Here is a 72,089-nt window from a genome sequence, read left to right on the forward strand (position 1 = left end):
ACAGGGGCTCAACTACCAGTCAGTATAGAAGAACCATCAGAGGGAGATTTAGAAAAAGAAGGAGAGACTGAGAAAAACCCTCTACCCGAAGACACACTTCCACCCCAAGTTGAGCTGATGAAGTTGCCACCGAATTTGAAGTATGCCTTCCTTGGAGAGGAGAACTCATATCCAGTGATCATCAGTAGCAGCCTTACGAAGGAACAAGAGGCTAGGCTACTGACCGTGCTGAGCAAGAACAAGAAGGCGATTGGATGGAGTCTTACAGATTTAGTGGGGATAAGCCCCGACGTCGGCATGCACCATATTAGGCTGGAAGAAGGAGCGAAGGCACATCGAGATGCTCAAAGGAAGGTAAACCGTAACATGCGAGAAGAGATATTGAAGGAAATCTTGAAGCTGTTGTCGCTAGGGATTATCTATTCAGTACCGGATAGTGAGTGGGTCAGCCCGATCCACATGGTCCCAAAGAAGTCGGGCATCCAAGTAGTTCAGAATGAGAGGAATGAGCTGATCCCAACGAGGCTAGTCACGGGTTGGCGAATGTGCATCGATTACCGTAAGCTGAACAATGCGACCAGGAAGGACCATTTTCCCCTACCGTTCATCGACCAAATGTTGGAGAGATTAGCTAGGAAGAAGTTTTTCTGCTTTCTAGATGGGTACAGCGGGTATTTCCAAATTTACGTAGATCCTGAGGACCAGGACAAGACCACTTTCACTTGCCCGTTTGGAACCTATGCATACCGTCGCATGCCTTTCAGCCTATGCAACGCTCCAGGTACGTTTCAACGATGTATGATGAGCATATTTTCCGATTTGATTGAGGATTGCATAGAGATATTCATGGATGACTTCACGGTTTACGGAGACTCGTTCAACTCTTCCCTTCACCATTTGGATATAGTTTTGGAAAGGTGTCAAGCAAAGAGTTTGGTTTTGAACTTTGAGAAGTGTCATTTTATGGTCACCGAAGGGATAGTTTTAGGACATGTGGTCTCAGAAAGAGGTATCCAAGTGGATCGAGCCAAGGTAGATGTTATATCCAAATTACCATTCCCTACTGATCAGAAGGGAATAAGGGGTTTTCTGGGGCACGCCGGATTTTATCGAAGATTTATTAAGGATTTCTCCAAAATCGCCCAACCCCTTACCAGGCTACTTCAAAATGACGTGGAGTTCGTTTTTGATGAGCAATGCAAGGCTGCTTTCAATCTTCTCAGGGAAAAGCTGATATCCGCACCTATCATAAGGGCTCCTGACTGGAACCATCCTTTCGAAGTAATGTGCGACGCCAGCGATTTTGCGGTAGGAGCCGTGCTGGGTCAGAAGATCGATGGGAAGAGGTACGTAATTTTTTATACGTCCAAGACTCTGAATCAAGCCCAGCGGAATTACGATACCACTGAAAAAGAGATGCTGGCAGTGGTGTATTCTTTCGAGAAGTTCCGGCCATATTTGCTGGGATCCAAAGTCATAGTGTATACTGACCATGCAGCGATTAAGTATCTGATTGCCAAGAAGGAATCCAAACCACGCTTAATCCGATGGGTACTCTTGTTGCAAGAATTTGATTGGGAGGTGGAAGATAAGAGAGGAGTCGAGAACAAGGTGGCAGATAATTTGAGTAGAATAGTACAAGATGGGAACAACGAAGAAGTGCATGACAAGTTTCCGGAGGAACATTTGTGTGAGGTGATTTTTGCGCCCAGAAAAATTGATTGGGAAGAAGTGTTGAAACTTACTGGTCAGAATGATACAGCAAAAGGGAAAGAGAAGGTAGGGCAAGAGCCATGGTATGCGGACCTATCTGTGGAGAGCTTACTGGAGAGCTTCCAGAAGTACCGAGTGTTACCAAAGCCCAAAGAATGAAGATCAAGAGTGAAGCAAAATACTACTTTTGGGACGACCTCTATCTGTGGAGAGTAGGGTCCGATCAAGTGATAAGGAGGTGCATTCCTGACTGGGAGCAGCGGGATGTTTTAACCCACTGCCATTCGTTAGCATGTGGAGGGCACTTCGGGTCCAAGAAGACGGCAAGGAAGATTCTGGATAGTGGCTTTTACTGGCCAACTCTCAACAAAGATGCGTACAAGTTCTGCAGGAGCTGTGAGCGTTGCCAACTGACCGGTGGAATATCTGCCCGGGATGAAATGCCGCAGGTACCCATAATAGTTTACGAGCTATTCGACATATGGGGAATGGACTTCATGGATCTGTTTCCTTCATCCTATGGGAATCTGTATATCCTAGTTGCTGTAGACTACGTCTCCAAATGGGTAGAAGCCAAGGCCACAAGCACGTGTGAAGCCAAGGAGGTGGCCAAGTTCTTAAAGAGTCATATTTTCAGCCGATTCGGTGTGCTCAGGGCGATCATATCCGATCAAGGTACGCACTTCTGTAACCGTACAATTGAATCCTTGATGAAAAAGTACGGTGTGCACCATAGACTATCCAGCCCTTACCATCCGCAAGCAAATGGTCAAGCGGAGATTTCTAACCGCGAGATAAAGAAAATTTTGGAGAAGACTGTGAACACTTCTAGGAAGGATTGGAGTGTAAGGTTAGAGTATGCTCTCTGGGCGTATCGAACAGCCTACAAAACCCCCATAGGCATGTCCCCTTACCGGATTATTTTTGGGAAGATGTGCCACTTACCGGTTGGGATCGAGCATCGAGCATACTGGGCAGTACAGAAAGTGAATATGGATGCTACAGCCTGTGAAGAGGAAAGGAAGCTGCAACTGCAGGAGCTTGAGGAAGTTAGATTGGAGTCATTCGACTCAGCCATGTGGTACAAAGAGCGAACTAAATTGTGGCATGATCGAAATCTGATAACTAACGAGCTCCATGTTGGCCAGAAAGTACTACTCTTCCAGTCAATATTGAAGCTGATGCCAGGAAAGCTCAAGTCCAAATGGACAGGACCTTACATCATAACTGCACTCCGATCTAATGGGGCAGTGGAAATTTCAGGGAGTTTTCCTAACTCTGAGCCTTTCATAGTAAATGGACATAGGTTGAAAATATTCAGGGATAATAGCGAGGTGGGTGTAGTGGATGAAATTCCACTACAACCACTTACATCGGTTTCATACTGATCAGTAAGATAGGAATTTGGAATTCCACGTGGCTAGTTCCTTTAGAGAATAATCTTTGCATATACTGGCCAAGTAGAATTCTAAATTGCCTATTGTAAATATTGTAAATACGTAGTTAATCTTTGCATTCAAGATAATTTCTAAAAATCCAAAAATATTTTCGGGCCTTAATTTTAATTTGGAATACGTATTGAAAAATTGCCCATCTGGTGCTATTTCAGATTTTATTTAAGGGCCCATTTGATTTATTTTCCTTATTAGGTAAGTATAGGGGGGATTATGGAGAGGACGAAAATTTGAATTAAAGTTGGTGCAGCTTTTGCAGGGTGGCAGCGGCTGGGAGTGGCGCGTGAGCAGAGAGAAGGGACACGCTGACCAATCAGAGGCCAGCAATTTCAACCGCCTCCCATCTGAAGCGTCGCGACCGGCAACCCCTGATAACCGGTTACAACCACCTGAACTGCTCCCTCTCACCCAAATTAAACTCACCTGAATTGTCGCCGTCCATTACGACTCTAACCCTGAGGAGTGTGAGGCCAAGACGAGTCAGGAACAGGGAGACAAAGAAGGGAGCGGTGAGACAGAGAAGACACCGATAGCAGAGACGGTTCCTCAAGGAGTAGCAAGAGAGAACATAGATCTAAATGAGACGGCCAGGAAGCAGGGCCTTATGACGGATAAAGAATTTCAAGCGATTCTGGAAGGGGTATATCGGCAGGAAGAAGACGCTGCCAGGATGGTTGAGGGACCGGACCTCAAATCCGGGGTAGCAGGAGGAATGGTGGAAGACAAGTCAGAAACTCCCCAGCAAGAAAAATGGGCAGTTGAGGAGCATACTGCTCAAAAGGAGACGGCAGAGAGTTTAGAGGAATCTGAACAAGTAGTACCACCCGTGATAAAACCAAAGGCAGTTAAGAGGAAGTTAGTGTTGAAGAGAGACCAGAAGAAGGTACAACCGAAGCCGCAAAGGGTATCGCAACGATGCCTGGGCAAATGGGCAGCTAGTAAGGCGAAGCCGAACACAGAGGCAGATCCCGTGGAGATCTTGAGTGAAGAAGAAAGGACCACTCCCACAAAACCTGGGGAGGAGCCTTTACCTGTTACCAACCTAGAGGATACTGCAATGGAAACCGGAGCGGTGTCTCCAACACTGAGTGGCCAAGGTGAAGAGGCTGACGGGATGGCTGAGGGTCTGGACCTCGCATCCAGGTCAGTAGGCCACAAGGAGACCAATCCTACTATCCAGGATCCACTTTCAACACAAGCTGAGAAGGAACCTGAAGAAGAGAAAGACATAGATGACGGAGAGGAAGTTAGATACCGTGAAGAGAGAAAACGAAAGGGGAAGGCCCCTATGAAGAAGAAGCCCAACAACAAGAAGCCACGTACAGTAAACACTGGCATAGTCATTACTGAGTCAGTTCAGCGAGTCCAGGAACACCGGAGGGAGCGAAGTGATAGCGAATACGCTGCCAGCGAGAAATCAGCCTCCGACAGCGATATCTCTTTGGAGGATGAGGAGTACGCAGAAGAACAGCTTCAGAATGATCATCGAGAGTTAGTCCACCCACCGGTAGAGAGACTGAGGTACCGGCGCTGGACAGTGGACCTTATTGATGATCTGGTGGAGGAGATGAAGCTTTTCGACTCGAAGGAGCTACAGAAAGCTTTCGATAGCAAGGATGAAGGGAGTAAGCAGGTGAAGAGCGGAAAGGTACTTCACATTCCTTCTTTAGATGAGTTAGGCGCCCGCGAGTAGTTTCTATTTTATTTGCACGCGTTAGGATTCGAATGGTTGTTGGAGAATGGGGATCCGAGTGTCCCGGTTAGATTATCGAAGGAGTTTTTCACGACCTTTAGGTTTAAGGTCACCACTGATCTAGATGAGGAATGTATCAGTTTTAGGCTGTTTGGTGGAGAGATACGGATGAGCTTGATTGTGTGGACCGTGCGTCTGGGAATATGCAGTTTAGAGGAAGCTATAGGGCCAGAGTGGAGAAGTAGGGAGCGGGGAATTCCCCGCAGACATGTGGAATTTGAGCCCTAGGAAGCCTGGGAGGAACTTACTCACCCTGATGCACGGCAATTCCAGTCCACTATTTCCCGCTCCGTTCATTTCAACAACCCAATTCTGCGTCTTGTACAGCTTTACCTGGATTTCAATTTATTGGGGCAGTCGAACTCAGCTGTTAGGACATCGATAACGGAGTTATATCTTCTCTGGTGTGCCAAGCAGGGAAGGAAGTTGCATCTGGGTTTTTGGACCGCCTACCAATGCCATCTAATTGCCACCCACCCAGCGAGGAACCTCACTCTCTGCCACATCTTGGGAATGTTCGTGAAGAACAATATCATCGTCAGAGAGGCTGAAGACCTCTCCCCGTTAAGCATGGTGGAGGCCCCGGGAATGTTTGACACACCGTTGTTCCTCCGCACGAACACGGTCTATTTGAGGCAGGGTGTGCCCCGCTTCTATGCAACGGGGGAGGAAGCTTTGCCTACCGGAAGAGTAGCAGCAGCCCAGGAAGTTTCAGAACAAGAGACGCGTCGCGAAAGGATGGAGAAAGCGATGGAAGAAGTGAAAGAAGAGAATCAATAGTTGAAAGCGGAGGTGGTGCGATTGGCATCGGTAATGGAACGAATGTTGAAGGAGTCTGCAGGACAGACGAGGCAGAGTCAGAAGCAAGAAGCTTTGGAGATGATTGTTACCAGCCTAGGAGAGGAAAACCACCGGTTGATAACAGAAATGGCCAGGATGGCGTCCGTGATAGACGAGATATTGATGGAGTTAACATAACGAGGCCAAGAGGAAGCTGTTGAACCAAGTGGCCATGGAGGCCGAGCTAATGAACCACGAGTATCAGAGGAGGTATTAACCGAGACGAAAGAAGTAGAGCAGAAACTAGAGGCGAAACAAGAGGACGGAGATGCCGAGGAGTCGGCCGAGCCTGAAGGAAAACAGTCCGAGAATGAGGAGGAGCAACCGCAAGACCCACCTGCACCACAACCTGCCCCGCGAAGGAGCAGGAGGAACAAGTGACCACCACCCCACCTGACCAGTTAGTTTTCTTTTTATTTTCAGTTTTTAGTTTTTTGTATTTTAATTGTGTTTTGTTTTTTTTAGGTAGTATAATTTCTGTTTGTGCGCAAACCCCATTCATAACACTTAGCCTATTTTATAGTCTAAGTGTGAGAAGTTAAGGGTTTGTCTTTTTGGCGCAGGTGTTTGTGTTTTCTGTTTTTTTTTTCGTAAGCATGTTGGCTCACACTTAGCCCATTGCATGGCCCTGAGGAGTTTTGTATATATGTGTTTTGTAATTGTTGAATTCTGCTTAGGTTTTAACCTCTCCCACTTAGCCTACTTTATAGTCTAAGTGTGAGAAGTTTTAGTTTTTAGCATGTCGTTTTGTTTGTCATGTTTGTGTGTCCACCGTACTGGCCATTACCTTTTCCACTTCACAGCCTTATCTGAGGGCAGACACTTGTGAAGTGGGAGGGGGGACGCAATGGCCAATATGATGTATTTGTATATGTGTGGTTTGTGTTTGTGCTTGTGTTAGTGTCTTGTTAGGTCTAGTTTTTTTTTTTTTTCCTTTTGTGTGTTGATTGGGCTTAAACTCAACTGTCTTGAGTTGTCGGTGAGGGGAATTGAGGGAAATAAGACATGCTGGAAAACAGAAACCACCCCCTTTAGTACCTCCTAGCCAGGATAGATGATGTGAGTATGAGAGAAAAGCCCGTACTTAGAGCCAAACACGAAAGCCCTCTTAAAATGTAAGTTATAAGCTTTAAGTGGAACCACTTTCCACATGTTTAGAAAAGAAAAGAGCGGCTGCCACAAATCGCCTAGGGTGAAGTGACTGCGTGTAGCAACACTGAAGGCAGTAGGAAACCCCCCCCCAAAAAAAAAACCTTTAGAACCTCTTTTCTAACTCTTTATACCCAGATAAATACCCCTAGCCACTGGGACTGTGTGTGTGCAAGGCATGAAGCGAATGAAGCTTACTGGCCAGAAAGGTGTATAAGAAGGCAGGAACTAGCTGGGCAAGAAAGTTTGGAAGAAAATCGGCCAGGGAGTCATCCTAGGCCCAAAAGAAGGTATAAGGGTGGCGAAGCCACAAAGAAAAAAAAGGGGGGGAAAGAAAGAAAAAAAAGAGAGAAAAGATGAAGGAAAATGGTCAGAAAAACATGGCCACAAAAAAAAATGAAGAAGGCATAAGGGTGGCGAAGCCACAAGAAGCTACTGACCAGTTGGAGATCAAAATCAGAAGCGCCAGCCAAGAAAAGCAACTAACCAGAGGCCCAAATGCACACAGTTCCCCCACATCAAATAAAATAGAAGTTTTTTTTTGAACCTTAGAGCCTTAGGAACATCCACCCAAAACACTACAAACCAATAGCCCCGTTACAAGCCTTTAAGCCCTTCAGTAGCTGCACGTGAAATCTAAGTCCGAAGCAATTGTGGTTGAGCACTATGAGAGAACAGTCCTAACATTCCCGGAGAGGTACGAGTGACTGAGTGAACCTAGTGTTTGGCCGAAAGTTTGGGCGATCTTGACGAGCGGATATACTGACTGGGAGAGAAAGGGGGGGTGGCAGAAGTTCAAGGCTGTCTAAGGCCGGATTGCACCTGATCCCGATGGGAGGGATGGTTGAAAATATAGCCCGATCTTTATGATGTGCAAAATTGATTATATCTGCAAAACAGTTGCTCAAAGTGTGCAGGTTAAGTGTTCTAGCCAATAGGGAAGTTTCGGAATGTTCAGGTGAAAAAGGGCGCCAGCATGATCTCATACTGAACAGTATTCGTGCTGAAACGGCTTGAGATGGAGAAGATGGATAGCTGGGACGGATTACCCACAATTGAGGGCAAAAAAGTCAACTTGCGATGAGGATTTACCCTAAAATCAAGGGTAAGCCTCCCTATAAAAGGAAGCCAAGAAGGAGAGAGAATATATACACATTCACTCATTCACCACCATCTTTAGGTAGAGAGTTCTCTCGGTAATACTAGTCTTTCAGCCGTGTCCCGCTTCTTGCCTCGCCGCAGCCATGATCACCTGACGCCCAGATGTTCCCAGAGTACCAGCCATCCTTATTCCAGCCAGCAAGATCATAGTTTAGGAGTTCCATCGCCCGGAGTGGCAAAACACTTTTATTTCGCTTTCGTAGTTTAATTTACTTGCATTTTCCTTACGTTGGATCTTTGCTGCTTTTGAATTTCACTGCTTCGAAGTATTTTGTTGAAGATCCGAACAATGTTTTAATGCTATGAAGTTGATTTTTGTTCAGTTTGTCGAGCTGCTTTCTTTCTTTTCTGCCTAGTTAGTTAGATCTAGAGTTTCTGGTCGTTTTGAGTATCGAATCGTGTGTTTCCAGTTAGTAGTTTATTTCTTCGAGTTAGCATAATCTGTTTACTTTTATTTCATAGAGGTTTGTTTCATGCAAGGTGCAGTTATGTGTTTCCTGTTTTCTTTCATGCTGATCAGTAGGCGGGATTTCAGTTTCGATGTTTGATTTTCGATTTGGAATGTTTGATCGTAGATCTGTGTCGTGAGTTATTAATCTGTGTTTCTATGGTGCTGAATCTGGTTTGTTTTCTGATTTTAGTTTGTGTTTGTTGAAGAAGATGATGTCCATATCCAAGTTTGGGACCACTTTGCTTTTCAGACGCTTTTTGCTTTTTGTCCTTTACCTTTAGTACACCTTGCAGATCTGTCAGCCTAGTCACCACAACTACCACTTATTCTCTGCTTTTCTGTTTAGCCTTTTATAGAAACCTAGTACTTTTCGAATATTTTATGTTACACCGCATCCACCATAATTCCACGTACACCACTACATGTCGACCACCATTCACCCTTCCTAGTCAGTAGGACACCATCTTAATTTCCCGTCTAGGTAGAGACTCAACCCAAGCGTGGTAGCTAACCAACCTTTCCAAATATCACCGCGGTAGTTTAAATGCACCATCTCAGTGGGATTCAACCCCTACCTTCACTATACTACCCAGTAGAAGAGGGTTGAGGATTCTTTGAAACCAGGGTATAGGCTTAGTTAGGATCCCTATCCTGACCAGTAGGATATATCCTTGCTTGAACGACACCTACGCACCCCTGCTGTCTTTCAGTTCTCTTTGAGGGAAGATCATCAGGTTGGATCTCACCGGTTACTTCCTCTGCTTCGACCCTCTTTCTCTTTTCAGCACCATGTTCACATATGTTAGACTCTTCATTCGCTGTGACTTGATCAGGGGCGCTGGATTCAAGGTTTTACTAAGACTTGCCCTGGATGCTGGAAAACTTGCAGTTGAGCTCTGATAAACACCTTCTGATTTCAGAGAGACTGTGTTAGCATTCTCTCTCCCTACTGGAGGTTGCACTGTAGCCGGAATCTTTCCATCATTACCTCTCAGCTCGCCTAGTGACATGGCGACCTGAGATAAATGCTTTGTAAGCATTTCTAATGCGGCTCTCTGTTCCTTCTTGGCTTCCTGTATTTCCCGCACAGCATCATGAGGCTGATGTGGAGCCATCATATCCCCTGGAACTTCGTTTTGCTGCCTGTTATTTCTCTGATTAAATCGGCCTCCTCCATGGCCTTGCTGATAGAAACCGGAAGATCCATATTGCTCTGGTTGGTTCTGGGACAGATGGTTTTGTTGATTTCCTTGGTAGTACTGTAGGTTCCCTTGGTATTGCTGGGTTCCTCTGTGGTGCTGCGGGACATAACTCACCATTTGATTACTTGGTTGCCTACCCTGGTTGCCATACTGAGGACCTTGGTGTTGGTACCCCCATTCTCCTTCTTGTTGTCGGTTTGACCAGTTAGGCTGTCCTCCACTTGACCAGTTCCCTTGAGGTCCACTTGACCATCCTGCCTGACCTCCCTGCAATCTATTTCGTCCTGTGTTTGGTCTATCCAAGATTCGGGCTGGCCAGTTGGACTGCCCGTCGAAGGGTTGTACTAGTTGAGGTGCGGTTAGTTGTGGCTGGCTTTGATTCTGATCAGTCCATCTGAAGTTGGGATGGTCCCTCCACGGAGCATCTCTCTGTTTCCCCTGGATCCAGTTGCCATTTGTGTTCCAGTGGCCTACTGCGTTCACTTGCTCTACCTCAGGGGGAAATTCACAGTAATAGTAATGATGTTCTTCTGGAGGTGGCGGCTGCGGTACGTACTATGTCTCCTTTGGTGCAGGTGGTGGCGGTGGTCTCATTTTTTCTACTGCTTTCAGCCGTTTCTTCTCCATCTGCTCGAATCGAGCCTCCAGCTTTTCATCGTTGCGCGCCTCTACTGCGTGCACTGCTCCTCTCCTGTATTGCCCTCGAGAGGTTTCATACGACCGATTAGCCTCAATCAGCCTTTCCAAAATATTCTTAGCTTGGCTAAAAAGGGTTTTTGAGAAATCCCCTTTTGCTGCGAGGTTGAGGTCGTTTTTGCTATCCACCGTGAGTCCGCCATATAAAATCGAGTAGATTTCCTTCTCTCACAATTTGTGGTTAGGGCATGCTTGAAGCTGCCCTTGGAACCTATCCCAGTACTGGACGAGGGGCTCGTCGTATTCCTGTCTGGCTTCTGTAATTTCCCTTTTTAGGGAACTTGTTTTTGATGTTGGAAAGAGACGATCGAGGAATATCATGCGAAACTCAGCCCACGTTCTGATGGATCCTTCCGACAGCCTTGACAGCCAGACACCCACGTCCCCTTTCAAGACAAAAGGAATAGCTTTGAGTCTGTAATCTTCGGATGTGGACCCAGCTGGCACGGGCTGAATATCACAGTACCGGCAGAATTCGTCCAGAAAAGTATACGGGCATTCCTTCGAAAGGCCATATAAGTGGGACAAGACATCCAGTACTCCTGATTTGATGGCAATGGTCCGCATCCCAGGAGTAGCGGTGATGGCATGCGTGGGCTCTCTCTCATCATGAGCATGTAGAGAACCGATCCCCGAGTCGTCGATGACAATGGCCATCTCTGCTTCCGTTCATTCTGGTGGTGGTGGTTGTGTTTTCTGCTCGGTGGCTGCTGCTTCTAATGCGGCTCTGCGACGAGTGATGACAACGTCGGCTTCCTGGACTCTCCACTGAGTGTTAGTTCTTCTGTATATCAAGAGATGATTCCAGTAATCACCTTGGTGGTACCTTCTCATCAACAGCAAAAACAAAAAATGAGAAACAAAATTATATACACCTACGCACTACGCACAAACATAAAGTAACACCATGATTCCCCGGCAACGGCGCCATTTTGGAGGAACTAGGAAAGAGATCAAAAACACGAATAGAATGCGGATCAAGTTATATGGAGTGATAACCGAACCGATTGGATCAGTTAGCAAATGTCGTTGCCACTTAATCAATGCACTCCAGCTCTCGCCCTTTCCGCCTTACCAAAGTAATTTATAACTCACAATTTTGCACAACATTAACAGTAAAGCGCCAAGTTCGGGGTTGATCCCACATGGAAGTTGGTGTGTCGAGTGTGTGAGTAGTGAACAGGGGGGGTTGGCTGCTGCCACGCTTTAATTTGGGAGTTTTAACTACTGTTTAAATCTAGACAGAATTTAAACTAGCTAGCTTGATCAACGGAATTCTAACTACTGGGTCAAGTGATTTGTAGGAAACAACAGAAAAGTAAATGCGCGGATTTAGAGCGAAAATAACTTGATTAAACTAAAAACTGATTACAGCGTGAAATTAAACTAAGCTAACTCTTGGAGTCTAAGAAAGCGGTAAACTGAGAAGAATCTCAGCGGGAAACTTAAGTCACGCTAACAGAAATGAGTATTCTGCAGTGCTCCCTTTGGTCGCCCTTCTAACTAAGCTATCTAACTAAGCTAGAGAATTAAACTAAACTAAGCTAGAGAGCTGGACTACGCTAGATAACTATGCTAAACTAAACTAGACGGAAAGTAAAGTGTCTCCTCTTTTCTTGTGGTGGCACACCCTCTATTTATAAGCTCGATTCGGCCTCCAGCTGGATAACGATCTTGTCAGGGAATATTCACTCATTCTGAGAATGAGCGACTCATTGATTGCTACGTGCTGTTCTTCTAGAATGTCGACACTTTTTGGTAACAAATTTGTGACTCAGCTTTGTCCTTGTGTCTCATATTCCAGCACGTGTCCCCTTCTAGAATGTCGTCCTTGATAACAGAATGGTGTGCTGTATCCAGCTCATTTCCTCACGTGCTCTTTTTCCAGAAGCCAGTGGTTCCCTCCTAACTGCTTGATTGCTCCCCTTGATCAACTCCCCCGATTCTGAGCCTTTTATCGCCTTTGTACTTGCTTGATCAGGTCGGCCTTAAAGCCTTGGTCAAGTGGTAATTCTGCACATTTAACACTTGTTTTGCGCGATAAACCGATCAAGTAGCATGTATTTCACCCATAAACCGATGCATGAAATAGGCCCTATCAACCTAGTCTATGATCTAGAGGTTCAGGTTCTTTATGCATATGTGATGTGATGAAAAGTTATATAAATGAATGAGTAGATCCTGCATCTATCTATGTATATATCATAACATCAACTAAATAAAGTGTACCAGTAATGACCTCTGGTGCTCTAGATGCCTCCTCCTGTGTCATAGCAAACACACGAGCATGTCCCCGGGGTGTAGATCCATGTGCCTCTGACTGTCCTCGCCCTCGACCCATAGGTGCACTCATAGCTTGTCCTCTTCCACGACCTCGATTAATACTTGCACTCGATGCTGCGGGTCGCACATTCTGTACTGTTGGTTCCGTCGCTGCTCTTCCACTTGATATCATGTTAGACCGAAGTGGGCATTCCCTATAGTAGTGTCCTTGTTGTCCGCAGTGAAAGCAACCTCCTGTAATTATTCGACATTCCCCTGTATGTGGTCGTCCACAGTGCACACATAAAGGTCGTGCATGTGCTGTCATACTAGATCCTCGTCCCCACTCATAACTGAAAGGTGGTGCACGTCCGCCTCTTTGACCTAGTGGACCTCCTCTACTGAAACTCGATTCCGAAGAAAAAGAACTAGGCCTTTTTGAAACGCTCGAGCTTGATTCACCCCTATACTTCGGTGGTCCCCTCTTTTGTCTTTAAATATACACATGTCTTTCTTTCACTAGTCTCTCTGCTCGTATAGCCGATGCACGTAAATCATATAAGTACGAAGGTCTGAAGGTGTGATTTTACTTCTTATCTCATATATCAATCCTTCTTCAAAACGTATGCACTTATCTTGTATAGTAGGTAGCAATGTCGATGCATAACCAGAAAGCTGAGTAAAACTTCACTTCATAATCTGCAACCGACATAGATTCTTGTTTAAGGGACAAAAACTCTCTTTGCTTCTAATCGCAATACACTGGTGGCATATACTTATCACTGAACTCTCTCAAGAAGTCATCCCAACTAAGTACTGGAGGATGTATCATAGCTCGTGGGACAGTCTCCCACCAATAGTAAGCATCGCCCTGGAGAAGAGACACTGCGTAATCAAAACGTTCTTCTGCAATACAACCCATCTGATTAAACACACGCTCTGTCCTCTTCAACCATATCTCAGCCTCGGCAGGATCTGTAGTCCCAACAAAGTCAACGACTCCCATCTTTCGTAGTTCCTTAAAATTTCTACCCCTTGGTCTCATTTCTAGCCCCTGTACTTCTTGTTCAACCCGCCTATGTATTGGCTGGCTACCCCCAGATGATGCAACAGGTGTATGAGATGCTTCTGCAGTTAATGAATTATGCGGGGCGACTGACCCTTCTCTCCTCGATGACATATGTTCAGGAATTTACATGTTCATGATAATTCAAATGCAAATGCAACTTATAACCAATACGTATCATATGCAATGCATGGATGCAATGTCTCAGCGGGATCCTTATCCCTACTCTGATACCACCTAAACTGCCATACCTCAGCCCCTCTAAGGTATACTCTTATAATAAATAAATCCATTATCATAAAAGAAATCAATACACGTGTCTAATTCATAGAACACACATATTATATAAGTTCAAACCAACACTTATCTGATACATATTTCAAAATATCCTGTAAAGTAGTGGAACCCTCTCACCACTTTATATACTATACATTTATCTACATGCAAAAATGATGAGGAGGAGAAGGTTGCCAATATGCGTCAACCGCCGAACCTGATAACACGTGGAGTTCCTATGACCCATGTCGGTCAAAACTTTACTGCTATTTTATTCCTGAAAAATTTAGTGGTTTATATGAGCCGCAACTCAGTATATATAAATTTCCACCTTTAATCTCACATGATACAAACATCAAACATATTCTTTTATCAATACATAAAATCAGAAACAATATATAACATAATTTAAAAACAAACCATTTCATACGCATATGCCACTCTATTCAGTTTATTATTTTGTAACAGTCAAGCCTGGTATCTGCCCGGGATTTCCAATATGATTGACCCATAGGTCCCATTATGATTTGACCTGAAGGTCCCACTGTAATTTGACCCGAAGGTCCCAATATGATTTGACGTGAAGGTCCCAATATGTTTGACCCGAAGGTCCTAATATGATCGACCCGAAGGTCCTAATATATCCACTGTGATTTTAGATCGAGGGCAAAACCGTCACAGATCCTCTTTAATCCAATGATTCACATAATCGGTATCATAAACATATCCTTTACACCAATAACATATCATATTCCATCAAATTATCCAATATATCTAAACAAACATGTCCATATCAGCAATCAAATATTCATATCATATTCGACCATCAAAATCAAATAATTCATAATCATATCAATTTCACACCATATAATCAAATAATTCACTCCAATTCAACATATAACAATCAACCACATAACATATGTAAAACTAAAAATGTGATTTATACACACCTAATTATAGCATACTCTACTCAAGCTTTCGACATCACCTCACACTATACGACCTTCTCCTCGCCAAAATGAATCGGACAGTAGTTCCCTTACTTTTCCTTTTCCCCTTTTTATTTTCATCCCTCCTCCACAAGTTTAAAATGCAGAAGCTATATAAATGATTTAGTGCCGATTATGCGACCGACACGTAATTTTTTTTACATTATTTAATAACCAATGTTGCTTTACGTGACCAAATTATAATAATACACAAATTTCGTATCATTATACGTAGTAAAATCATAAGCCACGCAATCCTTAAAGGATTTACAAAGAAACACCTTATATCATATATAAGTATTACACGTTTCACACACTTCTATATATTTTAATTTATTTACTATAACCATGAAATTTATATATAAGTATGTACCTTAATAATATCTTACACATATACACACGTATTATACATGAAAACACATTTAAAATTAATTATTTCATATATATAATATTTTTGTTATACTATATATATATAGGGTCCTATTTGGTTGAGATTATTTACCTAAATTGAGAAATGAGATGCAATATCAGCCACTAATCCACAAGATTAACTAAATGTCAACAAGGGGGTATAACTGTCATTTCATTATTCAAATGGTGGAAAAAATAAAATTACATTCCAAATCATTTTCTAAAACCCTCTCTAAAACTCTCGGTGAAATATCTTCTGTGCAAACACAAATTTGCTGAACTTCCTTCAAACATACATTTCTACAATGACGAATGAAGAAGAAATTCGAAGAAAATCGGTTGAAGCGCCGATTGTAGCTGAATCGGTTGAAGCGCCGATCGAAGAAAATCGGCGTTCCAAATCAGCAGTGGTTCCGCCTTCTTACGCGGTGGCTCCGACTTCTTCCGCGGTGGTTCCGACTTCTTCAAGTTCAGCAATTGATTCAAATTTGAAATATATTGCTTCGGTTTTAGTTTATTAAATTAAATATGGATTTGTTTTCTTATGAATTTGATTTGTGCAGATTTTTTTTGTTGATTAGCCATGGTAAAATAGAAATTGGAAGCATCACCTACCAGTTAAGGATTTGGTTAAATTCTTAAGATTATTGACATTTCATACAATAGCTACTAACATAGCTATAATAACAGTATATGCTTGTTTGAATAGCTGTTAGGACGACTGTAGATTGAACCAGAAAGAGTTATTGATATAGATTTATTGTGTTTCATTTCATACAATAGTTATTGACATAGCTATAAAACAGAGTATATGCTTATTTGAACAGAGTATATGATTTGTTTAACATGGCTATTGACATAGATTTATTAACAGAGTATACTTAATGCTCGAACTTATTATTGATATAGATTAATTGTGATTCATTTTAAACCATAAAACAGAAAAATATCAAAACGAAAAAGGAGTACCTCGGTATCACAGAAAGAGTTAATAAATGTTGAGAAAAAATAAAAGAAAAGTATAGAGAATGAAAAACAGAGTCAGAATGCTGAAAATGTATCTCAAAGGCTTCTAGTGAAATGGAAGCCTTTATTTTTTGTTGATGCAAAAAGGAGTACCTTGGTATCACATAATTGAATACATTCCTAGTAGATTAGCATTTTCTTTGTTGAAGAGCTTTGATGAAGAAAAGTGTAAGATAAAGCTTTATAATGGGGAAAAAATTCATATCACGGAAGAGGATGTGGAGTTTGTGTATGGATTTCCAAGAGGTAACATTACTTACTGTAGAGAGAAGTGGAAAAGTAATGCACCTATCATGAGGGAGTTAGCAGAACAATGTGATACGAAACCAGGAAATGTGAACCATAAAGCTGTTGAACAACTTATGTTAGCAAAAAAGGAAGGAGGACCGCATTTCAAGAGATTGTTCTTGGTCCTATTAGAATCCGCATTGATTGAGCCTTCAACATGTGGAATGATAAAAACTAATATTGGAGAGATAATTGATGACTTGGATAACGTAAGAAATATCAATTGGTGTTCGTATACAATCTCTGTGCTCAAGTTTGCTATGGGAAATTGGTTGAAGACAGAGAAGAACGCCTTTGCAGGATCACTTCCCTTCCTCATGGTATGTTTTACATTTTGCATTACATTACTTATCGAAATGACTTGTATGTGTAGTTGATATAGCTTGTACTATAGTTGACATTAGTTATTTAAGGGGCTTGTGTATTCAGTTGACACTACACACCAGTAATTGACATGAATTTTTTAACATATGCAACTCTACTACTTAGACAGAGTTACACAAGACACGCGTCCTGTTCCTCGCACATTTCCATTAATGAAAGGATGGAAAAGTGAGCATCTACAGGCTAGAGAAGATAGAGAGACAAGTGAAAGAGTTTTTAGTTTAGGACGTATAAAGAAGAGATATGTCCGTACTCTGGAGCAGCACGAGGAAGAGAAGCTGGAGGCTGAGGTGGAGGAGCAGATGCCTCAACAACAAATTCCTGATGACTGTGCGGTTGGGTCTTCCCAGAACCTACTCCCAAAAAATTTCATACAGATGGAGCAGCAAGGGAATGAAGAAAAAAGTGTTGATGTAAATGAAAGTGGAGTTGGATCTTCTTCTCATAACATACTCCCATCACATATGGCGGCCAATGTAGTAAAATACATCAAGCGGATAAATGATGGCAGGACCAACCTTCTGAGAGTCCTCAAAGAAGCTTCGTCACAGATCGAGAATAATGATTTATTTGGACTTATTTGTGATATAGCTAGAAGTGCAATTGGAAGCCAAAAGTCTCCAGTTGCCTCTGTGAGTGACATTTTTCTCCATTTGTCACAGTCATATAATACAGACAACGATGTTGTTGTTGATAACTGGAAAGCTTTGTTTGATTCAATACGGAATGCTGAAAAAGCATACGAAACAATTGAAGACTTGAATGAATTTCCAACTTTCAGATTGGATGATTTCTTTGATAAAGTAAGTACATAAACAACCTATAATTATATAAATACATCATTTTGTTGATATATGTTTCTCTTAGTTGACATTGAATTATTCTTATTGTTTAGAAAGTAACATTGTTGAACTAATTTTTGAATAGGCTGTAGAACAAAGAAACAAAGATAACTTACCTACCTCACTAGTTGGTGATCCTGAAGAGGTCAGAGAGACTGTTGAAGAAGACGAACAAAGAAAGGAGAACATGATTTGTAATGACCATAACGAATCAAACTCTCCTATCTCGACAGCCGTACTAGGATCTCCACGGACAACATCCCCATCTCTCCAACAACAAGAAGTCAATGCTTCAGAGCATGACAACACACTGGCATCACTAATAGGATCTGAGAACAGGGGAAATGAGTTGGAAATTCAAGAAAAAGTTGATGCTGATAGAGAGTTAAGAACACAAGATGCCTTGCACATATTATCAAAAGTATGTGGCGACTGTGAAATCAGCAACAATGAAGAAGCAATCAAGGCCACAAACACCATTGTTGATATCATAAATGAACAGATACAATATACAATGATTATCTTAAACTTTAGAAGCTTTGTATATAAATTTTATAGATTTTATATAAATTATTGACATTGTGGATATCGTAGTTGACATAGATAAATATATAATTAACATGGTATAGCATGGAGTTTCAGTAGAAAATACAAATTGTATATATGGAGTTTCAGGAAGACAGGGAGGATGCAGCTGCATGCTCAATTGTTGAGTATATGATGCAAGAGGGTATTGAAACAATGGATGACACACCTCCTGAATGGAACGTGCAAAAACAAGGATATAAAGGGAAAGAGACGATGCATGAGGAAAAAGAAAAAACTCATGAAAACGCAGAGAGAAGAATGACTGTCTACCAGGTAAAATAAGTAAAATTAACCTTATTACCTTTTAAAAAATGACTGAATTGTTGTTGACATTGCTTGTAATAGTTGTTAAAATGGCTTGTATGTGTAGTTGACAAAGCATGTAGAGTAGTAGACATAACTAGTATGTGCAGTTGACAACATATGTATCGTAGTTGACATAATTATATTAGTTATTGATATGGTTAGTATAATATAGTTTACATTATTTGTTATTGTAAGTAATATTAAATTCACTGACAACAGAACCCTGTTCCAATCTCTGAGATTCCACTGGCTGAAGCTAGAGAGAGACGAACTCATGCTAAAATGCGTCCCAGCCCAGTGCTACGCTCACCATTTGAAATACGAGCTGTGCATATGAAACCAACCCTGAACCTAGATGAAAGAGTATCTACTACTACATAGTAGAAACTGAAGGAACAAATGAGTATGTGTAATTTAATTCTTTGAATCACTTTTAAATTTCTATGCAGTTGACATAATTTATGAATGATGTTTAAATGTTGTGTGCACGATTTCATTTCAGTGATACATGTGCTTACACTAATGGCTTTGTTTGGGCAAGAAAATGAGTGTTTTCATCTCTGAAACCCCATACATAAATCAGTATAGGTGTAATTGATGTATGGGCAACATACCTGAACTTCAGAAAAAATGAAAGGGCAGAAACGTCACCTCCACGGCTGTTTCTAACATCCCCATGTGTGAGTAATCTAAACTTATATGAAAACTATTTGAATGACATATTTCACTCACAAAAATTATTCAATGCAGTATTTGAATGTAACAAATCAAGAGCCTCATTGGAATACATTACAATCCAAGAACAACTTTATGTCACAAATTGATCAAGAGACTAGTAGAATACAAGATTTTGATTCGAGAAAATTTGATTTGGTAACAAATTTATTTTTGTACAGAGATCTCACAGTGTCAACAACATAAATTTGGACAGGTGTTGTCAAATTCTTTTCTCTAATATTTTCTGGCATGCTCTACAGGTCTTCTTCCCAGTTTTTACAAGTGGCTATTACTACCTTGTGGTATTTTGGATGAAGATCAACAAAATTGAGATAATAGATAGTGTCAAACCACCTAAAGCCAAGGATCCATTGGAAAAGTATAGCCTTCATGTTGGAATACTGGTATGTTTTTTTTCAATAAAATTGACATTATGTTTACATTTTGTTGACATAATTTATGCATCTTGTCGAAATTATTTGTATAAATAGTTTAGTTTAGTTTTTTTATATATTTGCAGAAAGATATATTTGAGGCATACTTCAAAGAGAAGAACATATCAGAGCTATCACAAAATATAAAGAAATCTCCGTACAAAGTTGTTCCTTTAGATTGGGCAACAAGCATCAATAAAGAAGACAGTGGTATATATTTGATGAGACACATGGAAACTTACTTTGGCAGAAAGGGAAAGGAATGGAATATTGACTTTTCTCCACGTGGCACAAAGATTCTACAGATACTCAGAGGAAGATATTGCGAAGCGATGCTTACATCAAGGAGCAAGAAGAAGTGTATGGATATGGTACGCGTCGCTGATGACTGGATGACAGCAAACAAGCACAGATCGCCTGAGTTACATAACAAGTTCAAGGAATGGTTTAGCTATAGAAGCAAGAAGTAAACAACTGTTTTATTCTGATTTTGAACAAAAAGTGGTTTGGATATTTGATCTTATCATATTTTTTAGATGGATAAGTAAAACAATTGTCTCAAACTGATTTTTAAACCATGTAGTCTATAGAAATATATCAAATGTCAACAACTAGAATTAAATATCAACAACTATTTTTTCTTATGAAATGTCAACAACCAGAATTAAAATGTCAATAGCTATTTTTTGTTATCAAATGTCAACAACTTGAATTAAATGTTAAAAGCTATTTTTTCTTATTAAATGACAACATCTATTTTTTTTAATAAAGTGTAAGCAACTATTTTTTCTTATAAAATGTCAACAAGAAGTATACAACTATTTTTTCTTAATTTTTTAATTTGACATAAGTTCTAGTATAATTATAATACAATACATGTCAATAACTTGAATATAAAATGTCAATAATTTATAGCAAAAATGTCTACAGCTTTTCAATAGGCATCATATAAAATGACAACAATTCAAAAACAAATTTTTTAATTAAAAAAAACACTTTCCTTCCTTCCACAAAAACAGAGCTAAACAGAGTTGTAATCAAATTTTAAAAATCATTTCTCTCATATGTCACTTCAAAACCCAACTCTCTCAAAATAAGATTTATATTAAATTTCTCTCCCAACCACTTTCTCTTAAATCTTCATGCCGATAGAAATCGGAAGTCGACTTTTATTCAATTCCTAACCCTTCATCTACAATATCCAATCAGTTTGATTTATAAGCCGTTTTTATCTCCTGCCTAAAAAATAATTTCTAAAACAATGACAAGGGAATCGATTGACATTCAGGAACCGATTGAGCAGTCGACCGTTGCCAGAAAAATGACGTCCAACTTGGAGGTCAACACCAAATCGACTGAACCGACTCATTCAGGTTAAAGATTACATTCGTTTTTTAACTGTATGGCTTTAATTTTAGTTTTTTAGAACAAAGTTTGAGTATTCAACAATTTTATGTTTAGATTTTCATAATTTAGTTATCTGATGAATTCGAATTCTGCTTTTTTTGGGGGATTGATTAGCTATGGAAATTGACGAAGGGTCGGAAGCGGGAAATAAAGAAACATAGGAAAAATCTTCTTCGAGTTAAGTACTCCTCCTATATATTTAAATTACAATAATTATTGACATTAAAGGATGTCTGTTGACATAGTGCTGTTGACATTTTATAGTAGTATCTCAATAGCTATTGACATAGTGTAGAAAACAGGGTATGCTTGCCCTTGTCATATATATGGTTGTTACGATGGCTGACTTATATGTGTACTTGCCATTGTCATATAATTGTTATATATATGGTTGTTATTAACATATGTAAGGATAATTTCATACAATACCTATTGTAACACCCCTTACTCGGTTAGATTGACCATCTGTCTGTGGATGAAAAGTTGTACTAAGGTGTAGTCGAGAACCCAAAGCTTCTTGAAATTTATTCCAGAATCTCGAAGTGAATCGAGGATCTCTATCAGATATTATCGAGCTTGGCACTCCATGTAATCTCACAATTTCACAAACCTGCGATAATAACCCGCTAAGCCCAGAAAACTGCGAACTTCTGAAACATTTTTCGGAGGTTTCCACTGTACCACTGCTTCAATCTTCTTCGGATCCACTCGAATTCCCTCTGCTGATATAACATGACCCAGAAAAGCTACTTCCATAAGCCAGAACTCACACTTACTGAGCTTTGCGTACAACTGCTTATCTCTCAATACTTGCAAGACTGTTCTCAGATGTCGTTCATGATCATCCCTGGTTTTAGAATACACAAGTATGTCATCAATAAACACAATTACAAACTGATCAAGGTATGGTTGAAAAACCCGATTCATCAAGTCCATAAAAGCAGCTGGGGCATTCGTCAACCCAAAAGGCATAACTTTGAATTCATAATGGCCATAACGAGTTCTGAAAGCCGTTTTAAACACATCATCATCTTTCACCTTCAACTGGTAATAACCTGATCGTAGATCAATCTTTGGAAAATTGTTGAATTTAGAGGTTAGCTTCCTCCATAACCTCTTCAATCATGTTTCTAAGTATAGTAGTGATGTTAATTTGATGTGAATCTTGTTGTTTGTTTGAAAAATTAGGTGAACCGAGTGCAAGCACAAGCGATAAGGGAAAAGGGCACCTCCATGGTTGACTAAGCAAGTAATAGCGAGTTTTTTTTACGTGTACAGGTAGTGTACGCGTGTTCTAGAATTTAATTCCTTAAACTTTGACAAATACTACTACTTGATTGTATATTCACCGTGCTCTAGTTGATTGCGGTAAGAAGAGAATAATATTATACACACTAGATGGCCATGAGGTGATAGTGGTTGGTGAGAGATCAGACTACCTTGATAATGTGATTTCTGCTACTACGGCTCGTAAGCTGGTGAGAAAGGGTTGTGAGGCATATTTAGCCTATATTCTAGATACACGAGCAGAGGATCCGAAGTTAACTAATATACCTATAGTGTCAGAATATCCTGATGTGTTTCCTGAAGAGTTACCAGGTTTGCCACCAGAACGCGAGGTTGAATTTGCTATTGAGGTTATACCAGGCACCACACCGATATCAATGGCTCCTTATAGAATGGCTCCGACAGAATTGAAAGAGTTGAAAGCTCAGCTTCAAGAATTACTTGATCGAGGGTTTATACGGCCGAGTGTATCACCTTGACATACATACAACTCCACTAGCAAAAAGAAGGTTATAACCTTACATTTGTAACCAACTATTTACAACCAAAAGATAATCTAATCATGCCACGTGTAAACTATGACTGTATCAGCAAAAAGGGAGGTGGTGACTTGACACGTGCTGCTGCCAACTAGCGAGTTCACTCGCTTCTATACTCTGCAAGAGGGAGAAGAAAGGGGGGGTGAGCTTCGAAAAGCTCGTAGTGTAATCGCATTCCAGAATAAAACCTCTAAAACTTCAATCTATATCACTACCACAAGACACGTTTCCTTTTCCTTAACTTACTCATCAACTTCCTATTCCTTTTCTTTCTTCTTTTTCTTTATCTCATTAATTCTATTTCCTAATTTATTTCTTTTATTCCTAATAAAAACATATACACATAAAACCTCTAACTAAAAATCTAATTACTAACTCTAAACTTCTAAAAGATTTGGATATTACAACTCTCCCCCACTTAGGAAATTTCTCTCATGTGTTTTCAACTGCCTGGAAGCATAAGCAACTACCTTGCCTTCTTGCATCAATACACAGCCCAAACCATTATGTGATGCATCACTAAATATAGTGTACTCCTTTCCCGATTCAGGTTGAATTAGCACTGGTGCTTCTGTTAAAATCGTCTTTAGTTTTTCAAAACTTATCTGACATTCATCACTCCAGTTAAACGACACCTTCTTCTGAAGTAGAGTAGTAATTGGCTTTGCTATAACAGAAAATCCCTCCACCTGACATCTCGATCCTGATTAAAATGGCAGCGGTGTCAAGTCACAGACATTTCAAACCTATGTGGCATGCTTCTATACATATTAAAGACTCTTATGATCTGTGTAGATTATCTTTTGGTTGTAAATAGTTGGTTACAAATGTAAGGTTATAACCTTCTTTTTGCTAGTGGAGTTGTATGTATGTCTATATAAACAGGTTAATGTTATTTTGTTATGTATAGTAGTAAATAGTTGTGTTATCAGGTTTAGTTTCTTTTATGATAGTATTGTATGTTGAGTGTTGCAAAATGGAAAAAAAAAAATAGGCAGGTTTTGTTTATCGATCGTACCGAAAGGTAACGTCACTTATTTGGTTAAAACTAACTGAGTAAGGGGTGTTACACCTATTGTCATAGCTATAATAACAAGTTAAGGATTTGTTTGAATAGCTGTATATTGAACCAAAAAGAGTTATTGATATAGATTTATTGTGTTTCATTTTGGATTTATTAACAGAGTACACTCAATGGCCAAACTTATTATTGATATAGATTTATTGTGTTTCAATTTAAACTAGAAAACAGAAAAATATCAAAGCAAAAAAGGAGTACCTCGGTATCTCAGAAAGAGTTAATGAATGTTGAGAAAAAACAAAAGAAAAGTATAGAGAATGAAAAACAGAGTCAGAATGCTGAAAATGTATCTCAAAGGCTTCTAGTGAAAAGGAAGCCTTTGTTTTTTGTTGACGCAATAAGACAATTGAATGAGGCACATTAATTCTGTGAAGGAGATGGGTTTTGAGAGTGTCTTGCATTACAGAATTTATTACATTCCTAGTAGAGTAGCATTTTCTATGTTAAAGAGCTTTGATGAAGAAAAGTGTAAGATAAAGCTTTATTATGGAAAAAAAAATTCATATCACGGAAGAGGATGTGGAGCTTGTGTATGGATTTCCAAGAGGTGACATTGCTTACTGCAGGGAGAAGTGGAAAAGTAATGTACCTTTCATGAGGGAGTTAGCAGAGCAATGTGATACGAAACCAGCAAACGTGAACCATAAAGCTGTTGAACAGCTTATGTTAGCCGATCAAGAAGGAGGACCACAGTTCAAGAGATTGTTCTTGGTCCTATTAGAATCCGCATTGATTGAGCTTCAATATGTGGAATGATAAAATCTAAGATTGGAGAGTTAGTTGATGATTTGGGTAATGTTAGAAATATCAATTGGTGTTCATATACAATCTCTGTGCTCAAGTTTGCTATGGAAAATTGGTCGAAGACAGAGCAGAACGCCTTTGCAGGACCACTTCCCTTCCTCATGGTATGTTTTACATTTTGCATTACATTACTTATTTAAATGACTTGTATGTGTAGTTGATATAGCTTGTAATATAGCTGACATAAGTTGTATTAGTTACTTAAGTGGCTTCTATATTGAGTTGACACTACACACTAGTAATTGACATGAATTTTTTAACATGTGCAGCTTTGCGACTTAGATAGAGTTATACAAGATAAGCGTCATGTTCCTCGCTCACTTCCGTTAACGAAAGGATGGAAAAGTGAACATCTTCAGGCTAGATAAGATAAAGAGATCAGAGAAGGGGTTTTTGGTTTAGGACGTATAAAGAAGAGATATATTTTGGACAAGGAGGAGCAGCAGGGGGAGGAGAATAAGGAGGAGAAGGAGCACGAGGAGGAGGATGAGGAGGAGCAGCAGGAGGAGGAGGAGGAACATGTACCTCAACCACAGATTACTCCTGACAGTGGGGTTGGGTCTTCCCATAATCTACAAATACCAAAAAAATTCATAAAGAATGTAGTAACAAACATTCTTGACATGAATCACGGGAAAACCAATCTTGTCAAGACCCTTAATGAAGCTCCTCAACACATCAAAACTAATTATTTATTCGGAATGTTGTGTGATATGGCTAGATCTTCAGTTGGAAGCCAAACAACGACAATTGAGGCTGTGAATGAGAAGTGTCAACTATTGTCCAAGATGTTTGAGGAAGACAAGCCTGAAACTTTTGATCGTTGGAAAACAATCTCTGAATCAATACTTCTTTCTCAAAAAGAAAAGGAAGCACTTGAAGATTTGGCTGAATTTCCAACTTTCAAAACGCCACGTTTCTTGGATAAAGCAAGTACATCATTTTCTTTACATATGTTTCTCTGAGTTGACATTAGATTACTCCTGTAGTTTAGATACTAACATTGTAGAACTAATTTACAAGCAGTATGCAGAGTAAGGAAACAAAGAAAATATCCCTACTTCCCCAGTTTCTGATCCTAAAGGGGTGAGCCAAATCCTATCTTTTGTTATTTAGAATCAATTGAAATTAAATTCATATTAATTATAAATTACTAATTGAATAGGCTGTTGAAAAAGGAGAAGGAACAAAAGAGGACACAGTGGTTGATGACAGTAATGAATCAGCCTCTCCTATCTTACCACCAGCTGCAGGCCCAACGGATGATGCATATTTTGAAACGAACAAAGAAAAGCAACATGACAAACGGAAAGAGAAAGAAGAGAATATTGTTAATGTAAAATAACTAAACTATGATTAAAATGACTGAATTGTTTTTTATATGGCTTGATAGTGAACTTGACATTTGGTTTTAATTGTTGTTGACATATTTTTTGTGTAGTTGACATGACTTGAAAGTGAAGTTGACATTTGGTTTTAACTGTTATTGACATGGCTTCTGTGTAGTTGACATGGCTTCTGTGTGTAGTTGACATGGCTTATAATTGTTGTTGACATGGCTTATTATTGTTTTTAACATGACTTATAATTGTAGTTGACATCGTTCTATGTGTAGTTGACATAGTATGTAACATAGTTGACATGGCTTGTACATGTAGTTGACACGATATATGCTGAAGTTGACATGACTTGTATCTGTTGTTGACACGAGAGCACCATAGTTGACATAATTATATTACTTGCTGACATGACTAGTATATATATTTGACATAATTTTAATTGTAACCAACATGAATTTTATTGCACTAATAACAGAATGTTGTTCCATTCTGGGAGATTCCAGTGCCAAAAGTCAGAGTGAATAAGCCTCATGCTGAAATGCATTCTGACCCATTCATAGGCTCTCCGCTTGACATAAGAGCTGTAATACAAAAACATACCTGGAAGCGAATGAAAGAGATGTCTACTACTACATACTAGAAACAGAAGGAGTAGACAGGTATGCATCATTTAATTATTTCATTGATCTAAAAAATATTTTTTAGTTTTCTGTGCAGTTAACATGATTGAAGAATGTTGTTCTTGTGTCGTTTGTATAACTTCATTTCAGAGATGCATGCGTTTATGAGGATGATTTTGCTTGGGCGACCAAGGAATTGTTTTGGTCACTGAAGCCCCATGAAGAAATTAATGCGGGTGTAATTAACGCATGGGCTTCACACCTGAACAACAGAGAAAAAGAAAGGCCCACAACATCACTTTCACGCTTTTTTCTGACTACATCTCCATGTGTAAGTAATCTTAAATTATAGGTAAACTGTTTGAATCAGACGTCTCCTTAACCAAACTTGTAAAATTCAGAATTTCAATGTAACAAATCGGCCGGATAATTGGCATACTTCGACAGCAAAGAAGAATTTCATTTCTCAGATAGATAATGAGATTCAAAGAAGACGATTTGGTAATAAGATCTCACAATGACATTTACGTAAGAATATGAACAGGTGTTCTTTGGATATAATTTTATCTTTAATGTCATTTTATCTTTCAAGTCATACATGTCTTCTTCCCAGTTTGTGCAAATTTCCATTACTATCTTGTAGTATATTAGATGAAGAAAAACACCATTGAGATAATAGATAATAACAAGCCACATAAAGATATGGATCCGTTCGAGAATTATGACATTGATATTGGTTGAATTGTATGCTTTTATCTATGTTATTGACATATTCTCTACATTTGGTTGACATAATTTCTACATCATCTTAAAATGCTTTGTTTGTGTAGTTTGATTTAGTTATTTATATATTTTGCTGAAAGATATGTTTGAAGCATATTTCATAGAGAAGAAAATGTTAGATATTTCAGAAAATATAAACAAGTCTTCAATCAACTTTCTGCATTTAGAGTCGGCCACAAGCACGAACAAGAAGGACTGTGGTGTCTATTTGATGAGGCACATGGAGACCTATGTTGACAAAAAGGGCAGTGAATGGGATATTGACTTCTCTGCACGTAGTGTAAAGATTCCCAAGATACTCAGGGGAAGGTATTGCTACATGATGATTTCATCAATTTACAATAACCAAAGGTCGCCGATGTTACAACTGGCTCATGATTGGATAGAAGCAAACATGGACAAATTGCTTGAGCTAAACAACAAGTACAAGGAGTTGTTTAGTCGTAGAAAGAAGAAGTAAACAAAAAGTGATACTAATGTTTGATGTTGACATGGTTGTACGTGTAGTTGACATGGTTGTACGTGCAGTTGACATGGCTTGTACGTGTAGTTGACATAGCTTGTAACACAATTGACATGGCTTGTACGTGTAGTCATATAATACATGTCAATAGACAGCAAATCAAATGTTAAAAACAAATACGAAAATGTCAACAACTTAAAAACAAATCTTATAATTTTAAAAAATAAATATTTTTTCCCCCTATTTGGCACATGTACATGAATTATGGTCATATAATGCATGTCAATAGACAGCAAATCAAATGTTAAAAACAAATAAGAAAATGCCAATAAACTATATAAAATGTCAAAAACTAAATAATTCTCATATCAATAGCCAAAATATCAAATATCAACAACTAATAAGAAAATGTCAATAACTTGTAGCATATGTTAAAACTAAAAAACAACTCTGTTTGTTAAAAAAGAACAATTATGTCTACATTCTGCCACAACTCCTTGCATTATGATCAGTCACTTTATGACACTTTCCACAACGCCTATGAAGTTTACTTGCTTTTTCAATTGCTTTCTCTATGCTCGACTTAATCCTGCTTTTCTTGTCACTTGCACCTCCCTTTGTACTAACCACATCTGGAGCATGTGCAGTTATTTCTTCAGGTACAACAATACCATATATGTTGTTGATGGAATCATTTTTATCAACTGATGAAGATCCAGTAGTGTCATGAGTAAAAATTTGAGGACCAATACCCGCAAGAAAATTATCCAATGCAATCAGATGATTTTTATTCTTAAAAGCACGTTGATATAAACCAAAGTAACGTCCATGACACCTGTTACCAAACATGAGTGTTTATGTTAGATACAGAGAATGTTGTCATCCTGTTTGAGCAACATATGACAAATAAACTGAAATATCTATAGGAAACAGTTCACATAGCTTTGTCAGACGCACTTTCATCACTCGTGAGACCATAAACTGCCTTCAATAATTCACTTTTCAGCCACCGGTTACCAACATACTTCTCTAGAATATTGTTGACATCTTTGTTTCTGAGGACGAAGAAAAGGTGGTTGCATAGATAGCCACACCTTACAAATAGTTTACACTCACAATCAAATGACTCAGTCTCTATCTCATGTGTAACTGTGAAGGTCTTCTTTCTAGCATCAAAAACTCTAAAGACCTCGATGTTCTCCAAAGTGGACATGCTAATCATCCGACAACTCTTATCAGCCTCAGAAATCAATTCTTGAACCACTCTAAACATCATATCCGTGTATACAGATGTCAATTGCTTCTCAAATGCTAAATCAGTGGCATATTTTGGAGAGATTATAGAATCATAATAGTCAAGCCTTTCAGTTTGATTCCTTTAAGCATCAATGGCATTATTATACTTAAGAGTGAAGTCAGCAAAATTAAACAAGGGTTTCGAGTACCTCTTAAAAAAACTGTTTTCAGATTCAGAAAAAGATGTTCTCATTAAAGAACCCATAGGAACATCTCTAAAGTAGGCTGAGATCCACAAATGTCTAACAGCAAACATGTCCTTAAACCATTTATGATCTTTCACACCATATTTTTCAACAATACCAGTCCATAATATGTCAAACTCATCTGGATCTAACAATTCTGACCAAACACAAGCATTAAACTCCTTACTAAACTTTTCTCTATCAGAAATAGATTTAGGTATTTTCTCAAACAACTTGCTCATAATATGCCACATGCACAAACGATGCCTTGTACCAGATAATACCTTCTCAATTGCAAGCCTCATTCCCCAATCTTGGTCTGTGATTATGATCCTTGGAGCAACACCCATGCATTCAACAAACACAGTAAAAAGCCATGAGAATGCATCACAATTCTCACTGGATAGGGAACCAGCTCCAAATGCAATAGGACACCCGTGATTGTCTTTCCTGGTAAATAGACCAAACACCATACGATACCTATTGAACAAATAGATCAACACAAAACATCAAAAAAAATTTGATAATAACCAATGTCAACTATAGATATATCCTATGTTGACTACTATGTCAACTGCTAAGTCAACTAACTACTATGTATGTGAATTACCAAGTATAATAAATAAACTACTTGTTTATCGAATATGTTGTATCAAATGCTACAACATCTCCAAACATATGGTAATGTTTCCGTGACTCAGCATCAGACCAAAATAAGCTCACTAACTTATTATCATCAATTGATAATTGATATTTGTAAAAAAAGCCTTCACAAATTCTCTTCTTCTCTTGCATCTGATTTAGGATCATTTGAACATCCACTTCTTTCAGTTTCTCTTTAATATCACGAGAACAATTCCTAACATCATTCAACGTACACCTAACAACATCATAACCACCAAAAAACTCCTTTAATAAGTTGAAAGTAAAAGTAGGACCGATGTTAGCTTTGGTGCAATCTTCAACAAACTTGTGATGAACATCATTCATACTGCGATTTCTTTTCATAAATCGCTTATGATCTTTGTCAACCATAGCATGATTGTGTTCCTCAATGAATTGATGCACAAGATAATATTTAGCACCACAATCAGAAAAAAACTTAAAACTGATCCTTGCTCCACATCCACACCTTTTTGTGCCACGTCTGTGTTTCTTCTTTGAAGTTACTTCATCGTCATTTGACACGTTCACATCGTCAGATATAATTACATCGACATCCAACGGTTGACCTGTATGAAAACCTTGTCTGTTGCAGACAACATACTGAAAAGTAATAACACCACCACTAGACCTATTTCCAAATCTTCGAAAATCAAAACAAGCCTCTTGAGCATACTTTTCATAAAAGGAAATTCCCTCCTCAAGTGAAGAAAATTTTTGACCTTCATAATGCTTCAAATCAGCCTTGCAAATTGGAATAACAGGTCCTACTACATAATGGGAAAATATGTCAACAACCTAAAACAGATAATGTGAACTAGCATATCTTAACTGACCAACACCTGAATCCAGAATCAAAATCTCAAAATAAGCAGCACCAACATATCATTCATCCTATCATGGACTATCAACCATAGCCATAACCCATTCCTCCAACAACAAACACCACAACAGGGGTTCTTCAGACAGAGGAGGGTGCATTTTGCATACAATTATTTTGTATGTCAAAAAAATGTTAACAAAGAGTATAGCTAAATATAATATTGAACAGGTAACATACATCATGCCAACATATTTGCATTTATATTAACAGAACATCAATTCAAATCAGAACATAATGTCAACTATTATATCTTAAATGACTCACACCAGAATCAAAATCTTAAAATATGCAGCACCAACACACCAACACCAACATCTTAGACATCCTATCATGAACCGTCAACCCTACCCATAACACCTTCCTCCACCAACAAACACCACAGCAGGAGCTCTTCAGCCAGGGGAGAGTGCATTTTGTATACAACTATTTTGCATGTTAACAAAGAGTATATCTACATATAATATTTAACATGTAACATACATCATATAAACAGATTTGCATCTATGTCAACAGAAAATCAATTCAAATATCAATAACTGTGGATTTTTGTCAACAGAGTATAATTCAACAACAAAGTACAAAAAAGGCATGTTAATGAAAACCAATCCAAATTACCTTCACCATTTGTCGACGTCGACTGGGAATAAGATGAAGAATCCATCAGATAACACCTTAGCTTTTGATTACGAATTGAACTCGAAGCTATAGATGAAAAAGCAAAAAAAAACAATTAGGAACAAATTCGACTGGGCATCAACAAATAAAGCATAAAAACAGAATCAAAGTCGATAAAATCAACCTAAAAGCTTCAGATTCAACCAAACTCCGTCGAATTGGTCGTTTTTGTTTTTGAAAATTGATATGCTGAGGAATCTTCGAAGCAGAGATTGTTGAAATCGTTGAAAGTGTCTGTGTTCTAATTTTCGACTCAATTGAATCAGAAAGCGTTGGAATCAATGGTCTCAGAGAGATCTCTGAGAAATCGCCAATCGCCAATCTCACAGAAGGCTGAAGAACCCTAAACTAAACCATAAAATGACCATTATACCCTTTCATAATAATTAATATAAAAGTATTTTTTGTGTGGCAAAATCTGGACCACCCATTTAATTAAAATGAGTGGCTGATGTTGCATCTCATTTCTCAATTAGCCAAAAAAATCTCAATTGATCATGGACCTATATATATATATATATTTGAAAAAAATTACTCTATGGTACATGATAGAGGGAAAAGATGAGACTAAGACTATGTGTGTGTGTCAACTGGCCAGGAGGACCTAGCTGTGTCGTTGGGTCTGTGTCTATCTTCCCTATCAACAAAAAATACCTCAACCCACTTCTACTGGCTAGTATAGTGGAGTAAGGGTCGAATCCCACAGAGATGGATGTAGGCGAGATACACTTGCGATGACATTCTGGGAGCGGTTGGTTAGCTACCATGCTTTTTTTTGGGGTTGAGTTTTACCTAGTCGAAAAATGAAATGGAACCTATACCCCTCCTGACCAGTAGGTAAATGCTGCGTGATAAAAGAAGTTAAAGTGCGTGTGTAAATTACGGTATGAGTGTGCATGTGAGAAACTACTAGACGAAACATACTAAAAATGGCTAGACAAAAGGTAAAGAGAATAAAAGGACATGCTCGCAGACTGTCTCCTGGGTGTGCAGAAAAGTTGAAAAAAAACAAGTACAAAAGCAAAAAGCAACAAATGCAACACAAGTGGTCCCATTCTTTGATTGTGACATTATCTTCTTCACCAAGCTAAACAAACAAGATCTAACAAAATACATTGATGAATGATCAAGCTTGAAAATTCGTAAATGCAATATTTAACTTGAAATCGAGAACGAAAGCTAAGAAAACTAAGATCTATGCAAACTGGTCAGCGGGACAAGGTGACAGAAGCAAGCAGAAATGATTCACATGCATTTTTGAGGAACTTAACCTAATTAAAACTTGTAAACACTCCAAGAAAACCTAGATCTAACTAAGCAAAGTAGATTCAAGCACTTAAACAACAGAAATCAACGTAAAACTACCAGATCTAACTACTAGGCAGAAAGAAATAATAAGCAAGCTGAAACACAAAATAAAACTACAATAAACTTCATTGCATTAAAGATTGTCACCCAAAAGATATTCCAACTAAGTAGCTACTGGAATCCAAGTCAAAGGCAAGCAAAAAAACAAGTACTTAAACTGAGAAATCTTAAAACAAAGCAAGTAAAAGATTGTTTGGCTCATCGAAAAACTGAACCTGGAGGAATTTCTTGAACTACGGCGGCTGAAATGAATTAGGCATGATGCTCCACGCCGGCAGGTGGCCGGATTCTTCAAGTTAGGCTGCTGGATTTAGATAGAACTAAGAGCCAGTGGAGCTATTCTCCTCAAAGGTGATGTAGTAGTGATGATAAGTCCTAAGTGAAGTGGTGTCAAAATTCCCCTCTTTTCTTTATGTTCAGCTCCTATTTATAGGGTGGCTTGCCCTAATTTCTAAGGCTTTCTCTTCATGTGGAATGACAATTTTTTCCTTCTTTAGATAGGTGATTATTCCAAGCAAGTCCTTCCTTCTCGTGTCCAGTTCTGTAGCATCCATCCTGACCAGTTTGCACACTTTTCGTAGCTTTTTCACTCGAATTCCTTCTGAACCTTTCCTCCTGATTTAGTACTTCAACCTGAACACTTTAGCAGCTATTTTGCAGATATGATCGAATAACGCACCTTATACTGACCAGTAACCAAGGCCGAGAATGAGACACATCAAACTGCTCACACTTAACACATACTTGTCCTCAAGTATGATGAAACAAGCTAAATAAAAATAATGAGGTGAGTTCGCAAGCCTGGTTACCTCCCCTCAACGACCTAAGACTCTAAAACTTAAAAGACTCTTCAACACATAGATGACTCATAGATGACTTTTGGTCCATTACACGGGCTATATTTTCAATCAATCCTCCCCCTTGGGTTGAATTGATCCGGCTATAAACAACTTCGAAATTCTACCACCCTCCCCTTCACTGGCTAGTCTATCCGCTTGTCAAGATCGCCACTCTTATAAACCAAAAGCTAGGTTTGTTAAGTGACTCATTCCTCACCAAAAATGTTAGGACTATTCTCTCACATTGCTGAACCACAGATGCTTCGGACTCAGACCTCACGTGCGGCTCCTGAAGGCTATAAGGTTTGTAGTGTTTGGGGTGGATGTTCCTAAGGCTATAAGGTTCAAAAACTACTACTTTATTTTGATGTGGGGGAACTGTGTGTATCTGGGCTTTTGGTTGTTGCTTCTCTTTGGCTGGGCGTTTCCTGATATTGACCTCCAACTAGTCAGTAGCTTCTTTGTGGCTTCGCCACCCTTAGTCCTTCTTCCTTCTTTTTGTGGTCAAGCGTTTTCGACCATTTTGTTCAACATATTTTTTTAATGTGGCTTTGCCACCCTTATTCCTTCTTATTTTTTTTGAACCAGGAATTTTTTTTTTCATTTTTTTTGCATGGGGGGGATTTCCTAATGCCTTCAGGACTTGCTACACGCGGTCATGTGGCAGCCACTCTTTTCTTTTAATTTTTTTTAAATGTTTAGCGGAAAGTGGTTCCACTTTAGGCTTTTAACTCACCATTTTAGGAGGGCTTTCACAATTGGCTTCTAATCGGGTTTTTCTTTCATACTTGCATCCTCTAGACTAGCCTGGATCTAAGAAAGTTGGTTTCTACTCTTGGTGTGTTTTATTTCCATCGATCATCTCGCCTTAAGATTGGATCAGTTGAGTTTTAAGCCTGTGTTTTAACACGTCCTAAAAAAAACAAAACTTAACCTAAACTGACTTACTAGGGACTGACTCGACACATGACGACACATATATACAATTATACTGGCCATTATCTCATCCTCCCACTTCATCCTTGCTTGCCTTCACGCAAGTTTAGTGAAGTGGAAAACAGGATGACCAGTATCCAACACATAGAAGCACAAAAAACCAGAAAACACATAACACATGGAAAACATATTATATATGAAACTTCTCACACTTAGACTGTGCAATAGGCTAAGTGGAACAAGAACTAATATGCAAAACATATTATGTCAACAAAAACTTCTCACACTTAGTCTATGCAATAGGCTAAGTGGGAGAAGGTATAGGACTCACATAAAAAAACACAAAACAAAGACAACTTCTAACATCCTAAACACATATTACGTTGTAAACCCTCGTCTTCTCACACTTAGACTATGGAATAGGCTAAGTGTTATGAATGAGGGTATACGCAAGCTAAAACATGTACAAAAAAATAGAAACAACACAACTAGAAAAAAACTCAAGTTTACTGAAAATAAAAAGAAAGCTAACTGGTCAGTTGGTAGGGTCGGTCATCTTCTCCTCTGGATCCTCTTTGGTCAGGAGCCTTGTGCAGTTTCCTTCTCGGGTTCCTTTATTGGTACACATCAGGGGTGTCACTCTTTTTCTTATGATTCTTGAAAGTCCCCTTGATTTTCCTCTTTTCCATGGGCCATAGATGATGGTTGCTGGGGACCTTGCTCCCGAACAGTTTGGGCACTTGTCCCAGCTTCTTGATGATAATGGCCGATAAGACCACCCTGGGCTTCTTGGTCTCCTTCTTTTGCTTTGCTGCCCCATTGTCTTTCCTCTTTCTTTATTGGTTGCATTTTCATTCTTTGTCTTGATTTTCCTATAAGGTGGTTTCTGGTACTGGTGTCTCATTCTGGGCAGCAGGGATGGCAAGTGGATTGTCGATGTTGGCCCCCAGGTTTTGTAGGAGAACCCCCTTCCTGGATAGTAAGGGTCGATGACGGATGTCCAGCAACAGCAGGGGTCTCTGACTTGGTTGTAGCATGTTTTGGATCCTCCCCAGGTTTTGCAGGAGGTCCACTATCTTCCTGGCCAGTATCAGTGTCCTTGCTCTTCTTTTTGTTGGAAGGAGTCTTGTCCTCATCGCTTGAGATCTCTACAAGATCATGAACCTTGCTGGGCCCCTTCTTTTTCTCAATCCTACGCCCGATGATTCACCTCGATGCGCGCTTCAGCCCTTGTTTTCTCTCTGCGTTCTTCTCGGCCAGTTGGTGAGCCCCAGTGGCTCTAGCGAATCTTGACTTCTGACAAATAGTCTCTTCAATACCCTGGTCAGTAAGCGTTTGGCTACTGGTTAGATCACACCATCTTGGGTCACTCCTCTTGGGTGGTAGCTTCTTCAAGACCATGGTTGGAGTGTTGCCTTCTGTCACAATCTTTTCTTCCTCCTTTGTAATTCCAACTATGTACACCTTTATATTTGTACCGAGTGGAGGTAGCTTTACAGCTTGGATGCAAGGTATGGTCACTTCAAGTTTCCCAAAGATAGAAATGTAGTATACGGGTTCTCCCTCCTTCCTCTTTTTTACAAAACAGTAAGATAATGATTTTTCTTCCTTCACCTCTTCATCAGGTTCTTTAGTGGTTTCCCTTGAACTCTCTTCCGGACCTTGATTGATTTGAGATTCAGCAACTGGCTCAGTTTCATCAGGACCACTCTTATTGGTCAGTATGTCCCCCTTATCCTTCGTCTTGCTTGATTCCCCAAATGACTCCTTCCGTTCAGGCTCCTTGTAGGATGTTCCTGACCACAGTGTCACCTTCCTCACATTAGCCTTGTCAGGTATGTGCACCGTAACTGGGAGCCTTTCCGCATTCCCACAAATCTCGTTCATCGAACTGGCCAGGTAGGACAGTTGCTTATTCTGCATGTCCATATTTTCCTTATGCTCTTTCTGGGCGTTTTGCATGCCTTGCACCACTTCATTATTTGACTGAAAATCGCTCCTCATGGTTTGCTGGTAAGCAAGCATCTCTCTCATCATCTCTTCCATAGATCTTCCTGACTTGTTTTGGTGTAGGAAATGGTTAGGATTTTGCTGATGGTGGGGATTATACTTGGTGTTAGGGTATGGGTGGTAGGTATAGTTTGACTGATTTTGATGAGAGGGGTACTGGCCGAATTGGTTAGAGTTGTGGGGTTGACTGTGATTGGGATTCAGGTGGTGTAGATAGGGATTTTGCTAGTGATGGGAGTTATATTGGCCGTTGGGATGCGACTGGTAGATGGGATGGTTTTGATTGTAAGGGTAGTTTGGCTGATTTTGGTGTGAAGGGTACTGACTGAACTGGTTGGGGTGGTGATGCTGGTTAGGGTTAGGGCATGTGTGATTTTGGCAATGTTGGGGTGAGTGGGATTGGTAATTCTGGTTTCCCATCTGATATTGTGGCACATAGGTGGTACTTTGATATGGATTTGGTGGGTGCGGATTATGTTGGTTTCTTCCTGACCAGTTCGGTTGTGAATGTTAGGCTGGGGGTCCATCGTATGCATCTGAGGTGGGTTGGGCTGGTTAGTGTTTCCCTCTCCCCATATAAAGTCCAGGTGTTCTCTCCAGGCGTGTCCTCCTGCTTTTCAGGATTCTAGTTCCTATTTGAATTCCAAAGCCCAGTCGTATTTGGATAGTGATCCTCTTGGGCAGTTACCGTGGTGGCATTGACTGGAAGAACTTGCGGTTTACTCTTCTCAATTGCTGACAAAAGTTCCCTCTCGAGCTTGTCAATCCGACTCTCTAATTGATCATTAATTCCTACTACTGCAGCATTTGCCATACCTCTTCTGGACGGGAGAGTACGTGGATTGTCATAGGCTCTTTCCGCGTAGAGAAGTCTTTCCATGATTCTCTTGGCCTCACTAACTCGTAGTTTGGAAAAACTTCCTCCACTTGATGAGTTCACTAAGTCCTTGCTCTCAGGATTCATCCTCTCATAGAAAATCGAGTAAATTTCTACTTCCAACATGTGGTGGTTTGGGCATGCGTCCAATAGACCCATGTATCTTGACCAGTACTGACTCAGGGTCTCATCATAACCTTGTGTAACTCCTCGGATTTTATCTCTTAGTGCACTTGTACTGGCCACTGGGAAGAACTGATCCAAGAACATCATCTTGAAGTCAGAGCAGGTTCTGATACAATTTGGTGGCAGCCTCTTGAACCAAGTATTCGCCTCCCCTTTAAGGGCAAAGGGAAGGGCCTTCAGTCTGTAGTCGCTTTTGCTAGACCCCGCTGGCCGCTTTAGAGCCTTGCAGATTTTGCAAAATTCATGCATGAACTCGTATGGGCTGTTACAACTCCTTCCCAAGAACACAGGCAGGACAGCCATAATGTGGGGCTCCACATAGATTGCTTCTTGTCCTAGGGTCGTGATGATTGCTTGCGGTGGTTCGCCATCCAAGTGAGCGTACAACGAGCTTCTCTCGGGATCATTTTCCTGGTTAGCCATGTTGGCTTTCTCCTCTTCTGTTGCGGATATTGATTCCGGTTCACTCTTGATGGTTGTGCCGCGATCCTCCTCATTGCTCGCATCCAAGTCAACAGGCATGGCAGTGGTTAATTGTGAATGAGTGGTGACTGGATTTGACCCTTCTTCCTTTGGCCAGTTGCACTCAGTTTCATTTAACTGCGGAACACAACAAATAAAGAAAAGTTTATTTACAATATTCACACCAAAATTCTTAACAAAACTCCTCATAAACTAAGAAACAAAAGAAAAGAAAAACAATTAATTATATGTACACCAAAGTGTCTGTTGGGGTTTCGGAGCCCCTTGCACAGCGGAAGACTTGTACAAACAAATAAATCAGACGTAGGATCTATTTGACCGATTATGGAATTAATCTATTTACATGTTAACACAGAATTGCATGCTAGAACGCAAATAATTCATGCTCATAGAATATAAATCCTAAACATGAATTCTACGGAGTTAGCCAATTTACCTCGTTGATTCTCGAAAGAATCGTTGATTGCTTGCGCCTTCTCCACGATGATCTTCAATACTAGACCACAGATCTTCTGACTGGTGTCCCGAACTGTATTCCGACATCAGGGTGGGCTGATCTTATCGAAACACTAGGACTCGAATAAAGAAGACAGAAATTCTCACGGAGGAGGAGCTGAAGAACTCACGGAGGAGAAAAGAAGTAGAAAAATTGTTCCTCTTCTAATTAGAGAGAGGGACGAAAATTCTAACTCTAATAATTAATTTTTCTGTCTCTTTTATTCTCCTATTTGTAATAGTTCATATTGGGCCCAGTCAGGGATCTATGGAAGGTTTTGGATGTGGGCTCCCCCAATTAGCTTTTTACTAATTAAATTGAACCCACAATTTAATACAAGCTTATATTGGAATATTACGAGCAGCCACTACAGACGTAATATTGAACTCCCCATCCAAATCCGAAATTATAAGTATTCCGGGTTTCCATTTTGTTTATTATTCATTTCTCGCGCTTAAGATATAAATGCCCATTAATTAATTAAAGTCTGCTATGGACTTAATTAATTAACATCTAATTAACTCCAAGAGTAGACTTAGCAAGAAACACTTATTTATTATTCATAGAGTAATAAAACTCCAACTGGCCAGTTTCCGAATAATAAAACCTTGTTCAAGCTCCTCTTGAGGACATTATCAAACGAGACTCACCTCGTGCGCGATTCAACATAATAGCAATCCTAGCACCGCTAGATAATGATCACCACTACCCAATATACCTGGATCGTTGGGTGACGAAAAACCCGCACCTTTGGTAAGTCAAAGTAGTAGATACTCAATATCGTATGCTCAATGCTAACGTACATTGATTAAGAAATAGATATTTATTAAGACCTCGTCTTTCAGTAGATAGCATAAAGACACGTCTTGCTGTTAGATCCATTCAGTGCTATACCACACCAACGTCATCTTATTTCAATAAGGCTTAGAAATAATCGGACTGACATTGCAACCTTTCACGATAGGTAGCCAAAGCCTATCTAGGTTGTGAAATTCTTCTTTTTCTTTTGCAAAGCATTGCATAGAACCGACTGTAGTTACCTTAAAGTGGACGACGCCCACAACCAGTCTACTTAACAAAAGACTTAGGCTTTGTTTACTTATTATGCATTTAAATGTTTATAAAACATCTTATAAACGCACAAGCAAACACAATGTAATAATATACTGATTCTATTCGTGTGAAATGCTCGAATAATACTGAATCGGGTCAAAAGTGGATTATAGAGTTTTTTCGTACACAAGCAAGATTCTATTCGTGCGAACTCGCTCGAAACATGCTTTTCAGTATACTAAACCTAACAATCTCCCACTTATACTCAAAACATGCTTTCGAGTATACCCACTGCCAAAAACTCTCCCACTTATACACAAAGCGGGTATTGGAGCTAGATATATCGAACTACCATTCATTTCACATCATGTTTGAAACATGTTGCCACAAAGGCATTTTTCTGTGAAAAATCTGCTTGGTTGTTCTCTGATAATATCTTTTGCGTCACTATGTCTTTGCTGCGTACTTGATCTTTAATTAATTTCATTTCTCTATGTGATTGTTTAGCTTATAATTTCGTGTTCCTCTTGAGTTAGCCTTTGCTAGAGTAAAAATACTCATAGGTATACTCAAACTTACGATCAAAGCTACTTGGAGTATACTCCTAATGTAAACACATAAACTGAGGATGACTTACTCGATCACTGATTAGTCATAAGACTTAGTCAGTGTAACCCTAAGGACATTACATGAATGACTGGTAAACTAGAATATAGCGATTAGTCTTTCTCAAGTACTATGGTATATTCATTACCTCAATCAAAGTCCTTTGTCATGGTTAATATGATATATACTTGCTATGCAAAAGCACAACTAATATCAAACTTAGTACACATCATAGCATACATGAGACATCTATCTGCAGAACTAGTCTCATAATTCTTGTTCTCACTAAGCGTCAAACGACACTTGATTAGAGACAAGACAATTCCATCTTGAAAGGTAGAAACCTTTGCATGGAAATTCTAATGCTAAAATGTTCCAAGCTATGTGTAGATATAGGATTCCTAAGAGAATCTCAACATTCTTTCTAGCAATCTTAAAGACTTTAGATGCTTAGAATGTAATTAGTTTCTCTATAATCCTTTATCTTAAACTGGGTAGACAACCAGTTTCCTACGCTAGATGCCAATCTTAGTTGTTTGCAACTTTTGTAGATTTCATCATCGTAGAGTACCAATAATACCATATTTAATGCACTTTCAACTTCCTTGTGCTTACTACACACTTAAAGAGCACATGTCAAATTCCAAACATTTGACCATCTCGACAAAACACTTATCTCTGATTTAGATGCTTGCCTAAGACCACAAAGGTCTTCATAAGCTTCTAATCATGTGTTTCTTGCCCTCTATTTCATACCTATTAGGATATTCCATGTAGATGATTTCTTCAAGACTTCTATTAATAGAAAGCTGTCTTGACAATCATGATACATACATTCTAATTATGTAAGTGCTAATAGACAATAGGATCAAACAAATCTTGGCACAACGACAACGAGAAGATGATATTTCTCTTTGGGCATAGCCCATTGTCATTGTCTTGCCATTTGAGATCCATTTTTACATTTGCAAATATACTAGCTCCCACTGACTGACACAGCCTGTAGGTAGTGTTGCAAGTCTTGTAAAACATGTTGTCTATCTAAGATTGTAGTTTGGAATCTATCACCTTTTCAAGGATGAATATCCAAATGAACCAATTATACATTGTAGTTGAAGGGATTATGTTCAAGTCCATCTAAGACTGCATCTTACGACACTCTTGGACCGATGAACTTGTTATGTTCCTTAGGAACACTCCCACTACGACATGGTTCTTACAATCTTAAGTGTTGAAGTTGATTTCATTAGTGCAAAAGTTTATAACGGTATGATTCCTTGGTAATATGGAAAAGTCGATATATCTCTTTTTATCTTGAGAATTATCACATTGTTAGGTTTGTAGTTCATCTCATGATCTTCATACAAGAATTGTATCTTTGAAGATTACAGAACTCATAATCTTACATCATTTGGGACAACCTTAAACATACCTCAGTACTCAACTCCAATTACTTGGATACCTTTTCCAACATGCGTTGGAACAACATTACACCTTGAGATGTGCAAGACTAAAGTCGCTCTAGTCCACAACTCGTGTTTTGTAGAAGGTACTGATGCTGGTAGTTTCTTTAAGGTGTATCTTGTTATATCTAACGTTTATCCCATCAATGATAAGATTTTCATGAGTACAACTCATCACTTAATCAAACTTGTCTTAGAAAGACTTCGATTCCTTCTTACATTACTATCCCATTCTTTAGAAGAATGCTTGGATTCATCAAAGGAGATTAGACTCCCACTACTGATCATAATCCATTCGTCTTCTTATGGTGCAAACCATTAAGACTTGCTTGTCTTTCTATGTCGCACTTCTATAAGTATCCTGAATCAAATGACCCTAACTCATAGTGCATCAGACAGACATTTTCGACTTTCAAGCTATTTAACAAATTGTTAAAATCTTGATAGTCTAGATCAGTTTGAACAATAACTAAGTATTTTCTTGGCCTTAAAACTAAGAGCCATAAATACTTTATCATTCATTGTTTAAGAAGTTGATGTGTTGTTTAATACTCAATCTTGTTGCATCTATATTGTTTCAATACTATGATGCTTAAACATCAACCATAAAACAATAATTGAGCATAAACAGCTCCCACTGCAACAAAGAGCATAACTGGATCAAGATCTCTTACTTAGAAGTGCATTTTCAAGTAAGTCATTGTCCTTCTTGTAAAGAGGTCAATCTAACTTACAAAGCATCTTCACTCGCTTTAAACAAACTTTGATGACAATTCAGGCTCTCCCATTTCCATATCTAGTCTTTTGTTCAAATGAACTAGGACATAGGAAAAATATAGCCTATACGAATTCGTCATCTATCATGTTACTTTCCTCCAACAGTAATATAATGACTAATATTCTGAAGGTTTTCTACTCTTCGGTTAAACCTTCTTTTAGTCATTTCTTATTACTCAAGGCGATGACTTGAGTCAGAAACTATTTGAGTGATCAAAAGATTCCTCAAAATATTCTGTCCATCTAGGATATTCCAATCGAATCATCTTGACAGATTCTATTGATATCCATCTTTCATCGTCACTAACCAAGACTTGTCATGCTACTTAAAAGAAAATAGCTTAACCTTAATCCTTAAAGAACTCGTCAAGTACATGCAAAATGCATTCTCGAAGAATCTTCGTGGAATTACGTCGAGGAAATAGAGGACACGAATCATTGAGTATAAACTCCAAGTTTTAGCGATGAGAATCTTATCCATTTACATTTCCAGTCTACATACTTTTGGCATTCGAGTTTATTTCTTTAAAGATCGCAGACAAAATATGAATGACATAATGAACATTTGGCATATAAACTTATTATCACATACTTATGCTCAACACATAATCGCAGCTAACCACAAAACAATTATGTATCTTGCAACTGTAAAATTAAAATTTTGTACCCTCCAGAGGAAGTCAATACGCATTAAAATTTTACAATTTTACTGGTCACAACACCGACGAATAGTCCAGAGACCGCAGCACGGCATGGCCGCCAAATGTTGCCTAAGCAAGACCACCGAATTTAGCATTACAGAGTCTCATTTCTACAACACACTCCCATAACAATGCTCATGTGCTGCTAACAAGATCAAGCTATCTCATAAATTCTGTGTGAACTTCTGAATCTCGAAGTTTCGTAGGATTATTGTCCTCACAGAGCAGGTGGCGATAATATTGGAAACCACATTCTAGTTCATACTATTTATCTTCGAGAAATCCGCCCTCATGAACTCGCTATTTCTTAGGATTATTGTCCCCACAGAGCAGGTGGCGATAATATTAGAAAAAAAACTTCATAAATTGCAGACCAATTGATGGAGACCATATACAACGCACTTGTTGTAATTATCGCTTAGATATTTTATATGGTTTTTGCATAATTATCACATAAGCAGATAAGACAGATAATCCACTTAAAATAGATAAACACCAAATAAACAGATAATTCCATTTAATGCATGGCATTTAAACACGCTGGATAATTAACGACAATTATTTAATCTAGTCAAGGGAGATTCAATTAAATAATTAAGTTTTATCTTGGATAATGATTATCCATATTCATTAAGGATTTATCAAGATAGTGTTAACTATCTAAATCCATTTAGGATCAGTCTAGATTTTATTTTGATAAAATCAAATCCTTCAATTCAAGATAACGTTGATCTAGGATTTATCATTATTTAAATCGTTCTAGGATATTACTAGATAGAAACGATTCCATCATAATCCATACAATAAATAAAATCCAATCAACCAAGATTTATACAAATCTTAATTCTACTTAGAATAGACATCCAGAATATATCATATATTACTTAGGATTTCTTAGATAAATAAGTTTATCTAAATCCAATTAAATAAGGATTTTCTTATATATTATCTTTATCCTAATCTATCTTAGAATAAACATTAACTTGGATTAATGTTTATTTTAATCCATCTAAGATTTATCTTAATAGAATTAAATCTATTCAAATCAATAGGATAAAATAAATTAATATAAATATTTATCAAAATCATCTAGGATTTATCTTGGAATAAATAAATATAAATCCATAGAATTAGATAATATTATATAATAATTATTCAAATCTATCTAAGATTTATCTAGGAACAAATCCATATAAATCTATAAGATAAGAATAAAATATTATATTATCACTATCCAAATCCATCTAGAATTTATCAATGAATAAATTCATATAAATTAATAGGATAAGAATAAAATAATATTGTCATTATCTAAATCCATTTAGGATTCGTCTAGAAATAAATCCATATAAATCCATAAGATATAGATAAATATTAGATAATTATTTTCCAAATATAACTAGGATTAATCTAGGAATAAAATCCATATAAATCCATTAAATAAGGAAAGAATCTAATTAATCCAATATATGATTCATAATCAAACCTCATATATAAAATCCTCAAAAGATATATTAAAATCTTATTTCCATATTAATCTTGAATTATTTCCAAAATTGAATCCAAGGATTTGGAAACCCTAATCAAAATTTGGAAAGCGAAGTCACAGAACGAGGCGATGCGACGTCGCGCGGGTGGGACCCGCGCGAGCATCGCGCATTGGACGAAACCCTAATATGGCGTCGTCGAACTCGAGTCCGGGAAACTGCCCGCTAATGGCTCCCACTCGAATCACAAGCATGCTGTGCCTGACGTCTCCGACGCTACTTCGTCGGCGTGGCTCCAGCCGCTGCTGCCCGGAACTCCGCTGCCATCGCGTTTGCAGATCGCCGCTGCAATCATGCAGCTGCGTCACTGCTCTCGCTGCTGTTGCTATCCGTCGACGACACTGCTGCTGTTTGATGGAGTACGTACTAAACAAGCCCAACAGCAGTAAAGCCCAAGAAAGAGTATCAGTTCGGCATGACTAAAGAGTATCAGTCCGGCATGACTAAAGAGTTCAGTTCGGCACAACCAAAGAGTTCGGCCCCAGCCTACAGCTCGGTAAAAGCCAACCAATCAAACTCTGCTCTCAGGTCGGCATCAAGCTCTACTCTCAGATCGGCAAAAGCTGCTCGGCAATAATTCAGCAGTTCGGTCTCAGTATTCGACCGAACTAGGAGACAGTGGACTCATGCAGGATTTCCACCTCCACCACACCCACGATCTATTTAGTGGTGTCAAGCAGTCATTAACTCATGCAGGATAGTGGACCCATGCAAGATCGCCACGATCTCCACGACATCCACTACCTAGTAAATGGCTGCATGCCACGATCTTGGTTCAATGTATAAATAGAACCTAGATCAGATAGATAGGGTTAAGTTCTGTGACATTCTCTCGATCTCTAGAGATAAAAGACAAAATAGCAAGTCTGTATTGTAAGCTGTAGAAAACAGATCAAGCAATACAACTCTGCCCTCTTTTCTTCCCGTGGACGTAGATTTACCTCAGTAAATCGAACCACGTAAATTCATTGTGTCGTGATCTGTGTTTTCCAGCATTCTTCACCATCAAAAATTCGCGGATTCATCACTGGCGCCGTCTGTGGGAAACAGAGAACCAAATTTGTGATAAAGCGAATTTTTGACCCTTTTTCCACCCCAAAAAAATGCATACCAGATCACATAACACCCATAATACCGTTCGCGATAACCGTGAGGAAGCTAGTCCAGCTCGCAGGTCTGAAAAACGGCCTCGGGAGACATCTACCTCCGGTTCTCACGAAGAAGGAACAAGCCACTCCAGGAGTCATCGCACCGAGTCTTCCCAGCAGCCCGATTTAAATGAAGCTGTCAAGCTGTTCTTGGCCGAGAAGCAGGAGGAGTTCTTAACCTTCCTGCAGAAGAGCCAACAGCCGGAGAAGACAACGACGGATTCTCCCTCCTCATCTAGGCATGAAAGTCACTACCGCAGTAGTGACGTGTCTTCCAGGAGAAAGAGTCCTCAACCCCGACATGTTCCTATTCCTCCTCGGTACCGGAACCACAGGAGAACTCCATCTCCTCCGTACCGAAGAGATGTCGGGTTCGCCATGTACGGAGCATTAAAGACTCCGTTCTCGGACGATATCACTCGAACTCCTTTGCCGCGGAACTACCGAACTCCGTCGATAACCTATGACGGACTCGTGGATCCTCATGATTTCTTGGGACGCTATCAATATAACATGGCGAACCAGGGTCTCAACGAGGTCCACATGTGCAAGCTGTTCCCCGAGCTGCTCATCGGGAACGCCAGAAGGTGGTTCGACAGCCTTCCTCAAGGCAGCATTAGATCCTACCGAGATCTAATGGATGCTTTCCACAGGAGGTTCTTTCAGAAAGCGGAAGCCCGGATCACTTCGGCTCAGCTGCTTTCTATTCGTCAAGGTCGCGACGAAAAAATCAGCGACTTCCTGACGAGATTCCATAAGGAATGCCTACAAGTAGATAATCTCAATGATCTACTTGTCATTTCGGCATTCCAAAATGGAATCCTGCCCGGAGCTCTCTACAGAAAGCTCGTGGAATGCAGTCCGCAAACAGCTCAAGAGATGTGGGACATTGCGGATCAGTTCTCCCGAGCCGATGAGGCAGACCGTCGAAAACGGTCTTTAGACAGCTCATCTAGAGGAGACGAAAAGAAGCCCGATCATAGCGATCAGAGGCATCCTCGCCGAACACCTTCCCCCCTAAAGGAGGGATAGCGGTCATCCGAGGTGATCAAAAAAGAGCAAGAGTTTGCAGATTGCGCTTAAAAGTGCCGAGCAATCAGCTCGGCACCATCAAACATAGCAATCACAGCAGCCGGAGTCAGAGGCAGGCGAAATGACCGAAGTCACACCGGAGCCGAACTCGATGGCGTACGGCACTGAAGCCGTGATTCCGGTTGAGATCGGCATACTCAGTCCCCGAACTCTAAATTTCTCCTCAGAAATGAATGATGACGGACTGAGAGCCGAACTACATCTGGCCGAAGAAAGAAGAGAATTGGCCTGCATAAAAGCAGCCTAGTACAAGGAGCAAGTAGCCCGGTATTATAACCAAAGGGTGAAAAAGCTGCATTTCCAAGTGGGAGATCTCGTCTTGAGAAACAACGAAGTAAGCCGAGCAGAAAAGCTGGGCGAACTCGAACCCACATGGGAAGGTCCATATCGGGTGTCAGAAGTCCTCGGCAAAGGGTCTTACAAATTGACTCACGTGTCAAGAGCACAAGTACCCCGAACATGGTACGTTTCCAACCTCAAAAAGTTCCATTTGTAAGAGACAGTCCGGTCAGTCAGTCTTGAGTCCTGTTCGGTCAATGTGCTTTCTTTGGTTTGCTTGGTCTTTGTTTGTCTCTGTGCGTTTTGTCTGTGTGTTTTGTCTGTCTCTGTGCGTGTCGTCTCTTACAAATGTTACTGAGGTATCTTGTTCTTCGAAGGCTGATCCCCTTCTTAGAACATATATAAGCCCACGATTGTGAGTCAAAGCTTCTAAAGAGGATACAAGACCACAATTCAGCTTAAACAAGCAGTTCGTCTAAAACGAGCTGCATTAAGCCCACGATTGTGAGCCAAAGCTTCTAAAGAGGATACAAGACCACAATTCCGCTTAAGAAACAAGCAGTCCGTCTGAAACGAACTGCAACAAGCCAACGATTGTGAGTCAAAGCTTCCAAGGAGGATACAAGACCACAATTCAGCTTAACAAGCAGTCCGTCTGAAACGGACTGCAACAAGCCAACGACTGTGAGTCCAAGCTTCCAAGGAGGATACAAGACCACAATTCAGCTTAATAAGCACTTCGTCTGAAACGAACTGCAATAAGGGAAAGTCCGATCCACGCGATAAAACTCGCCGAATTAGGACAAGGGAAAGTCCGATCCCCAAATTAGGACAACGGAAAGTCCGATCCGAGCGATAAAACTCGCCAAATTAGGACACAAGACGAGTCCGGTCAAAGATGTTTATTTCATCAGACCAAAGACGAGTCCGGTCAAAGATGTTTATTTCATCAGCCCAAAGACGAGTCCGGTCAAAGATGTTTATTTCATCAGCCCAAAGACGAGTCCGGTCAAAGATGTTTATTTCATCAGACCAAAGACGAGTCCGGTCAAAGATGTTTATTTCATCAGCCCAAAGACGAGTCCAGTCAAAGATGTTTATTTCATCAGACCAAAGACGAGTCCGGTCAAAGATGTTTATTTCATCAGCCCAAAGACGAGTCCAGTCAAAGATGTTTATTTCATCAGCCCAAGGACGAGTCCGGTCAAAGATGTTTATTTCATCAGATCAAAGACGAGTCCGGTCAAAGAAGAGTTCACTTCATAAGACCGAGGACAAACATCAACTTACCCCGTACCTTTATCCAGAATGCCGAAGTGATTCACTTCGCTTTCCGGGGGGGGTAGTGATGGAGTACGTACTAAACAAGCCCAACAGCAGTAAAGCCCAAGAAAGAGTATCAGTTCGGCATGACTAAAGAGTATCAGTCCGGCATGACTAAAGAGTTCAGTTCGGCACAACCAAAGAGTTCGGCCCCAGCCTACAGCTCGGTAAAAGCCAACCAATCAAACTCTGCTCTCAGGTCGGCATCAAGCTCTACTCTCAGATCGGCAAAAGCTGCTCGGCAATAATTCAGCAGTTCGGTCTCAGTATTCGACCGAACTAGGAGACAGTGGACTCATGCAGGATTTCCACCTCCACCACACCCACGATCTATTTAGTGGTGTCAAGCAGTCATTAACTCATGCAGGATAGTGGACCCATGCAAGATCGCCACGATCTCCACGACATCCACTACCTAGTAAATGGCTGCATGCCACGATCTTGGTTCAATGTATAAATAGAACCTAGATCAGATAGATAGGGTTAAGTTCTGTGACATTCTCTCGATCTCTAGAGATAAAAGACAAAATAGCAAGTCTGTATTGTAAGCTGTAGAAAACAGATCAAGCAATACAACTCTGCCCTCTTTTCTTCCCGTGGACGTAGATTTACCTCAGTAAATCGAACCACGTAAATTCATTGTGTCGTGATCTGTGTTTTCCAGCATTCTTCACCATCAAAAATTCGCCGATTCATCACTGTTCCTGCCGTATCTGCAGCCGCCGGCGATGCCCATATGCAAACCACCGTCCTCGGCCACACGACTCGAATTGATTCATCAATTCACGATGGTGACAAAACTGAATTCAAACAATTGAATTCTTGTCACGGCATTTCAATCCACGTAACATAATATGTATATATGTAATCATTCAAAGAAATAATTACACACAATCATTACATAATTAGTTTATTCCAATTATCCTCAAAGAATCAATTGATTCGTACGGACAATCATATACGCAAATTTGTAAAACCAATTTATATGTAAAAGATTATGCATTCAAGCAATTCACATAACATGAAATTAATCCACATAATCAGAGCAAAAAAGCTGGCTCTGATACCAATTGTTGGGGTTTTGGAGCCCCTTGCACAGCGGAAGACTTGTACAAACAAATAAATCAGACGTAGGATCTATTTGACCGATTATGGAATTAATCTATTCACATGTTAACACAGAATTGCATGCTAGAACGCAAATAATTCATGCTCATAGAATATAAATCCTAAATATGAATTCTACGGAGTTAGCCAATTTACCTCGTTGATTCTCGAAAGAATCGTCGATTGCTTGCGCCTTCTCCACGATGATCTTCAATACTAGACCACAGTTCTTCTGACTGGTGTCTCGAACTGTATTCCGACATCAGGGTGGGCTGATCTTATCGAAACACTAGGACTCGAATAAAGAAGACAGAAATTCTCACGGAGGAGGAGCTGAAGAACTCACGGAGGAGAAAAGAAGTAGAAAAATTGTTCCTCTTCTAATTAGAGAGAGGGACGAAAATTCTAACTCTAATAATTAATTTTCCTGTCTCTTTTATTCTCCTATTTATAATAGTTCATATTGAGCCCAGTCAGGGATCTATGCAAGGTTTTGGATATGGGCTTCCCCAATTAGCTTTTCACTAATTAAATTGAACCCACAATTTAATACAAGCTTATATTGGAATATTACGAGCAGCCACTACAGACGTAATATTATTCATTTTGAACCCATCCAAATCCGAAATTATAAGTATTCCGGGTTTCCATTTTGTTTATTATTCATTTCCCGCGCTTAAGATATAAATGCCAATTAATTAATTAAGGTTTGCTATGGACTTAATTAATTAACATCTTATTAACTCCAAGAGTAGACTTAGCAAGAAACACTTATTTATTATTCATAGAGTAATAAAACTCCAACTGGCCAGTTTCCGAATAATAAAACCTTGTTCAAGCTCCTCTTGAGGACATTATAGCAATCCTAGCACCGCTAGTTAATGATCACCACTACCCAATATACCTAGATCGTTGGGTGACGAAAAACCCGCACCTTTGGTAAGTCAAAGTAGTAGATACTCAATATCGTATGCTCAATGCTAACGTACATTGATTAAGAAATAGATATTTATTAAGACCTCGTCTTTCTGTGGATAGCATAAAGACACGTCTTGCTGTTTGATCCATTCAGTGCTATACCACACCAACATCATCTTATTTCAATAAGGCTTAGAAATAATCGGACTGACATTGCAACCTTTCACGATAGGTAGCCAAAGCCTATCTAGGTTGTGAAATTATTCTTTTTCTTTTGCAAAGCATTGCATAGAACCTACTGTAGTTACCTTGAAGTGGACGACGCCCACAACCAATCTACTAAGCAAAAGACTTAGGCTTTGTTTACTTCTTATGCATTTAAATGTTTATAAAACATCTTATAAACGCACAAGCAAACACAATGTAATAATATACTGATTCTATTCGTGAGAAATGCTCGAATAATACTGAATCAGGTCAAAAGTGGATTGTAGAGTTTTTTCGTACACAAGCAAGATTCTATTCGTGCGAACTCGCTCGAAACATGCTTTTCAGTATACTAAACCTAACAGTGTCATGTAACAGATGTATGCAAAAATGCCATCCATCCCCGGCAACGGTGCCATTTTGATAGCGCAAATGCAGGTGTGCAGATGTCGTGTAAAGCAAGGGTATATCCTACTGATCGGGATAAAAACCTCAGCTAAGTCTGAACCTGGCTATCAAAGAAATTCCTCAACCCGATTAGTATAGTGGAGGTAAGGGTCGAATCCCACAGAGATGATGCGTTTCGGTAATTGTTGTGATATTCTGGAAGGGTTTGGTTAGCTACCACGCTTTGGTTGAGATTCTACCTAGACAGGAATTAAAGGGGTGTACTCTACTGACTGGGTGGTGCGAAAGTGAACGACATGTGGCTGTGTACGTGAGAATGGGGGACAAGGTGTTTCAGGGTCAAGTGGAAAGTAGATGATTACTATAAAAGGCTAACGGAATATCAGAGAATAAGAGGCAGTTAGGTGGCTACTCTGTCAGATCTGTAGGGTACCAACACAAAAAAGCAAAGGATAAAAGCAAAAAGTAACTAAAAAGCAAAGTGGTCCCAAACTTGGATGTGGATGTGGATGTTATCTTCTTCAACAAGAATGCACAAAATCTAACAGACTCATATTCCATGAATACCATTTTTCAGATTAACAACTTTACAATTTAGATCCACAAATTAACTCAGTAAAACTCGAAGAATCAAACGAACGAAATCAAGAACTACTCATACTGGATGACATGCAAGGTGGCATAACTTACGTAAACTCAAATTTCGCACTTAAACACTTCGGGAATTAGATCTAAACAACAAACTTAACTACAAACTCAGATTGAACAACTCCAAATGAAATCATGCCTTCAACACTTAGAAACAACTGCAACAACTAGATCTAAGCTACCTAGGCAGAATGAAACAGATTCAACAGAAAGAGATGCATAAAAACAACTTCATTGCATAAAACGTTTGGATCTGAACGAAACACTTGAAAAGATCACAAGTACTGAAAATGCAACAGATCCAACGAAAGGAAAACAAGTAAAGGTTCACTAAGAAAGCGAATAAAGATTGTTTTGCCACTCTGGGCGATGAAACTGCTACGACTACGGAATAAACTGGCTGGAACGATGGAAGGCGAATCTCCGGCGGACTTCTGGAAACTTCAGGTGATCATGGCTGTGGCGAGGAATGAGAAGATGTAGGACAATGCTGAAGGAAACTGATCTACCGAGAGAAAATATTCTAACTAAGAGTGGAGTGTATTCATCCATCTCTCTCCAAGTGGCTTACTTTTATAGGGAGGCCTGCCCTTGATTTTTAGGGTAGACTCTCTTTGTGAAATGACTCTTTTGCCCTTGTTTGTGGTTGATCCTTCCCAACAATCCTTCTTCTACATCTCGATCCTTTTCTGGCATGCATCCTGATCAGTATTGCACCCTTCTGGCGCTCTTTTCACATGAGTTATCCGAAACCCTTCCTTCTGACTGGAACCCTTTCCCTGCACAGTTGCAACTGTTTTGCAGATATAGTCCAATTTTGCACGTATACTGAACAGTAACCAAGGCCTAGAATGCGACTTATCAAACTGCTCACACTTACCACAGGCTTGTCCTCAAGCGTGAAGAACAAACAAAAAGATATAAGTTAAATTCTACCCTGGTTACACCGCTGACCGACCCTATCCTAAACTAGACTCTAAACTATGACGCAAAGAAAAACACATTCACGATGGACAAACACATATAAACAGACACACAAGCACTTAAACACATTGAACGGGCTACATTTTCAACCATCCCTCCCCTTGGGATAAGTTGCAATCCTGCTTTAGACAGCCTTGAACTTCTGCCGCCTCCCTTTTCCTTCCCAGTCAGTTTTTCTGGCTGTAAAAATCACCTCACATAAGTGGTCCTCCGGGAACCGGTCTTGCATCTCCTCGCTGCTCCCATCTTGCACTATTTTTGTCACGACCGCATTTTCTAAGGATAGAAAACACGGTTGATCGGGACAAGGGGAGGATTAAAGAAGCGGGGAAGAAAGGGGAAAACAACACAACTCGACCAAAGCTCGAAAAAATGGGAATAACTCGAATAAAATCAGAGTATCTCAATAATCAACAACTCAAAAATGAATATTATCTCAGCGATACAAGAACTCAAAAGAAGGACAACTACTCAGCGGAAGCATTTGAGGGAAGGAATAGGCCACGTGTGAAGACATACACATTCTAAACACTTAGATTTCTTCAACGGTCTTGCTCAACACCCACAGCGCCCGTCACGCTCAACCTGCACATTTTAAAAAGAAATGCAGTGCTGAGTACCTAATGCACTCAGTGGACTCATGCCGAAAACATTTTATAAAAAGTATTTATCATGCCACCATTGAGTGACCTTGGGGTTTTAACTTTAGAAATCGCCCAAGACACTAAAATAATTTCCATCGTAAAATTCGGTTGATCAACCATTTTGACATAGCTATCTACCATATCTGATCCATTGATGACAAGGAACGTGGCCACATTCCAAGTCACTAGACCGGCCGACCCAAAAGACGGCTCACGATCTCCATAGGTGTACACTAGCCTGAATAGGGACTCACTCCCTAGACAGACCGGAATTCGATTATCCATTGATGGCAAAAGCCACATAAGATATGTTCCATAGAATAAAACAAAACACGGCATGACAAATATTCATATCATTTTCACATAAAAATATACTTAGGGCATTGCCCTTATTTAAAAAGAAAGCCCACCTCGTTCGTTTAAAGCTTTAACTTGTGTTTCATTCCGTTCTCGAAAAGCGTGCGTAAAAAGCCTTCGTCATCATGAGTGTTCTCCTTAGCCCACTTTATAGTTATTCAATTTGGGCAGTCCCTTTATTCTTTACCAATGCCCAAGCCTCTTAAAATTAATTAATTGACCCAAAACTTGTCACACCCATTTTGATTATTCAAGAGGCGGACGCATCTTCTCCCTTCACGCTAAAAAAAAGTCACCAAATTCTCTCTTCAAGAAACAACAAGCTCCTCATCTTCATCACCCTATGCTGCAGCTGTTGCCCGCATATCATCTCTCTTCAAGAAAACAGCAAGCTCCTCATCTTCGTGTCTCCGGCGTCCAGCAGATCTCGCCATCGCTGTCGTCTCATGTCCGGTATCACATCAAATTCCCAAATCAGAGCACAATCTCACATCTCTCTCAGTGTTGCTGTTTTTCACCCACCGTGGCTGTGCGCGATCCAGCCTAAAGCTGAGGTCACGTCGCCGCTGCTGCTCGGTCGTGATGCAAGACTGAAGCCGCTGCCATCGCTGCACAGCCGCCGCTTTGAGCAGCTGCTGCTGTTCACACACCGGATGACAGCGCCGCTGCTCCCTCGGTCAGAACGCAGCGCTGCCGTTCGCACCCGACGCCGTCACCGCATCGAAGTCGCGGTCAGCCCCTGCTCCTCGCTGTTCAGGCAGCCTCCGTCCTCTCCAGCAGCCTCGTTCTCCGCCTCCGCTGCTGAGAATTATCGTCGCCTAGTTGCTGCTACTGCTCTCTGATTTATCTCCTCTCCGTCTCCTATATCTCCCCTCATCTCTCAGTTCTCGATTTCTTGAATTAAAGTTGAGAAGAATAAAGCTTGTGTTCTTGTTGCAGAGAACGAATAAGAGAAAAACTGATTGTGAAGTGTATAATATAGAGAGAGGGGTGGTTGATAGATATGGGAGAGATTTAGGGAGTGAGGAGGGGCGGTTTCAACGTGGAAATAAGAGTGTGATTCGAATTCCTCTTCTTTTTTTTATCTTACGTTATTTTGGCTTAATTTGGATTGGTTTGGTATTTTATTTGCAAATTACGGAGGCGGAAAATCTCTGCAGAATCTTTATTTAAAATTTGAATTAAAGCATATTGGTGACCAAGTCAACTAGGAAAAGATAATTTGATTAATTTGATTTTTTTTCCTCTCTTTTTTTTCGGGGTGTTACAATCTACCCATCTTAACAAAAATTTCGTCCCGAAATTTGCTTACGTCCTTCGAATATAGAATTTCTCCATCAACTTGTCTTCAAATTTCCAAGCAGTTTCCTCGTATCGTTAAAATTAATAATTGTAGTTAAAAGTCACATCGCTGCCACTTTTAATAAATCATATGAGATTAGACTATATTAAATTAAATCGCACACTTCGCATCATCCCCATTTTGCGTTTGAACTTCATTTCGTCTTTGATATCTTCCACTTCTTGAAATCTTCCTCATATTCTTTTTGTTCTTGTCGTTCAGGGAAAACGTAGGAAATAGTAAAATAGTTCACACATCAAGCTTGCTCCGACGTTTCACGCCATTCCAAGGAAAAGTTTCATGGTCCACCGGCCTCCATTCGCACTCTCAATCTCCTTGCCTCGTCGTGCCTTGACAATTTAGGGGTTCACCTCAAACTTTCAAATTCTCGTTCGTTTTCGTCACTCGGGCAAGTGATAGATTATCTCAACTTAAAACTATGGTTCGCGCGTATTCAATCTAGCCTACAACATAAGCACTCTATGTTCGCAACATACTTCATCATCATTCATACTTAAAGATAACCAAGTATAACACACAACACTTTAACATCCCAAAGCAAAAAAACACTTTCATACTTTAAAACTCAAACTCGAAATCAAACTCATAATTTCTCTTCAAAACTTGCTCTTTTCTCAAACATCAGAAAATACTATTCTCAATTTGAAACCAATCCCTCACGGAAAGATTTTACTCCATTGTTTGTATAAACATTTTTCTCCTCTTTCATTCTCAAAATTTTTCTCATCTTCCTTTCTCCAAAACTTTCGCATAAAAATTATCATAAAAATAAATTACCTCTTTCACGGTTGAGCGTGGCGAAGCGGGATGTTGAGCCTTCAATACACAATTATTATTTTATCTTCTTTTATTTTATTTTACTTATTATTTTAGTCTAGTGAAACAAGTCTAGAATAAGACTGAAAAAGACTCTCGGGTCCAGAACGGAAAGAAAAATTGCTCTGATACCACTTTGTCACGCCCGCATTTTCTAAGGATAGAAAACACGGTTGATCGGGACTAGGGGAGGATTAAAGAAGCGGAGAAGAAAGGGGAAAACAACACAACTCGACCAGAGCTCGAAACAAATAGGAATAACTCGAATAAAATCAGAGTATCTCAACAATCAACAACTCAAAAATGAATATTATCTCAGCGATACAAGAACTCAAAAGAAGGACAACTACTCAGCGGAAGCATTTGAGAGAAGGAATATGCCACGTGCGAAGACATACACATTCTAAACACTTAGATTTCTTCAACGGTCTTGCTCAACACCCACCGCGCCCGTCACGCTCAACCTGCATATTTTTAAAAAGAAATGCAGGGCTGTGTACCTGATGCACTCAGTGGACTCATGCCGAAAACATTTTATAAAAAGTATTTATCATGCCACCATTGAGTGACCTTGTGGTTTTAACTTTAGAAATCGCCCAAGACACTAAAATAATTTCCATTGTAAAACTCAGTTGATCAACCATTTTGACATAGCTTTCTACCATATCTGATCCATTGATGACAAGGAACGTGGCCACATTCCAAGTCACTAGACCGGCCGACCCAAAAGACGGCTCACGATCTCCATAGGTGTACACTAGCCTGAATAGGGACTCACTCCCTAGACAGACCGGAATTCGATTATCCATTGATGGCAAAAGCCACATAAGATATGTTCCATAGAATAAAACAAAACACGGCATGACAAATATCCATATCATTTTCACATAAAAATATACTTAGGGCATTGCCCTTATTTAAAAAGAAAGCCCACCTCGTTCGTTTAAAGCTTTAACTTGTGTTTCATTCCGTTCTCGAAAAGCGTGCGTAAAAAGCCTTCGTCATCATGGGTGTTCTCCTTAGCCCACTTTATAGTTATTCAATTTGGGCAGTCCCTTTATTCTTTACCAATGCCCAAGCCTCTTAAAATTAATTAATTGACCCAAAACTTGTCACACCCATTTTGATTATTCAAGAGGCGGACGCATCTTTTCTCTTCACGCTAAAAAAAAGTCACCAAATTCTCTCTTCAAGAAACAACAAGCTCCTCATCTTCATCACCCTATGCTGCAGATGTTGCCCGCATATCATCTCTCTTCAAGAAAACAACAAGCTCCTCATCTTCGTGTCTCCGGCGTCCAGCAGATCTCGCCATCGTTGTCGTCTCATGTCCGGTATCACATAAAATTCCCAAATCAGAGCACAATCTCACATCTCTCTCAGCGTTGCTGTTTTTCTCCCGCCGTGGCTGTGCGCGATCAGCCCAAAGCCGAGGTCACGTCGCCGCTGCTGCTTGGTCGTGATGCAAGACTGAAGCCGCCGCCATCGCCGCACAGCCGCCGCTTTGAGCAGCTGCTGCTGTTCACCCACCGGATGACAGCGCCGCTGCTCCCTCGGTCAGAACGCAGCGCTGCCGTTCGCACCCGACGCCATCACCGCATCGAAGTCGCGGTCAGCCCCTGCTCCTCGCTGTTCAGGCAGCCTCCGTCCTCTCCAGCAGCCTCGTTCTCCGCTTCCGCTGCTGAGAATTATCGTCGCCTAGTTGCTGCTGCTGCTCTCTGATTTCTCTCCTCTCGGTCTCCTATATCTCCCCTCATCTCTCAGTTCTCGATTTCTTGAATTAAAGTTGAGAAGAATAAAGCTTGTGTTCATGTTGCAGAGAAGGAATAAGAGAAAAACTGATTGTGAAGTGTATAATATAGAGGGAGGAGTGGTTGATAGATATGGGAGAGATTTAGGGAGTGAGGAGGGGCGTTTTCAACGTGGAAATAAGAGTGGGATTCGATTTCCTCTTCTTTTTTTTATCTTACGTTATTTTTGTTTAATTTGGATTTGTTTGGTATTTTATTTGCAAATTACGGAGGCGAAAAATCTCTGCAGAATCTTTATTTAAAATTTGAATTAAAGCATATTGGTAACCAAGTCAACAAGGAAAAGATTTAATTTGATTTTTTTCCTCTTTTTTTTTCGGGGTGTTACAATTTTTCTCAAATGATCCGCTACTTTATTCTCGACCCCTTTTTTTGTCTTCCACTTCCCAATCAAATTCTTGTAGCAGGAGTACCCATCGGAAAAAGCGGGGCTTTGATTCTTTCTTGGCAATCAAGTACTTAATGGCCGCATGGTCAGTATAGACGATGACCTTAGATCCTAACAAGTACTACCGAAACTTCTCGAATGAATAAACCATGGCCAGTATCTCTTTCTCAGTGGTGTCATAATTTCTTTGAGCTTGATTCAATGTTTTAGATACATACAAGATCACATACCTTTTGAAGTAATGTGTGATGCCAGAACAACTTCCACTGCGTAATCACTGGCATCACACATTACTCCGAAAGGATGATCCCAGTCAGGAGTCCGGATGATTGGTGCGGATATCAGCTTTTCCTTGAGTAGATTGAAAGCAGTACGAGTGCCTAATGACTCCCTCATCTCTCAGGAGATAGACCGGTGCAAAATGTCTCCCGACACCCCTTTAGAGACGGGCGGGTGTTGAGTCACTCCCGACATTTCCCATTACACGATGGGTGTCCAATGTCTCCCAAAATTTTTCAAAGGCATGAATAAGTGGTATATGTCTCTAAGCATTTCCCAGTAACGATAAGTGCAGAACATCTCCCGATATTTTCTATGGAACTATCATGAGCCAAATGTCTCACTACATTTTCTAAGGCACGGACGAGAGCCAAATGTCAATCCATGTCTCCTGATGAACGGGATATGACCATTGGAACCATTGGGGCACGCGCAAGGACCCTATCACTGGGGACTTCTAGACAAGTACTAAATGTCTCTCGCTTCTCCCAGGAGACGGACGGGTGCAAAATGTCTCCCGACATCTTCCAAGAGACCGGCGGGTGTACAATTTCTCCCAACATTTTTCCAAGGCATGAATGAATGCTATATTTCTCTAGGCATTTCCCAGGACCAATGGGTGTAAAACGTCTCCCGATATTTTCTAAAGGACTGTCATGAGCCCAATGTCTCCCTATATTTTCTAAGGCACGGACGGGAGCCAAATGTGTAACCATGTCTCCCGACGAATGGGAGACGACCCTTGGGACCAATGGAATACGCGCATGGACCTTATCACGGGGGACATCTAGACAAGTGCCAAATATTTCCCGCTTCTCCCAGAAGACGGACGGTTGCAAAATGTCTCCCGACATCTCCCAAGTAACCAGCGGTTGTCTAATGTCTCCCTACATTTTCTAAGGCACATATTGGAGCTAAATATCTTATCATGTCTCCCGACGATTGGAAGACGTCTGTTGGGACTAATGGGACACGCCCAAAGATCATATCAAAGGGGACATCATTACGAGTTCCTAATGTCTCCCGCATCTCTTAATGACAGACAAGTGCAAAATATCTCCCGACACCTCCCAAGAGATGAGCGGGTGTTGAGTATCTCCTGATATTTCCCATTGCACGACGGGTGTACAATGTCTCTCGACATTTTTCCAAGGCATGAATGAGTGCTCAATGTCTCTAGGCATTTACTAGTAATGACGAGTGTAAAACGTCTCCCGATATTTTCTAAGGGACTGTCGTGAGCCAAATGTCTCCCTACATTTTCTAAGGTACGGATGAGAGCCAAATGTCAAACCATTTTCCCGACGAACGAGAGACGACCCTTGGGACCAATGGGACACGCTCAAGGACCCTATCACAGGGGACATCGAGATGAGTGATAATGTCTCACGCTTATCCCAGGAGACGGACGGGTGCAAAATGTCTCTAGACATCTTTCAAGTGAGCGGCGGGTGTCCAATGTCTCCCGACATTTTTCCAAGGCACGAATGAGTGTTATATGTCTCTAGGAATTTCCTAGTAACGATGGGTGTAAAATGTCTCCCGGTAATATCTAAGGGACCGACGTGTCCTAAATGTCTCCATACATTTTCTAAAGCATGGATGGGAGCCAAATGTCTAACCAAGTTTCTTGATGAATGGGAGACATCCCTTGGGACTAATGGGACACACGCAAGGACCCTATCACGGGGGACATCTAGACGAGTGCCAAATGTGTCCCGTTTCTCCCAAATGACGGATGGGTGAAAAATGTCTCCTGACATCTCCCTAGTGACCGGACTGTAGCTAAATGTCTTACCATGGACTGTAGCTAAATTTTCTAGGGCACGGATTGTAGCTAAATGTATCCCTAAATTTTCTAGGGCACGGACTGTAGCTAAATGTCTTACCATGTCTCCGGACAAATGGGAGACGTCTGTTGGGACCAATGGGACACGCCCAAGAACCATATAAAAGGAGGCAACAATACGAGTGCCTAATGACTCCCTCATCTCTCAGGAGATAGACCGGTGCAAAATGTCTCCCGACACCCCTTTAGAGACGGCGGGTGTTGAGTCTCTCCCGACATTTCCCATTACACGTTGGGTGTCCAATGTCTCCCGAAATTTTTCAAAGGCATGAATGAGTGGTATATGTCTCTAGGCATTTCCCAATAACGACAAGTGCAGAACGTCTCTCGATATTTTCTATGGAACTGTCATGAGCCAAATGTCTCACTACATTTTCTAAGGCACGGACGAGAGCCAAATGTCAATCCATGTCTCCCGATGAACGGGAGATGACCATTGGAACTAATGGGACACGCGCAAGGACTCTATCACTGGGGACATCTAGACAAGTAATAAATGTCTCTCGCTTCTCCCAGGAGACGGACGGGTGCAAAATGTCTCCCGACATCTTTCAAGAGACCGGCGGGTGTACAATTTCTCCCAACATTTTTCCAAGGCACGAATGAGTGCTATATTTCTCTAGGCATTTCCCAGGACCGATGGGTGTAAAACGTCTCCCAATATTTTCTAAGGGACTGTCGTGAGCCCAATGTCGCCCTATATTTTCTAAGGCACGGACGGGAGCCAAATGTGTAACCATGTCTCCCGACGAATGGGAGACGACCCTTGGGACCAATGGAATACGCGCATGGACCTTATCACGGGGGACATCTAGACAAGTGCCAAATATTTCCCGCTTCTCCCAGAAGACAGACGGTTGCAAAATGTCTCCCGACATCTCCCAAGTGACCAGCGGTTGTCTAATATCTCCCTACATTTTCTAAGGCACATATTGGAGCTAAATGTCTTATCATGTCTCCCGATGATTGGGAGACGTCTGTTGGGACTAATGGGACACGCCCAAAGACCGGGGACATCATTACGAGTTCCTAATGTCTCCCGCATCTCTTTGTGACAGGCCTGTGCAAAATATCTCCCAACACCTCCCAAGAGATGAACGGGTGTTGAGTATCTCCTGATATTTCCCATTGCACGACGGGTGTACAATGTCTTTCGACATTTTTCCAAGGCATGAATGAGTGCTCAATGTCTCTAGGCATTTACTAGTAATGACGAGTGTAAAACATCTCCCGATATTTTCTAAGGGACTATCGTGAGCCAAATGTCTCCCTACATTTTCTAAGGTACGGATGAGAGCCAAATGTCAAACCATTTTCCCGACGAACGGGACACGACCCTTTGGACCAATGGGATACGCTCAAGGACCCTATCACAGGGGACATCTAGATGAGTGCTAAATGTCTCACGCTTATCCGAGGAGACGGACGGGTGCAAAATATCTCTAGACATCTTCCAAGTGAGCGGCGGGTGTCCGATGTCTCCCGACATTTTTCAAAGGTACGAATGAGTGTTATATGTCTCTAGGAATATCCTAGTAACGATGGGTGTAAAATGTATCCCGATATTATCTAAGGGACCGACGTGTGCTAAATGTCTCCATACATTTTCTAAAGCATGGATGGGAGCCAAATGTCTAACCAAGTTTCTTGTCGAATGGGAGACATCCCTTGGGACTAATGGGACACACGCAAGGACCCTATCACGGGGGACATCTAGATGAGTGCCAAATGTCTCCAGTTTCTCCCAGTTGACGGATGGGTGCAAAATGTCTCCTGACATCTCCCTAGTGACCGACGATTTTCTAATGTGTCCCTAAATTTTCTAGGGCACGGACAGTAGCTAAATGTCTTACCATGTCTCCGGACAAATGGGAGACGTCTGTTAGGACCAATGGGACACGCCCGAGGACCATATAAAAGGGGGCATCAGTACGAGTGCCTAATGACTCCCTCATCTCTCAGGAGATAGATCGGTGCAAAATGTCTCCCGACACCCCTTTAGAGACGGGCGGGTGTTGAGTCTCTCCAGACATTTCCCATTACACGATGGGTGTCCAATGTCTCCCGAAATTTTTCAAAGGCATGAATGAGTGGTATATGTCTCTAAGCATTTCCCAGTAACGACAAGTGCAGAACGTCTCCCGATATTTTCTATGAAACTGTCATGAACCAAATGTGTCACTACATTTTCTAAGGCACGGACGAGAGCCAAATGACAATCCATGTCTCCCGATGAATGGGATATGACCATTGGAACCAATGGGGAACGCGCAATGACCCTATCACTGGGACATCTAGACAAGTACTAAATGTCTCTCGCTTCTCCCAGGAGACGGACGGGTGCAAAATGTCTCCCGACATCTTCCAAGAGACCGGCGAGTGTACAATTTCTCCCAACATTTTTCCAAGACAGGCTTGAGTGCTATATTTCTCTAGGCATTTCCCAGGACCGATGGGTGTAAACCGTCTCCCGATATTTTCTAAGGGACTGTCGTGAGCCCAATGTCTCCCTATATTTTCTAAGGCACGGACGGGAGCCAAATGTGTAACCATGTCTCCCGACGAATGGGAGACGACCCTTGGGACCAATGGAATACGCGCATGGACCTTATCACGGGGGACATCTAGACAAGTGCCAAATATTTCCCGATTCTCCCAGAAGACGGACGGTTGCAAAATGTCTCCCGACATCACCCAAGTGACCAGCGGTTGTCTAATGTCTCCCTACATTTTCTAAGGCACATATTGGAGCTAAATGTCTTATCATGTCTCCCGACGATTGACAGACGTCTATTGGCACTAATGGGACACGCCCAAAGACCATATCAACGGGGACATCATTACGAGTGACTAATGTCTCCAGTATCTCTTAGTGACAGACCAGTGCAAAATGTCTCCCAACACCTCCCAAGAGATGAGCGGGTGTTGAGTATATTCCAATATTTCCCATTGCACGACGGGTGTCCAATGTCTCTCGACAATTTTCCAAGGCATGAATGAGTGCTCACTGTCTCTAGGCATTTACTAGTAATGAAGAGTGTAAAACGTCTCCCGATATTTTCTAAGGGACTGTCGTGAGCTAAATGTCTCCCTACATTTTCTAAGGTACGGATGAGAGTCAAATGTCGAACCATTTTCCCGACGAACGGGAGATGACCCTTGGGACCAATGGGCCACGCTCAAGGACCCTATCACAGGGGACATCTAGATGAGTGCTAAATGTCTCACGCTTATCCGAGGAGACGGACGGGTACAAAATGTCTCTAGACATCTTCCAAGTGAGCGGCGGGTGTCCAATGTCTCCCGACATTTTTCCAAGGCACGAATGAGTGTTATATGTCTCTAGGAATTTCCTACTAACGATGGGTGTAAAATATCTCCCGATATTATCTAAGGGACCGACGTGTGCAAAATGTCTCCATACATTTTCTAAAGCATGGATGGGAGCTAAATGTCTAACCAAGTTTCTTGACTAATGGGAGACTTCCCTTGGGACTAATGGGACACACGCAGGGACCCTGTCACGGGGGACATCTTGACGAGTGTCAAATGTCTCCCGTTTCTCCCAATTGACGGATGGGTGCAAAATGTCTCCTGACATCTCCCTAGTGACCGATGATTGTCTAATGTGTCCCGTTTCTAGGGCACGGACGGTAGCTAAATGTCTTACCATGTCTCCGGACAAATGGGAGACGTCTGTTAGGACTAATGGGACACGCCCAAGGACCATATAAAAGGAGGCATCAGTACGAGTGCCTAATGACTCCCTCATCTCTCAGGAGATAGACCGGTGCAAAATGTCTCCCAACACCCCCTTAGAGATGGGCGGGTATTGAGTTTCTCCCGACATTTTCCGTTACACGATGGGTGTCCAATGTCTCCCAAAATTTTTCAAAGGCATGAATGAGACTCTAGGCAATTCCCAGTAACGACAAGTGTAGAACGTCTCCCGATATTTTCTAAGGAACTATCATTAGCCAAATATCTAACTACATTTTATAAGGCACGGACGAGAGCCAAATGTCAATCCATGTCTCCCGATGAACGGGAGATGACCATTGGGACAAATGGGGCACGCGCAAGGACCCTATCACGGGGGACATCTAGACAAGTGCTAAATGTCTCTCTCTTCTCCCAGGAGACGGACGGGTGGAAAATGTCTCCCGACATCTTCCAAGAGACTGGCGGGTGTCCAATTTCTCCCAACATTTTTTCAAGGCACGAATGAGTGCTATATGTCACTAGGCATTTCCCAGGACCGATGGTTGTAAAACGTCTCCCGATATTTTCTAAGGGACTGTCGTGAGCCCAATGTCTCCCTATATTTTCTAAGGGACGGAAGGGAGCCAAATGTATAACCTTGTCTCCCGACGAATGGGAGACGGCCTTTGGGACCAATGGGATACGCGCATGGACCTTATCACGGGGGACATCTAGACAAGTGCCAAATGTTTCACGCTTCTCCCAGAAGACTGACGGTTGCAAAATGTCTCCTGACATCTCCCAAGTGACCAGCGGTTGTATAATGTCTCCCTACATTTTCTAATGAACGTATTGGGGCTAAATGTCTTATCATGTCTCCCGACGATTGGGAGACGTCTGTTGGGACCAGTGGGACACGCCCAAAGACCATATCAAAGGGGACATCATTACGAGTGCCTAATGTCTCCCGCATCTCATAGTGACAGACCATTGCATAATGTCTCTCGACACCTCCCAAGAGATGGGTAGGTGTTGAGTATCTCCTGATATTTCCCATTGCACGACGGAAGTCCATTGTCTCTCGACATTTTTCTAGGGCATGAATGAGTGCTCAATGTCTCTAGGCATTTCCCAGTAATGACGAGTATAAAATGACTCCCAATATTTTCTAAGGGACTGTCGTGAGCCAAATGTCTCCCTACATTTTCTAAGGTACGGACGAGAGCCAAATGTCAAACCATTTTCCCGACGAACGGGAGACGACCCTTGGGACCAATGGGACACGCTCAAGGACCCTATCCCCGGGGACATCTAGATGAGTGCTAAACTTCACACGCTTCTCCGAGGAGACGGACGGGTGCAAAATGTCTCTCAACATCTTCCAGTGAGCGGCGGGTGTCCAATGTCTCCAGACATTTTTCCAAGGCACGAATGAGTGCTATATGTCTCTAGGCATTTCCTAGTAATGATGGGTGTAAAATGTCTCCCTATATTATCTAAGGGACCGACGTATGCTAAATGTCTCCATACATTTTCTTAAGCATGGATGAGAGCCAAATGTCTAACCAAGTCTCTGGACAAATGGGAGACATCCCTTAGGACTAATGGGACACACGCAAGGACCCTATCACGGGGGACATATAGACGAGTGCCAAATGTTCCCCTTTTCTCCTAGTTGACGGATGGGTGCAAAATGTCTCCTGACATCTCCCCAGTGACCGACGATTTTTATTGTGTCCCTAAATTTTCTAGGGCACGAACTGTAGCTAAATGTCTTACCATGTGTCCGGACAAATGGGAGACGTCTGTTGGGACCAATGGGATACGCCCAAGGACCATATAAAAGGAGGCATCAGTACGAGTGCCTAATGACTCCCTCATCTCTCAGGAGATAGACCGGTGCAAAATGTCTCCCGACACCCCTTTAGAGATGGGCAGGTGTTGAGTCTCTCCCGATATTTCCCATTACACGATGGGTGTCCAATGTTTCCCGAAATTTTTCAAAGGCATGAATGAGTGGTATATGTCTCTAAGCATTTCCCAGTAACGACAAGTGCAGAACGTCTCCCGATATTTTCTATGAAAATGTCATGAGCCAAATGTCTCACTACATTTTCTAAGGCACGGACGAGAGCCAAATGTCAATCCATGTCTCCCGATGAACGGGATATGACCATTGGAACCAATGGGGCACGCGCAAGGACCCTATCACTGGGGACATCTAGACAAGTACTAAATGTCTCTCGCTGCTCCCAGGAGACGAACGGGTGCAAAATGTCTACCGACATCTTCCAAGAGACCGACGGGTGTACAATTTCTCCCAACATTTTTCCAAGGCACGAATGAGAGCTATATTTCTCTAGGCATTTCCCAGGACCGATGGGTGTAAAACGTCTCCCGATATTTTCTAAGGGACTGTCGTGAGCCCAATGTCTCCCTATATTTTCTAAGGCACGGACGGGAGCCAAATGTGTAACCATGTCTCCCGACGAATGGGAGACGACCCTTGGGACCAATGGAATACGCGCATGGACCTTATCACGGGGGACATCTAGACAAGTGCCAAATATTTCCCGCTTCTCCTAGATGACGGACGGTTGCAAAATGTCTCCCGACATCTCCCAAGTGACCAGCGGTTGTCTAATGTCTCCCTACATTTTCTAAGGCACATATTGGAGCTAAATGTCTGATCATGTCTCCTGACGATTGACAGACGTCTGTTGGGACTAATGGGACACGCCCAAAGACCATATCAACGGGGACATCATTACGAGTGCCTAATGTCTCCCGTATCTCTTAGTGACAGACCAGTGCAAAATGTCTCACAACACCTCCCAAGAGATGAGCGGGTGTTGAGTATCTTCCGATATTTCCCATTGCACGACGGGTGTCCAATGTCTCTCGAAATTTTTCCAATGCATGAATGAGTGCTCAATGTGTCACGACCGCCCATACTAGGGGTACCACAAACGCGGCGATCGTGACCGACATGCATGGATAACGTTTTTAAAAGAAAATCCTAATTAACTTAAAGGAAGAAAGACATTTTAGTTTAAAGAAGTTTAAGGTTAAAATTTTACTATAACTTAGAAAAGGCTTATAATAAATACTTTTAAAAGAAAAAAAACGGAGAAAATAACTTAAAGAAAACCAATTAACTTCTAAAGTAGACCATTTAATTTAATTCACGAGAATACCATTTTCAAAAGATAACGTAATTATTTGGTGAAAACCTAACACAACCATACATGTTCAACCACAGTACGAAAATATTAAAGTCTTGAGACATAGTTTAAAATATAGCAGCGGAAAATAAGGTTTAAAGAGAGTCAAGGATCACGCCTATGTATGAAGACACAACGCGTCCTAAGGCTAGCTCAACATTCTTCGCAACATCCTGCTCAACCTGCAAAATTTTAAAAGAAATTGCAGGGCTGAGTACTTGTTGTACTCAATGGGCTCATGCCGAAAACATTTTATATAGTTATGTCATCCATACCAGTGATCTCGAGTTTTTATATGAGATTAAGAAATTACCACGAGAACACAAAAACATTTCATAGACTGGCCAGTCAAATAATCTCCCCACTTTCTCAACAATCCATCAATCACAATCATCATTCCATGTGCGACGAAAGTGTGGCCACACTATTCGCCCACGAGACCGGCCGACTAGCAAGGACGGCTCACGATCCCACCAGTGTACACAGCCTGATAGGGTTTGCGGCCCTACTCAGACCCGAATTCGTTTCACAACACAGCCATATAGCCTAACGGAGTAAACTCAGACGAACTAGGCATCAGGCACACAATCTCAACCAAAACAAACCATGGTATGACATAACAAGTTAAACCACCCTTATAACGCCACATAGTATTTTCGGAAAAATAAAGAGATTTGAAAAGAAAGCCCACCTCGTTCGCTTAACAATTCACAATCCAACTTATGGCAACTCTCGTTCCTCGAGTTCACGAATACACAATCACCCTTGTCAACGAAAACACAAGTCAGCCTTCCACAAAAATCATACTACTATGCATGTCCTATCGTTTCTCTCTCATCGTTTTTCTCAATTAACCCAACCCAAAGTTCGTCACAAAGACGGAAAAACACACCGTAATATATTTCAACTTATCACCCGTGATCACATCATTAGGCACGTTCCTTGGACATACATACATCATATAATACTTTTAAACTTGAAAATAAGTGTCATTTTATCAAGGCAGAAAACTGGCAGAACTGCGCGACCGTTTTGTAAAAATCACCATAAATTCACCCGACCTTAAAAGATGCTAAATTTTGGTCACAATACAGAGGACACATTCAAGTTCATCCATGAAAATTTTCACACTGAAATCACGTCATTTAGTCAGTCATATCATATATTGAACCCTCTGGTCGGAACATACAATTTCTGACAGTATTGCGCAGTTCATTTGAAAAATTCACCATAAATTCATACGATTCCCAAAAAGGCTGAAAATTTAACACAACACAGAAGACACTTCAAGTTTTCATATAGTTCAAGAATCACATCGATCGGAGGTCATTTGGTCAGTCAAACAGAAAACGAAACATTCATGGCGAGAACTTACGTTTCTGGCAGATTTGCGCAGTCAAATTCAAAAATTTATTAAAAATTCATTTTTCGATAAAACGGCCTGAAATTCACACGAGACATAGAAAACACCTTGAAGTTTACTCAGTAAAATTTTCGTAGCAAAATTCGTTCGTTTGATGGGTCGAATACAGATCATAAGTCACTGGTCGTGCATCACAGATTTCTGGTTCAAATTCGAAAATAGGGTTTTTAAAACTTCCACAACACAACCACCGATTTTCCATGCTCGAAAACACCAAATCATGCTTACACGTTCCTCATACACAATTTGCATACAACTCATATTATTCACCAATTAATTCAAATTCAACTTCACATGAATTCAATAAAAAAAAACACATAACTATCAAAGTTCTTATGAAATCACACTTTCCCACCGATTAAATTTTCGATCTATCAATCCTACACCCTCTATATGCATGTAGGATTCAAGAATGAAGTTTCAATGAAGAAGATGAGAAGAAAGACTTAGTTATACCTTCTTGAATCAAGAAAACAAACGGTAGAAACAAACGTTGACACGATTCACCGGAAATTTTTGAAAAATCCACTCCAATTGAAGCAAGAACATTGGTGGAGGAAGTTTTTGGAGAGGATGTGGAGAGGGGGAGGAGAGGCACGAAATTTTATGAAGGAGGTGGGGGCTAGGGTTTAGTTTAGGTGATTATATAGTCCTAGGTTTAATCCCATTAATTAATTAATTGTGGAGGAATAAAATAAAGGCCAATAAAATAAAATCCCACAATTAAAAGGAAGACAAGTATTTCGAAAATTATGGATAGAAATTCAATAAGGAAATTATTTAGTATTTACTTGGAGATAAATAGATTCACAATTTAGGAAATAAAACGATGTATATTCCATAAACAAGGGAACAAAATAAATTAAATCTCCAAGTAGGAAATAAAAGGAGGGGGCGAAAATTAGTAGGGTGCACAAGGAAATTATTTAAATCCTCAATTAAATAATAAAAGGGTTTAAATTTGGTAATTTCTTTATAGGAAAAAAAACTCCCATAAAATAGGTAACAATTAAATAAATTTCCACAAGGAAATTATTCAACTCTTAATTTAATTGGGGTGAGGGAATAAAATGTGGCAAGATTTAATTGGATTTAATTTGGATAAATATCCCAAAACAATTAATAAAATCCAAGAAAGAGAATATAGTTTCCAATAATTGGAGGGGGCCGAAAATAGCCACTTTATTTGGCTAGAACAAAATGCATGATTTACTTAATTAATCACCCACATTGAATAATATAAATAACACTTTATTCCAAATCACTCCTGACAATTTATTCCACATAGTCAACTCAATCAAGTAGGAACAATTAAATTTCATAAATGAAATTTCCAATCGACATATTAAAATAAAAGTAAATTTTTTTTTTGGGATGTTACACAATGTCTCTAGGCATTTACTAGTAATGACGAGTGTAAAACGTCTCCCGATATTTTCTAAGGGACTGTCGTGAGCCAAATGTCTCCCTACATTTTTTAAGGTACGGATGAGAGCCAAATGTCAAACCATTTTCCCGACGAACGGGAGACGAACCTTGGGACCAATGGGACACGCTCAAGGACCCTATCACAAGGGACATCTTCCAAGAGACCGGCGGGTGTACAATTTCTCCCAACATTTTTCCAAGGCACGAATGAGTGCTATATTTCTCTAGGCATTTCCCAGGACCGATGGGTGTAAAACGTCTCCCGACATTTCTAAGGGATTGTCGTGAGCCCATTGTCTCCCTATATTTTCTAAGACACGGACGGGAGCCAAATGTGTAACCATGTCTCCCGAAGAATGGGAGACGACCCTTGGGACCAATGGGATACGCGCATGGACCTTATCACGGGGGACATCTAGACAAGTGCCAAATATTTCCCGCTTCTCCCAGAAGACGGACGGTTGCAAAATGTCTCCCGACATCTCCCAAGTGATCAGCGGTTGTCTAATGTGTCCCTACATTTTCTAAGGCACGTATTGGAGCTAAATGTCTTATCATGTCTCCTGCCGATTGGAAGACGTCAGTTGGGACTAATGGGACACGCCCAAAGACCATATCAAAGGGGACATCATTACGAGTACCTAATGTCTCCCGCATCTTTTAGTGACAGACTAGTGCAAAATGTCTCCCGACACCTCCCAAGAGATGAGCGGGTGTTGAGTATCTCCTGATATTTCCCATTGCATGACGGGTGTCCAATGTCTCTCGACATTTTTCCAAGGCATGAATGAGTGCTCAATGTCTCTAGGCATTTACTAGTAATGACGAGTGTTAAACGTCTCCCGATATTTTCCAAGAGACTGTCGTGAGCCAAATGTCTCCCTACATTTTCTAAGGTACGGATGAGAGCCAAATGGCAAACCATTTTAGTGACGAACGGGGGACGACCCTTGGGACCAATGGGACACGCTCAAGGACCCTATCACAAGGGACATCTAGATGAGTGCTAAATGTCTCACGCTTATCCGAGGAGACGGACGGGTGCAAAATGTCTCTAGACATCTTCCAAGTGAGCGGCTGGTGTCCAATGCCTCCCGCCATTTTTCCAAGGCACGAATGAGTCCTATATGTCTCTAGGAATTTCCTAGTAACGATGGGTGTAAAATGTCTCCCGATATCATCTAAGGGACCGACGTGTGCTAAATGTCTTTATACATTTTCTAAAGCATGGATGAGAGCCAAATGTCTTACCATGTTTCTTGATGAATGGGAGACATCCCTTAGGACTAATGGGACACACGCAAGGACCCTATCG

General features: G+C 40.6%; 1 protein-coding gene across 1 annotated transcript; it reads right to left on the minus strand.

Moving 5' to 3' along the window:
* Window positions 1–28,809: 28,809 nt before the first annotated feature.
* On the minus strand, window positions 28,810–31,983 carry LOC121770523 (protein FAR1-RELATED SEQUENCE 5-like). Its single transcript, XM_042167237.1, has 5 exons — window positions 31,975–31,983; window positions 30,445–31,274; window positions 29,778–30,293; window positions 29,271–29,708; window positions 28,810–29,167 (listed from the first exon to the last, which is right to left on the minus strand). The coding sequence occupies exons 1-5, from the start codon at window positions 31,981–31,983 to the stop codon at window positions 28,810–28,812; spliced, it is 2,151 nt and encodes a 716-aa protein (XP_042023171.1).
* Between the last annotated feature and the right edge of the window lie 40,106 nt (window positions 31,984–72,089).

This window comes from Salvia splendens, chromosome 16 (genome assembly GCF_004379255.2).
Source record: "Salvia splendens isolate huo1 chromosome 16, SspV2, whole genome shotgun sequence".
Classification (NCBI taxonomy): Eukaryota; Viridiplantae; Streptophyta; class Magnoliopsida; order Lamiales; family Lamiaceae; genus Salvia; species Salvia splendens.

What these genes read in the sequence shown, in the direction of transcription:
- LOC121770523 (XM_042167237.1), bottom strand. An exon ending in GAAAACAGTTTTTTTAAGAG is followed by an intron (nt 29,709 to 29,777) that starts GTACTCGAAACC and finishes TGATGCTTAAAG; the next exon opens with GAATCAAACTGAAAGGCTTG. An exon ending in AGTGCGTCTGACAAAGCTAT is followed by an intron (nt 29,168 to 29,270) that starts GTGAACTGTTTC and finishes GTTTGGTAACAG; the next exon opens with GTGTCATGGACGTTACTTTG.